Raw genomic sequence first — 72,089 nt, 5'->3', positions numbered from 1 at the left:
AGGGATGGAAAGTCCCCAAAAGCCAAAAAATTTAAAAAAAAATCATGATCAACCTGGGCTCATGCCTAAAATGGAGGCCCTAAGAGGAACTCATTCGTGGAAGAAGGAGACTATAAGAAAAGAGCAATATTCCAAAGTTAGAAGACAACTGAAGGCTGAAAATAAAGTCCAGAGTCATACCATGCTTGTTTTAATCTTCTGACTTTCTGTTCTAGGGGTACCACCTAAATTGATAGGGGAAGTATCTTCAAGTACAAGGTCCCTAAAAGCCTAGTCTTATTTCTGTTCCATTGATTAAAGAAGTAGCTTGATTTACTGGAAAAAACAAATTGTAGATAAGCATTTAAGAAGCCTAAATTTTTTAGGTAACCACTGACTTGGTGTGTAAACAAGTCACTTATCTATGTCTTCTCATCTATCAAGAATTAGGGAATAAATCAAAGGCATAAATTTATATTCAAAGACCCTTAATCTCAACACATCCTAAAAGAGTCAGAAAGAGCCTCCTTCCCTTCGTCCATTATTTTATGACTCTATGTCACTTAATACTTTTCAAAGTAATTTCACAACAAATTATTTTAAGCAAACAAATTATCTGAATTGTTTTCTCCTGTTTTGCAGAGATACTCATATGGATCTCTGATCGTGTTGATTAAAATGTTCTCTCCTGAATATAACTGCTCAGAAGTTTTTCATGCTTTGACATCCTGTACTCTTCTTATTTATGCCTTTTGTAAAAGGATCCAAGAATGGATGAACACCCATGATGCTACGGGCCTTTCTTCTTTATCTTGATATCATGAAGATACCCATACAACACTGAATTGGTCACTTATTGTCCGCTCTCACTTTCACCATGTGGCTTATCCATCTTCTCTTCTTATCATACATTTCCTTGATGGTGCCTTTTAATACTGTTCTTCTTCAAAGTTCCTCACTGGTTGTAGGTTGTATTCTGATCACTCTTACAATGCACCTCATCCTTGCCCTTTATGTGACAGTCATCTTGAATTCTTCAGAGACTATTATATCTTGTATCTTGATCCCCTCATTTTTAAAACCAGAGGATTAGACTGAGCTCTATGAAGCTAGAGGAAGAAAAGAGAGTTCTTCAGGAGGCAAAAATTGTTTAAAAGGGAAAAAAAATTCCTTCTAGGTTCGAAACGTTAAAAGTAATTCACTAAAGGTCCTGTCTGTTCAAAATTGCAAAGCTAGAAATGATAGCATTTGGAAGAGTAACTAAGCCATGTCAATAGGATTCCCTGTGGTAGCTCTTTACTGAAGTATATACTCAACTAAGCCAACTGATTTGAGGATTGGAATATTTTCCTGACAACTCAAGGAAAACTCAGAGAACACAAATTGCAATGGATTGGCTAAGCAAGGACAGGACTTAGAGGATTATTAGGGAGATGCAACTAATGGACTTCACTCATAAACCATGAAGTAATGCAACTAATGGACTTCACGGTTTATGAGTGACTATCAGAGCACTTCTTCAGAGTAGAAGCTGTTCTCATTTCCATAGTTGAAGCTTCTCTTTATAAGGTAGCCAGCTACATATACCTTGAAACTAGTCTGACTGTACTCAGAAAACTCCAGTGGAAGCTTATTTGTAACCCATACCACTCACCAAAGCAACAGGGAGTACTAGGATCATGTGAGCTCATATTATTCTAGTGTTAGTCTTTTACTCAATAAAAAGCCTGCTGCAATGATGATAGACAAGTCAATAAAAGGCCTGGATTAAGTTTGTGTATCTTGGAGGTGTGCAAAAATAGGGTGCATTTAAAATGCTTAAATGCATGTGGATGACCTAATACAGGCACACCTCACTCAAAGTAAATTTATTTCAGCATTCAGATTTACAAAATAAAGATTTCTTTTATTGATTTGTTAGTCTGCTTTTCAAAATTATTCACCACAGGATTTCTGTCGATTGTAAATTGCTCCAATAGAATTCAAATCTTAACAATAACTGACATTTGTTGTTGTTCTTTATCCTTCATTCTCAGAGAGGACCATGACCTCAGAGAGTTGGTGCAAATCTTAACAATAACTGACTCTTACGTAACTGTTTAAATGTTTCCATATCGCTTGATTTTGATTCTCATTTGATCCTCATAGGTGGTATTATTATTCTCATTTTAGCAGTAAGGGAACTGAGGCTGAGAAAGGTTAAGTTGCTCATGGTGAGATGCTTAATGAGTGTCTGATAAAATCCAGATCTTTTTGCCTCAAAGTCAATTGTCTTATCCATTATGCCAGGTTTCCTCTCTACTCTGATTCTACACTGATTTCAATCAAAATTCAATCTGCAGGCAATTTTTCAAAAATGTCCCTCTCACATAAAGTGAGGTACCAGGTACCGAGTACATTGGGTTCACTAGATAGAGAGCTGAGAAGGACCTCTGAAGTGGTCAAATCTAAACCCATTATCTTAAAGATGAAGTAATTGAGACAGTGGGGGGATGAGGTGTAAAAAATTTGCCCAAATAAGAGAATCATAAATTGAGAACTTAGGGAACTTAGAGATTATCTAACCATCCTGTCATTCTGCAAATGAAAGCCTGAGCCCCAGACAGTTTGGATTCCCCACAGGTAGAAAAGTTCGGATTTGAAGGAAGTCCTGTGAGGAAGAGACCTTAAAGATCCTCTCCCTTTTCTCTTCCCCTATTGTGCCTCCCCCATCACAACCATTTTAAAAGTGAGCAAACTAAGGCCCAGAGAAGGTATGTGACGTGCTTTATTGATATGGATTAAAGATGTTTTAGGGAGGGGGAAAGGGCTCACAATATTTAAATGGAATTGGATATGAATAAAAAGCAGACGCAGTTCTGGTTTCACTGCAGAAAATGAAAGGCAGATTTGGCATTTGGTCGGCTGAATCCTAGATGGCCAATCTCAGTTAAAAAAAAAAATCATCCCTTCTTTCCCTGCCCAAAGCTGTTTTGCCCTGATTTATCTAGTCTGGCTGCCCGCACAGCTGAAGCGAACACCATCAGAGTCGGTCTGCCTTCCTTTCTATTGTGCGGGGAGCCGGCCTGAGCCCGGCGGAGGCGGAGTGGATGCGCTCCCGTCACTCCCTGCACACTGTACCGCGGCTCACCGCTGAGCCGTAGCAATTCAGGGAGATGCCCGATGTTTGCTGGATGATCTGGTTAAAATGCTCCTAAATATGTTTATCCAGTGCTGTGGCTGGACCAGAGTCGGCATTCGCCAGCGGTCCCCTCTCAGCAATCACAAACCTGCTTCGTTCGGTTCGTTTCTGTTTCAAAATTCAGTGCTATTGAAGGGAATGGTTATACTGATAAAAGAAATAAAATAAAATAAAATAAATTGAAATGGTGAACGGATCATCATTGCTATCGTGTTGCTGCGGCTGAATTAATTTCCTTCCTGCGCTATCTGCCACAAATAAAATAGGATCCTGCCTAGGAGCAGAACATTTGAGCTCAGAAAGAGAAGGGATGGATACTGTCCATGATTTTCAGATTTGCTGGATCCTCAGGCGAAGCTCACCCTAAAGCATTAGGCTACGACATTTTTCCTATCCAAGACGGTAAATTAAAGCCAAATCCAGTAACCTTGAGTCCAAACCTCAAGGCTCTGTTTATTTTTTTTTTCCTGTATTCAGTTTCGTCCCTCGGGTTTTTCAACGAGCTTTTTCTGTCCCTCCATTCAGACATATTGATACCCAAACCCTTTCTTTCTCCTGTAAGAACGGGAAACGACCGCACAGGATAAGAAAAGCACACAGTCAAATGAAAAGCAGCTTCTTTTTCCACTCTCTACTTTGGGAGATTCAACCTTAAACATTTCTGAAGTCTTGGGAGAAAAGATAATGATTATCTCTCTTCCTGACCATTTCAACATCAGGGCTGAGCCATATATCTAGGGTCCAAGACATATGTTTCCTCATTGTGGATATTGAGCTCTGTGCACCCTGGTATATATATCATTCACTTGCTGCTGGGTTTTTTAACCCTCTTTTCCTTTATTTCTCCTAGGTATTTTTTTTTTTATTCCTCTCTGCAATGAGACTGGTGAGCCATTTAAAGGGTAGAGATGAAAATGAGTCTTTGAATCAGCCTAATTCAGTGCTGAGCTTACTTTCTCTACAATATTTAAATAAGATAAATGAGCCTAGACTGAGTACCAATCCTCTGGCATATTAGAGTGCCAAGAGCCAAGTAGAGCAGTCACTCAAGAGAATGACTTTCAAACAGTTGTCCTACCAACCCACCAGCATATTTGCCTGAATGTGCACTTAATAGAGTAGGTGAGCTGGGAAGTCCATCTATACTATTTAAGAACAAAATCAAGTGAGGAACTTTTACTCCCTCCAGAACAGGCAGACTTAGGTTATCCTGAGAATTGGAATTGATGGACAGAAAATGGTGCTTTTATTTCCTTTAGAATGATAATGTTTTGATCATAGACAGCAAGGAAAGACATGTGATTTTGTTGACATAGGAAACTTCTAGGTGAGAGGACTTCCTTTAACAATGCAGGTTAGCACCTTCTTCATAACTTATATTCTTAGATTAGAGTTGACTACAGCAATGAGACTTCAGAAAAATAATTTAGCTGGGATCATCTAGACAGCATACCTCACAGATAGAATTCAAACAGTTATTCCTGCCTATAGGGTCAGCTTTGGAATAATAATAATAATAGCGAGCATTTATTTAACATGTACTATGTGCCAGGTATTGTACTAAGCACTTTACACATGTCATCTCATTTGATCCTCAAAACAATCCTGAGAGTTATGTTACTCATCCCCATTTTCCAAGTGAGGAAACTGAGGTTGTCACTTACCCAATGTCAGCTAATAAATTTGTGAAGATGAATATGAACTCAACTCCCTGATTCTAGACTTACTCATCTAGTTGCCTCTAGACCACACTATCTTTTTGTTTTGAGCCTACAGGGAGTAAATTCATCAGTTCTTAAAGCTTGTAAAACCTTTAAGAACAATCAGGAGTAATTTGAACTTTTTTTCTTTTTGTCACAGACATCTTTAGTAGTTTGGTGAAGCTTATGGACTATTTCTCAGAATTTTTTTAAATGAATAAAATATAATGCATAAAATTAAAAATAAAGCCAATTATATTTAAATATAGTTAACAAAAAATTTTTTTGGAAACAAGTAATAGGTCCCAGGTTATGAGGCACTGAATTATCATTTATATCCCTCATTTTCCAAATGAGCAAACTGAAATACAGAAAAATTAAATTATTTGCTCATGTTTACATAGCAAGATAGTAACAAAACAGAGACTAGGAGATTTGTCTCATAAGTACCAGTCCAGTGCTCTTGCCTTATTGCCATATACAAAAAGGGCAGCAAAACCTGATGATATACTCCCCAACAGCCAAGCTATTGTTGTGAGACTATTGTTCTTCAGTTTTGATATTAGGATTTCTAAGATCATCAGACAGCAGTGAACTTGCAAAGATACAAAATTAGAAGCTAGCACAGATCATCCTCAACTTGTCAAGAAACTGAAAAAGCTGACGAGATAACTAGAAGCACTAGGAATAACACTCCAACTTTTTTGCTCCCTCCCCATCTCTTTCCCTCTTGGGCTGAAAGCAAGGTCCCAGTATTACATAGACTGGGCAGCCTTTCACAAAATTTAGACAGGTTAAGGCTATCCCTCCAATACAATGATTCAAACTGGGGGAAATTGTTCCTGTAATGGAGTTTTCAATTTATTGGTCAATTTCACTTTGATTTTGTGTCACTGCTAGTTCTGTTAGGCTTTCAGCTTGTATTACATGCTCTAAAAACGTAAAACATTTTCAAATATTTTAAATATCACAGATAATAATTTTTATTCAGCTCATAATCGCCTTATGGAAAGATAAATAAAAATAATTTTAAAAGGCTACATTGATTCTTAACGTCAGTAAGATGTTCATAAATAGCTAAAATACGCCACCTTCTGGAATTTTCTGGGAAATAAACAAGTCAATTTTCTTTTAACAATCACTCAGTTCTCCCCCAGACATGCAGAGACAGTGCCATCTAGTGGAAGGTTTTAGACAATGCATGCAGCAGAAAATCACAAAGGAACTCATTTTTATGAAAAGATATATTCATTTGGAGTAATTTACTAAAATTACATTACCAAATGGAAAATATATTACCCACATGGTATTTAAAGCATGTCTAAAGAATAAGAATTTTATGATGAACAAAAATAAATGAAAACAAAAGACCGTTTTTGCCCCAATCTTATAAGTATAGAGACATATTTTTTAATTCTTTTATTTTCCCCCAAATTAATCAGCTGGCAGTAAAGTCTTACAATTGTTATGGTTTAATCAAATTAAACCCTTCCTTTTTTAAAAGAAAGGAGGAAATTGCTTTACTTTTCAGCCTGGACATTACCTTTGTTAAATGAAGAGATTAATATATATTACTTAGCAATCTTAATATTGCAGCAACAAAAATAAGATCAATGCTTTTGTACTTTTTACCACCTTAAAGCTCTGCCCTTTAAAACACACATCGGGCTTTCCTTAGTGCCTGAGGAGAATGCATTTTGGGGAAACATGCATGAATTGCAGTGCTTGACACTATATTCATTATATATTCTCATCCCCAGGAATCACACTGCTAGAAGAGAATATGGGATAAGATGGGCCTATTCTTGTGATGTTTTCAAGGATGGAATTTCATTGCTTCCTCCTCTCATACATTTTGCAATCTCTCTAGAGTCGTCCTTTAGGAAGATGAAGGGGTTTGGGGGAGTTTTTTTTTCCAAGTGTCAGACAGAGTCTCCACAGCTGTGCTGCTTTCATTTGGGGGTTTGTCAGGCATTTGACAAACTACCTCAGCTGTTGTAAATCTACTTTGTGCTGAAACATGGTAAAGTATATACTGTATATTCTCAATCTGATAACAAATTTAGTTGTGGAAAATCAAGATCAGTTTCAACTTTTTACTGACTGAGAGAGATGGGGACAGCATGTTTCATTTGTTTCCTTCTCTCTAAGCTACAGACAGGGGTAGTTAGGTGATGTCGTCCATAGAGCATTAGTCCTAGGGTCAGGAAGACATGAGTTCAAATATGACCTTGAATATTTAGTAGATATATGACTTTGGTAAGTCATTTAAGCCTGTTTGCCTTAATTTCTGCCTCTGTAAAATTAGCTGGAGATGGAATAGCAAATCACTCCAGTATTTTTTTGCCAAGAAAATCATGAAAAGAGGACACAAAGAGTCAGATTTGACTGAAAACAACTAAATAGCAACAAAAGCACACTGATCTTGCCATCAGACTCTCTTCTTTGTTCTAATGCTTTATAGCTGAACCGCCTGGCCAGATCATTGACTTTTTTTTTCTTTTTTAATCACAGTAATTTGCTTCTGGCTTAAAGCTGCAGATTGGCTCATCCTCTGCTGATGGACAAATAGCCTCAAGCCACAGGTTATCTTTGGTAAAGTTCCACATAGGCAGCTGCAGAAACAGTCATTCCCCTGATGCCCTCTTTTATTTCATGTGTTTGTGGTATCCTCAAGAGAGGGTCAGCAGTTAACCACCAACCAGTTTTGTTTTTTGTTTTTTGTTTTTTGTTTTTTTTTTTTGGGGGGGGGGGGCTTGGCTCAAAAAATATAGCTATGGCTTTCAGGCTTGTCTCAATTCCCAAAACACTTATAATATATTTGGAAGAACAAATATGGGTTCAGCCCTAGGCTCTTAGCCTATTAGGAAGGGAAAGATAAATGCCTAACAGCCAATCCTAGAGTCTAGTGACATTCTCCCTGTACATAGAAGAATCTTGAGTCTTTTTCAGTTGGGATTAGTTAACACTTCCTTTTTCCCAACTCACTTTCTCCATGAAATAGTTCTATCTATATAATTCTTAAGGCAATTCCTTCAATATGTCAATCTTTCTGCCCTCCCCACTCAAAACCAACCACAATGTATAATTCACTGATTAGCCCTATCCAAAACTCTAATTATATGAATTGAAATCACATTTTAAAGAGGCAAGGACTATCAGACTTAATATGGTCCAAACATTGCTTATGGATAAGGCCTTAAAGGTGCCCAAGAAAAAGGTGCCCAAAAAACAAACAAAAATAAATAAATAAAAACAGTCCATATGGAAAGGGTAAGTAATCATTAATGGTAGAAGCTGATAGTTCTAACAAATAGAATATTACTGCCCTTATTCTTATTGGCAAATAAGAAAGATGGTTCAGTTATATTGAAACTGCAACCACAGAACCTAAAAGTAGAAAGCAAGCTCCATGAAGGCTGGGACTATTGTAATTTTGTCTTTGAATCCACAGCACCTAGCATATGTATATGTAGTGGTTCAATTATTTCAATCATGTCCAACTCTCTGTGAACAATCTGTGGTTTTCTTAAGAAAGATACTGGAGTGATCTGCCATTTCCTTCTCCAACTCATTTTACAGATGAGAAAACTGAACCAAACAGGATTAAGTGTATCCACTTCACCACTTAATTACTCTATCTACATATGTATGTATATGTATGTGTTTGGATGTGTATGTGTATGTATATATCTTTAGCCCAAAACCTGCAGAATTAATTTCCTATAAGGCTTTGGAGGACTTGATTTTTCTGTCTACAACTTCTCACCCTCTTCAATACACTGGTTTCTTCCCAAGGAAGCAGCCAGTAAACATGAATACCCCTGCAGATTGTGGGGGTCAGACCATGGAATCCAAAACTACAGAATTGCCATATTCTCTGGTCCACAATCCTGTATTGCCTTTATATTTTAGATCTGGAGCTAAAAAGTAGCAGTCAAAAGAAGGCTATATACAGCAAGGTCTCTATGAAAGCTCCAGGCTCCCAATCACTAAATGAGATTCCCTCACCAAATACAGTTGCTTCAAGGAAATTGAAAGTATTTGATAATGTGACTGGAGATCCCAATTTCCTTGTTTAATGTTCATGGCTTTGAGTAACTGTAACAATTTATATAATAACAACAACATTGTAAAGACAAACAACTCTGAAAGACTGAACAACTCTAATCAACACAAACAACTATAGACCAATATAGGACAATGAGGAATATGCTGCCTGCTCCCTAAAAGAGGCAATAGACTCAGTTAGGCAATACAAGATAAGCTATATTCTCAAGTTTCAAAGTAATTGATGGTTTCCACAACACATGGCATATCATGGAATAAATGTACTTTATTGCTTTAGGCTATGAGGCTATTGCTACCATTATAGATGTATATTCTTAATACAATAGATTTTTAAGTTGTACTCAATTTATAAATAAGTCCCTGAGACTACAGGCTGGTTGGTTTTTGTCTCTGTATCTTTTAGCAAATTACTTCACACATGGTAGGTTTTTAATAGATCCTTACTTAATTGAATTAAAAAACTTTCACGTCACCAGGAGTCTCAATATGGAAGAGTTATATAACAACTCAAAAATAAATATTGATTAAGTTCCTGCTCTGAAAGGAAAAAATACCTGATAAAAATTTTACAGGATAAAGATATAGAAGGCTTTAGTAGACTCCAAGTTCAATGTGAGTCCTTGAAGCTCTATCTTTTGGAGCACAATTAAATTTTTTCTGTTTGACTCCAGAGGTTGGGACCAGGGGCAATGGGTAAGATTACAAAGTAGTCATTCTGGATTTAATGCCAAAAAAAACTTCTAATGCTTAAAACTGCCCCCAAAGGGGAGTGGGCTACCTGGAAATGTCTTAGAGGTCTTCAGGAAGAAATCTAAATAACCACTTGTTAAGTCTGTCATAATACACACTCTTTGCATACATGATTGGAATCGAATGGTCACTGAGATGCCTTTCAATTCTCAAATCAGGTGATTCTAAGAATCAACAGCATGACATGGCAACTAAAAAGAGCTAACATGTCTTAAGCTGCACTTAATACAATTGCCACAATGAAGGAGGTGTTAATCTTCCTGTGTTATTCTCTCATCAGAATACATTTGAAGTGTTCTGTTCTGTTTTGCATAACATATTTTATGAAGATTAAACTAGAGCACATCCAGAGAAGGGTGACAAGGATGATAAAGGACCTGAAAACCATGACATATCAAGACAAATAGGAGGAACTGGCAATGTGTAGCATTAAAAAAATTTAATTGGAAGACCATGATAGTCACTTTACAATACTTATATTGCTGTCATATAAAAGAGGAATTAGGTTTGTTGGGCTTACACCTAGAGCAAAGAACTGAAAGCAATGTATAGAAGCTGCAGAGATCTAGATTTTTGGCCCAGAATAAGAGAAAAATTCCCAAAATTAGAACTTCCCAAAAGTAGAATGAATTTCCTGTAAAAGTCCCATCACTGGAAGGTTTCAAATAGATACCACATGATCACTAGTAAATTATGTTACTAAAGGACATAGTGTTTAGGGATGAACAATGCTCTGTTACATGCAAGACACTATGACAGGTATCATGAGAAAGTGAACGAAGTGGTAAAAAGAACATCATCCCAAGCAGAATGAACAGAGGGTGTGCCTCTGAGAAGGCACAGAGATGAGAAAGAGAACTTACTAAATTTGTAACTAGAAAATAGTGTAGAAAGAAAAATTGGGAGTGAGAACAGCAATATGTGCTTTCTTTGTTCTTCAAGAGAAAAACAAGTTACTGGAAATTAAGAATCTACTTTTAGGACCAAATAAGGTTTGTTTATTTAAAAAAAAACGCTAAAAACCTGGCATTTTTCAACATGTTCTTTGGGTAGCAACAGACAGAGAACAAAGAATACTGATCTTTAATTCTTATTATTCTCATTACCATGATGAGTTTCTCATATGATTTAGAAAGCAGAAGAAAGAAACTGTTATTGAAATCAATAATAAGTTAGAGTTGGTGAAGCAAACATATATTCTGATAATAAATAGAACTTCTTACAGCTTCCAACTATATTTTGCTTATCTGATTGCTAATAGGATCATAAGATTTCACAAAGTCATGTGGGTGTCTTAAAGCCAAGCCACTAAGTAGTATTTCTATAAGTGGCAGATCCATGCTGATCAATTTGATGCTTCCCAAACATAGCTTGTCCTTTCCTACCTCTGAGTTTTTGCTTAGGTCTGAGACATAGAAGATTTCCTTCCTCAAATAGACTACCACTTAACAAAAATATTTTCCTCCTTCAAGCCCCATCTCAGAGCCCATCTTTTCCATCAAAAATTTCTTTATCATCCTCTGCCAGAAATCATCTCTAATTCTAATAAATTCCTGCTGCATTTATTGTCTGTGCTACTCACAGGATACTTATCATGTATTATTATCTTGTGTTATAGTTGTGTGGACATTTTTTTAGCCTCCATAATAGGCCATCTTCTTCTTCAAGTACAGGAATATGCCTTGTGCTTCTTTGTAATCCCTAAAGCACTTAGAAAGATACCTTGCATAGAATAAGTCCCAAAAGCATACCTCACAAATGAATATATGAATTTATATGATTAACCCCACTCCCTACAAGTATAGGTTACCCAATACTCCACCAATAATAGGAATAAATTTATATCATGCTTAAGATTTTATAAAGCACTTTATATCCATTATCTTATTTTGGGTCTCCCACCCTGGCCAAAGCCAAAAGGCAGATAAGTGGTGCAGTGAATAGAATACTAATACCTTTGTAAAATGGGGGAAATGATGACTACTAAGGTTATTTATGAAAATAAAATCAAATAAAATTTACAAAATATTTTGCAAACTCTATATAAATGCTAGCTACTATTATTAAAAGGAACTTTGAAGGTTATTTAGTACAAATTTCTCATTTGAAAGTTATGAAATTGATGCCCAGATAGATTAAATGCATAAGTTCACAAAGGCAGTTAAGTGGCAAACATTGGAATTAATACCTAGTTCTTTCATCTGCAAGTCTAGCCTTGCACCAAGTATTCATCAGAAATTGCTCTTTGAGGGAATTTTCCAAACCAGAATTTAAGAGATGGGTCCTACACTCACCTCTACACTTGCAAAAATAGATGTAATCACCTTCCATGACCTTACCTCCTCACATATCTGCAAGACACTTTATAACTTATTTTTTTCCTTTCATCATCTAATTAAATCTGTCAAAGCATTGTAAAATACTTCACTCAGACATTACTACCACCATTTTAGGGTGAAGAGAGAGGTCAGATGACTTGTCCATGGTCACCATTATGGATTCCCACCAGACAGTCTCCTTTTTTATAATACCCACCTACTCAGTAGACTGCTGCCACTTGACACTGTAAATGTGTTAGAAAATCATTCCCATCCCATTGTAAGCACATACTTCTCTTTTAGTTTAATCCTATTATAGCATTTTTGATGGCAACCTGCTGCTATAGCACAGCTAACTATGTTACAGCTCCCCAGGCCCTGAGCATGAAAGCAGTTCTTTAGAACACATGCTAGGACAGATCTACATAGTTAGCGTGGAAATGAAAATAAGAAGTTTGGCTGTCAGGGGTAAGAAGGAGGAGGAGGAAGAAGAGGAAGAGAAAAATGTGGAGAAGAAGCCAATTCTCATCCCAGCTCTTTGAATGTGATCTTCACTTGTACTGGCCTGTGAGTTCTGGGAATCAGCTGCTCACAAGTGAGGATGTATCTTTCCAATTCCATCTATATGTCATATAGCTGCCTGGATAATTTTTCTCAAGTATGCATTAGGTAACATCACTCTTGTGCTCAAAAATCTTTAGAAGTTTCCCATTACCTGCCAAGTTCAAATTCCTTTATCTGAAATTTACAGTCCGATGCCATCCTACCTTACCATTTGATCTCGTTCAGTCTTCTCAAACTGATATGTGCTTTTTAAATATTTTCCTCTACTCACCATCTTCTCTATAACCTAAAGTCTCCCAACTCTGCAGGATTTTCCCTCTATATTATTCCCCATCCTTGAGAGTTCCTCTTTCCTTATTGTGTCCCATTCTTTGAAGATGAACTCATATGTCACCTATTTGAAGGCTTCCCTGAATTTAGATTTCACAGAGCATTTTGTTTCATATTTGTTTATTTTGTAAAGGATAGTGCATGTTGTGATCAACTGTTTGATTCTTCTCAAAATCATCTATTTATACAGCTAACATTTATATAGAGCTTATTGTATGTCGGGAACCATGCTAAGTGGGTTTGCAATTATTATGACATTTGATCCTCATAACAACCCTAAACATAGGTACTACCCATTTTACAACTGAGACAAGTGAGGAGGAAACTGAGGCAAACAAGTTTAAATGACTTGTTCAGAGTCACATAGCTAGTAAATTTCTGAGACCAGATTTGAACTTTGGTTTTATTACTGTTGATCCGTAAGCTCCAAGAAGGAAGAAATTATGTCTTACCAAAACTTTACATTATAGCATCTAATATAGTGTTCAGTGCACAGCATTTAATAGATTTTTTAAAATAAATGAATGTGTTCTGCATGGTGTCTGGCATGAAATGGATTTTTAAGCAATAATGAGCAGTATTAACTTGCAACTCATTAACTAAGGGTCATTTGGTAGTGATAGAGTTGATAGGCTGTTTCCTGGTTATCCAGATTATAAACCAACTCTGAATATAGGCTTCACTTTTAAAATTAGATCTCTTTTAAAGGAACAAAACATATTGGTATCTAAAAAACAGTAGCAATGGTCATAGGTCTAACTCAAGTTTTATCCAAGTCATACTTAAGGAAAAGGTATGGCTTATATTCAGATGAATATAGTATTTTAGCAGTAGAAGATTAATTATTCAATGTAGCCTATGGATATGCTTCTGATCTCTGATGGTTTCATTAATAAAAAAGAAACATAATTTAAATATGAATGCTAATATTTTTATCTACCTGCAAGTATTCAAACAGAGAGCTACCCTAATGTGATGAAGATAATAGCATCCAGTTTTTTTTCCCCATTTTTTGGGTCCAGAGGTGATTTTCTTAATATGAAAAAATCTTGATGTGGCAATTCCACTTACTTATTATTCATCTCTAATTTATACTCAGAGTGCACTGAAAGAATTGAAAGGTTAAATGGCTTGCTTATATTCATTTACCTACTATATATCCTCACCCAAGTAAGTCTTTCTGAATCTAAGGACAGCCCTCTCTACTTTACATTGAATTCATTCAAAAACTACTTGAGTCATATTATTTAAAATGGGTTCTGTGCATAGGCTGTGACAGAAAATATTTTACATAGTTGTTTCATAACTCATTTTTCTATAGTGATTTATACTGACAACCTTAAGTGTTTATATACATGCAAACATCCACACACATATATGTGCGTGTGTGTGTGTGTGTGTGTGTGTGTGTGTGTGTATATATATACACACACATATATATGTATATGTAATTTGATGTGATCTTCACAACTCTGCAATTAATGCAAATTTTATTTTCACTTCACAGATGAAGAATTTAAGGATCAGAAAAATGATTGGCCCAAGTAATAAAACACGTTACCATAGGAAAAAAAAAGATTCTATAAAAAGAATTGAAGGAATAGGCATTAATCCTGGTTGAAACATCATATATCACACCCCACTTTTCCTCAATAATATTAAGAGGTTCAACCAAGGTCTTTTGCTTCTTTATAGATTTAAGTGATATGAACAGAATTTGAACTTATCTTTTGCTTGTCATTACAGTATTCTTTGTGCTCAGATGAGATGATATGTGTCATGACCCTTAGGAGTTCACTTGATAGGGCACAAGTCTACTCAGTTCTAAAATAGTTACTGAAATATTGGTTTGATTCAGAGTTCTTAGATAGTAGCTATTCATTCTGAATACAACAAGCCATAATATAGTGGAATGAAATGAGTATCAAAATTATTTTATAATTATGAGATTTTACATATATATAATTTATATATAATTGTAAATAGAAGAGAATTTGGTTTCTATTAATAATCTAAGATGGAATCATTTGTTGAGAAGAACCATAGTCTGAACCCAGAAATATAGGATCAGAGAAATAAAAGGACAGATTTCAAAACTGCGTCACCTAACCTAAAGATAAAAGTTATATATACTATAGTTACTGTTGAAAAGTAAGTCTACCTTAGCAGAGGAACACTTTAGAAGAAAAATTTCCGAAAAGTCACCCAGTACATCAAGGAGTTTAACAGAGATGTTATATCCAGTGAAGTGTTAATTGAGTAGAGGATAGATCAACTCAACACAGTATAAAAGTATTTGTTCAACACAGAAAATATATTCATTAAGGAACTTTTGCAAACAATTTTATTATTATTTAATCTTTATTTATATTTAATAAACAATTATTTTAATTTTATAAACAATTCCTGAGAAGAGAAGAAACTGTAAAGTTTATGGCTTTAAAGTTATCCCCTCCCATCACCCAAGTACACTAATTTTTATGTTTTGTTCAATGTGTTTTCCGGGTAGATTTCTGTAATTGTATTCTGCCATTGTTTTAAATATATAGTAAATGTATAGATGGGACAGTATGACCCAGGTTTTAGTATGAACTGTTTATTTGTTTATTATTTCTCTATTTTCTTTAGTATCAATCTTCTGATGTTATTATTTCTTTTGCCCTATTGCCAAGCAAATCTTTATTTTTCAAGTCTAAATATGCTAGCATTGTAAAAGACTAGCTTTGGGTAATTAAGAGCACATTGGTGATGACCCAAGCATGAAAGTGATGAATAAAGAAACTATGTCCTTCACAGTAGGATTACCCTTAGAATGCTGAAAGATGTTGGTTCATAGTGATGGTTCTTCTTTGGGACTCTAGAACTACAAAAGTGAAGGATAATTAATATGAGCAAGCCAGACATGAAGGTGAACAGGTGATTATATGCTCTTTGTGAGAAGTGTGAAATATTACAATATAAACAACAGTCCCGTATACCTGTTATGTTCTTAAGGTACTTTGTAAACATTAAAACACCATGTGAACCTCAGATATTATTATTGCTATTAGCACACAGCATCGCTGCAAACACAATAATTTCTGAAACATATAATTTTCTAACACTGAAATCATCTACCTTTTGTGCATCAGTTTCTCTGCTTTGGAAAGGACAGGAATGTTTTCCTTGAGTCTGGTTAAAGAGGTTTATGAATAAATTAATAGCTCTAGATCACAGACAAAAATTCCTGTGCGTGGTTTTTGTTATTGGTTATTATTGTGGTGATTGTTATGATTATTATTGTGATGGTGGTTATAATCATTAGGTATAATCATTTGGTATTCAAAATTTCTCAGAAAATAATAATATGGGACAAATGTAAAGCTGGCTATAACCATCAGATAAATTAGTGGGGATTAGGTTTTTTTATGTTCTTTCTTGTTTGAAGTACACCATTAAGTTCCAATATATGGCCTACATTAATAATAAGTAGAGTAATTAATGCTTCCCAATTATTCTTTACCAGTTATTTTTCTTCCTGCTAACAACAAAACTTGTATGTATGTATATCTAAGCACAATTTTAAGAGATATTTTGCATGTAAAGTTTCCCTGCACAGGATAATTTTTTAAAGTAAATTCAGAGGGACACATTGAAAAATTCATTTTAAAAAGTCATCTATGATATTCAAAATAATAGATATTTTTATAGCATTATAATATTTACAGAAAAAATTTAATACATTACTTTTTAGTGTAATAATCTTGTATAATACATGATACAGGATTTTTTTTTTTGATTTGGTTTGTTCTGGTTCTTACAGCTAAGAAAATGTGGTCAAGTGGTTGTTATACAATAGTGTCAAAGTCAATATTTGAACCAAAATCAACCTGCCTAATAGACTACACACCACTGTACTACTTCTACCTCAGGATGTCCAGGTAATAATAATGACAATAATCAAAATATGGTTATTAACCAAATGAATATCATGCTTTACACATATCCCATTTAATCCTTATAACATCTCTGTGAAATAGCTGCTATTATTACCTCACTTTATGGATAAAGAGAGGTTAAATGATTTGTTTAATAAGCGTCTGAAATTATTTAAAACTAGGTCTTTCCAACTCCAACCTCAGCAGTCTGCCTTTGAATTTTTTTAATTCAATAAATATCATCCATCACATGGAAATGATACTAAATTTGGAATGAGAAAGCCTGAGTTTAACCCTGGATTCTACTACCAACAAGTTGTCTGACCTTATGCAAGACATTTCATATATATCAGCCTCAGTTTCTTCATCTGTGAAATGAAGACATCTGTACTGATGATTTCCAAATCCCTTTCCAACTGTTAGATCTTTTTTTTTTGTATCTATGAAAATTCTTACAGCTTTATACATACATAGACATGTGGATTACTTTCCATATCAAATTCCTTCATCAATCCACCCACAATTTTTAAACTTTGATAGACTGAGGAACCACAATAGTAGCAAACTGTTCTTTGGAGTGTCAAACTCTAGTGACTCAAGGAGCTCAGTCTTGGATGTAGGTGGTATAGTGATTAGGAAGCTGGAAGGAGAGTTAGGAAGAATCCAAATCAAAACAGATACTTTTAAATTGTTTGAACTGGGCAGACCACGCAACCTTTCATGCTCAGTTTCCTCTTTTGTAAAAATGAGATAATTGTAAGGATAGAAGAATTAATATAGTAAAGTGCTTTGCAAACCTTATATTATTATACAGATGCTAGCTATTATTGTTTTGACTCAGCCTTGTAAACTGAAGTGCTCAGTGAATCTGTCATTCAGCATTCATCCTACATCTACTGCAAAGGCCCACATTGTCTACAGTATTTATCATCCAGCAGCCAGGTTTTGATCTGTGCCAGAGCAGTCATTTGGACTCCAACACCGAGAGCAGCCTTAGGGAGGGAGGTTGGGAGGCAGAAAACTGGCTGTCAAGGTTTCTGTTTTTATTGAATGTCCCTATGAGCTGGATTGATGACACTGATCAGAGCTGATTTTGCCACGTAGAATAGGAAAGCAAAAGAATGCTGTTGATTTTATTTTTGTGGCTGATGGATGGGGGTCAGCTGAAACCCTGGAGACCTGTTGAGTTTCAGAATTTCTGTTGCATGTGATGACACTATTTGTGTGTATATCTGTAGATGAGAATGAAGGTCAAGGTGAATCCCTTCATTCAGATTTAGGAAATATACAGTCAATATTTACTCCTGGACTAAAAAGAAGGGTGGAATCATTTGAGTCAGGTCAAGGAGGTTTTGTGCTACTTCAAAGTCTAAAAAAAACTCATAGCTTCCTCAAATACTTTTTGAATGATGAATGAACATTTATTAAATACTTGAAATGTGAACATTTTTGTATTGAATATAGATACAGAAATGAAGTGGGCCCTTCCTTAAAGGAGCTCACATTGTCTCTCTGATTCTTTGTCTCTCTGTTTCTCTCTCTTTCTCTCTCTTTCTCTGTTTGTCTCTCTCTTTCAATTTATGTCTGTCTGTCTTTCAGTCTGACTGTCTCTATCTCTCTCATATATATTATATATAATGTATATACACATACATATATAATTTTTCCCAATTACATGTTAAAACAATTTTAACATCTTTTTTAAAACTTTGAATTACAAATTCTCTCCCTCACTCTCCTCCCCCTCTGTGACAGTAAGCAATCAGATATAGTTTATATATGTATGCAATCATGTAAAATATTTCTATTTTAGTCATTTTGTAGAGGATTGGAATAAAAGAAAAATAATGGAAGACAGAAAGTGAAAAGTAGCATGTTTCAGTCTATATTCAAACAATATCAGTTCTTTCTCTGTAGATAGTATGCTTCATCATTAGTCCATTCATTAGAGAGACAATACATACAGGAAAGTGGTAACTAAGGAGGGATTTTTGGTCTGAAGTCACAAAAAGGGTGAAAAGAGCTTCCCCATAAGGGAGTTGGTTGAGTCACCTTTTCCATTAGCAATGGTAGTATTGATTTGTTTATGTTTCCCAGAGTGAGATAGAAAGAGGTTCTGCAAGTTTCCTTAAGCCTAATTAAATCTTAGTGTCCTCTTCAAATAATTCCTTGAAATCCATTCTTCTCTAGATTATTAGAGAGAGAATAAGGCTAACCAAAGAGGCTGAAGTCCTGATCTTAAGTCCTTATTGTGACAGTTATTAGCTGGTGAATGTTGACAAGTCTCTTAATACCTTTGAGCCTCTGTTTCCTTCCTTATAAAATGGTAATAATACTGATAGAATTCCTGTCCAAAACCCCATTGACCTGGGACTTTTTCCTAACTTATGGAGATGGATGTTGTTCCCTATGTTTGAGATGGGGCAGAGTTAAGAGAAGTGAGAGCATCAATTCTCAGCCAGTGCCCTTATATGGGGATATTTGATGAAAGTAATTTTTAAACTGTAGAGCTATAGACGTTAAGAGTATCCTTATCATTAGTAGTCAATTCTATATCAGAGAAATGGCATGGGTATAATAAACAGAAAGAGAGTCAAATTCACCCTCTGACACATGCTAACTTTGTGATCCTGAATAAGTTATCTGATGTCCAACTCAAGCAAGTTTGTAAGACATACAATTTTAGAATGATAATTAATATTCATTGAAGGGAGGGGTTTTCTTACAGGTTGTTCCCTACATCAACAAAACTGTAAATCTAGACACATAGAAATGGGGAATAGAGGATTGGTCAAACAATAAATGTTTACTAAGCACCTATTATATATGATAGGCTACACTAAGTGCTAAGGATATAAATCAAAAGGTAAAGGCATTCCCTGTCTCAGGGAGCTCAAAGTTTAATGGAGGAGACAATATACAAATAACTATGTATAAACAAAATCTATTCAGGATTTATTGGAAGTAACCAAAAAAATTAAGGGGAACTGGGAAAGGCTTCCTGTACAAGTTGAGATTTCAGCATAACATAAAGATATAGCCATGAGAGATTATAAATATTTGGCTAGGTATATAAGTCAACTGCTTTAAAAACCTTCTTTATTTCCAGAAGGCATTGGTAGGCAGAAAGTAGAGGAGAAGAGAAGGAAGATCAAAAAGAGGAAGAAGAAAAAAAGAGGAGAGAAAGAAAAAAAGTAAGGAGAAGGAGGAAAAGAACAAGAACAACAAGAAGAAAGTAGAGAAGGAGGAAAAGGAGGAGAAGGAAAAAGAGAAAGAAGGAAGAAGATGAAGAACAAAAATTGAAGGAAGAGAGAGAAGAAGGAAGAAGAAAAGAAGGGGTAAGAAGAGAAACAGGAAGGAGGAGGAGGCACTACTTTAAAATTTATAAAGCACACTTACAGATGCTATTTCATTTTTATCTTCATAACAATCCTGCAATGTAAATGCTATTTTATTCCCATTTTACATATGACCAAACTAGAACAGACAGAGCAGGAAAGCTAGAAAGGCCTTTATACAAGTAGTGTCTTGTGAATGGAATTCAATCTATCTTCACCTCTGCCCTTGTAGAAGTTTTTGAATCCTGAATGCTCAGTTTTCATGCCACTTTCTATATCAGGACTTGGAGCAGCTACATGGCACAATGGATAGAGTGCTGGACCTGGAGTCAGAAAGACTCATCTTCCTGAATTCAAATCTGGCTTCAGACACTTACTTACTATATGACTCTAATGAGCAATTCACTTAATCCTTTTTGCCTCAGTTTGTTTGTCTATAAAAATGAGCTAGAGAAGAAAATGTATCTGTCAAGAAAACTCCAAATGGAGTCACAAAGACTCAAACATAACTGGAATAATAATAAAAACACAAGGATTTGGTTATTCTCTCAATTCTTAGCCCTCTCTTCCTTTTGAAATTATTATTTTTATATTTTTAATTATTTGAAAATACTTTATATTTAATTGTGTGTATATTAAATCCAAGTAAAATGTAAGCACCTCGAGGATAGGTGTCCCCTGTACCCAGCACAAAGCCTTGAACAAAGAGACGATATAACAGATGCTCATTGAATTATACTGACTGGGAAAGAGCAATGTCGGCTCAATTCAATGGATCCATAAGCTTCACTACTGACATGTCATCTCTCTCGCATCTTTAGTTTATTTAAGCCCTTACTCATCATGCTGTTGCCACACAGTTTGGATGTAATAGCTACACAGCGTGGACATCATTAAAAGCATTATGACTAGAGGCAGGAACACGAGGCTGAGCATCTTATTAAGCAATAGATTGCATAAACAACTGCAGTTCATTCTGCCCTGGAGCCTGACATCACTGTCTGAAGAAGAGTGTTGGAAATAATTTATCTGATAGTCTTCTACTTAAACCATCAGATTGTGCAGATCCCCATTAAGACACGAAAAATGTAATGGCAAATTGTTCACTGTGGTCATTCAGTAGTTAATGAGCAGCTCACCCCATTCCACGTCCCCCCCATTTTGCTACATATCTCTAGGTGTCCAAGAAGCGGTAATTTAAGTATCCCAGTCTCCAGAACTGCCATGACTACAAAGCTACCAGTGCAGCCAACTGGAGTCACAGCCTTCTGAGAAATGACAGATTTAAAGGGAGAAAATGTGTGCCGTTGCTTGAGGCAAGTTATTTTAATATAATGCCACGATGACAGCTCTCCACATTTAATCATCACACTCCTGATTTTTTGCCTCGACATTCAAATTTCTCCCAATTTAGAGGTTTAGGTAAATATTCTCCTTTTTTCCATCTATTCTTGTGGAAGCCTGACAGTTACACTTTTACAAGCAATGTTTGTAAATTTCTCCAATTATTTTTAACGAAATGTAAATAATCATTTACATGAAAGAAAGTCTTCTGAAAAAAAAAAAAAACAGGTGCATCATTCTTTCTCTGCAAAGTCTCTGGAGCTTTGTAGTTTCCAAAGTGATGCAGACCTGCCACTCAGAGGATTTCCTCCTTCTTAATAGCATTGTGACAGTATCTTTTTTTAAAATGATTTCTATGATCACAGGCTTTCATCAAGGCTGCATATTTGATTATTTATTTTCAAAAGTGGGCTAGAATATTCTAGGACCAGCTACTATCCTTGGGACAACAGCCATTAAAAAAAAAAAACCAGCATTTGCATAATCTACTAGATCACTAATTCATGTCCAGACTACAGAAAAGGTCAATGACATTCTCATACTGGTTTTTCCTTTTTAATACACAAGAAACTTAAGTAAATAGAGTTGAGATGACTCAAAGATACACAAAAAATCATGGTAAGAGTCCTAACTTGAACACAGCACCCTAGCATTTACTTAGAGCTGGTGTCTACAAACACTGGTAAACAAAAGGCATCCGCAGTTCAAGATAGATGTGCCCCTATATCAACACAGGAGCTGTCAGTATGAAAAGCAAGAATGCAGGTGCAGGGAATCCATACCAACAGTCTAGGATCAGCTGCTGATAATTATACCCCTAGGGAGTAATTATACCCCTATCACATATCAAGAGGAGTGCCAGAACTCTACCCAGGTTGGTGATTGTTGAAACCAGCTGCATTGTTTACAGAGATCCAGAGCAATTACAGTACTATTGGGATGCATTTTATGTGCATCAGATTGAGACAAACCCAAGAGATCACTGGAGGTCCCATGCCCTCAGTGGTAAAAATTCCATTTCTTCTTTCAACTTATGTATGAGTTTTGTGAGACTTCCCACAGTTGCTTGCTGCAAGGCAAAACTGCTGAAGAGGTGTCTTGTCTGTGTGTTCTATGGAAAAATGATTATCTCCAGGAAGACTGCATTTGCTATTGAGTCTCTAGAGTTATAGAAGTAAGCTGGTAACCCAGTTGAGTTGGATAAATTAATGCAGGATTTTTCCATAAGGATAACCAACTTCAAGATTTTCTTTATACCTAAAAATGTAAATTTAGGGCACTTCCTTCCCTTCAGGGAGAAAATAATAACAGGAGAAAGAAAACCCACACGTTAGCTGCCGCTTGGATTTGCCCCCACAAAGCAGGTGGGAAAAATCCCCGTGATACCAAACTATGCCAGAAGAATAACCAATTTGCATACAAGTTCAGGTAACCTGCAAGTTTATCACTATCTTGTACCATTCTGAGACAGGCCAGCCCTGTTACATTGCCAACAAATAGGAATTAGAAAGGACTGCCTGAGACACAAGAAATATCTTCCTGTGCATGTGTACAAAGTATAAAAAACTGGATCTATGTTTTTTATTATATATATGAGATTAAATATATGTGTGTATATGTTTACATAAATATTCAAAAAGGAAGAGGGAAAAGGAGAGAAGAAAGAGAAAAAGAGAAAAGAGAGAGAGAAAGAGAGAGAGAACCAATTCCTGAGATTCTTATTAAATAATTCTTTTGCATTCCTATTTGTGCACATCCAGTCTTCACTCTGACGACCCTTTCTGCTTTGTCTCAAAGGCCCTTATTAACTAAGGTGTCAGTCGTTGAGAAAGAGAGAGAAATAATCATTAGCGTCTCTCTCTTTTAAATGGAAAAACCAGTGATTATCTGAGTTCCCCATGGAAGGGGTGAAAGCATTATGGGTTCAGAACCAATGCCAAGGTGCTTGGAAAGCTGCCTCCTGCCAAGTATCTCATTTTCACCTATTCCTACAGCCTAAAGCTAGGGCTTGTTAGCAGCATGCTTGACGATGATGTGAGACATTCCTTGGCTTTGTATTGTATTTCTGTGGAATAATTAGTTTTCTAGTCCATGTCTCCATTTCCAGGCCTCAGTCATGAGAGGCAGGATGGGAGTAAAGATCATGAAGGTGTAATGGAGGTGTTAGAGCCCTGTAGTGTGTGTATGTGGATATGGGTTCTCAGAGGTGGTAAGGAAAGGAAAGGTTGTATATGGTTACAGGAGCAGGGTTAAAACACTACAGTTTGGGCTGATAGAGTTTCTCTTAACTAGTATGAAGCTGATTTGGCTATTTAATAATGCATCTGTGTAGTACCGAATGGGGGGTCTCTGGGCAGAGCAATGTTCTCCAAATTCAAACTACTTCCTAGGACAAGAATGTTTAATGTGTACCGGACCTGATTGTGCCTATACTGGTACTTATGTCATATTCAGCCACTTTCTTCCTGTTTCAAATGTGTAAAATTGTGATACAGAGAAAAAAAATCAAGGGAGTTTAATAAGCCAAAAAGCACCAGAACTTTTCTAAAAGCTGGGATTTCAAAAGAGTAAAAAATCTCTTAAGGCCCTGAACCAGTTTGACTGAATTTATTCTACTGTAGCTCAGTGTAACAACCACCAGACTACCTCACCACAGGTTCCAAATAAAAAATTTTGAGGGCTATTGAACACACTGTAAGTTTTCACAGCGGATGAGTGGGAAGTTATTTAGCACAGTTGTCTCTGTAATTGTGATACATTAGAGAAATTTTCAGGGCTCAATGGTCCTCAGACTTTTACTTTCACCTGTATAGTATGACAGCCTGATGTTAGCATTTAGCTCTCCAGACCATTAACACTGGCAGGAAGGCTGGATACATTACGTTACCTTATAATAGGACTCCCAGGTAGCTCCCTTCTCTTTCTCTAGATTTGGTGAAGTGAATCTGTTTCAAGAATCAGAAGGTAATGATTAGAAAATGGCCTTTTGAACTCTAACTGGTCTGTCATCTGTTTACCTGGTTCTGTCTACATTTTTATGGAGCTGTCTGCCACAAAGTACTTAGGTCTTCCAACATAATTATTTGACTGAAGGAAACATAAAGGGACAACTCTTTCCTTATATCAGTCAAGAATCAATCAACAGATATTTATTAAGGACCCACTATGAATCAGTTATGTCCTAGGATATATGTGATTGTGTTGTTCAAACGTTCTGTTCAAGTAAATCCTACACACAGTGGAAAATCATACAGGATGGACAGACAAATACATCATTGGAGGCAATTGCCAAATCTGTAGGCTCATAAACCCATTTGAGTATGTATATAATCAAGCTTAGGCTTTTTTAAAAATGAAACTAAGAATGTATAGATATCATTTTGAATCCTGAATCATTAAATTGTTTTTAAAACTTCTTTACAGACTATAAAAATTGTGTGTAGCACAGAAATGCTCTTGGGATTTATGGGGCTGTGTTCTAGGCTCTTCTCCCTGATTCAATGCATAATTTAAAATTTTGTGCATTATATTTAACTTATGCTTGAATTAAAGTGCTTTAATAATTTACTTCCTTTTTTCGATCCCTCTTTTTGTTTGAAAAGTTCTTGTTTTGAGTTGGGAAGAGATATGATTCCTGGTTTGGACTCATTCTTGCTTGCAATCTTACATTCATCATCATCAGTACTATAACAATGAATTTTCAAAAGCATCAAAAAATTCCTTTAACAAAGTATTATTCTAGGCACCATGGAGATATTTTGTAGTTGCTTGATAAATATTTTTTATAGTTTTATAGACTTCTTATTCATTTTGTAATACACACACTGTTGTAATAATACAGTAATGATGTTTGCAGGTACAAGAGAAACTAATTGAAATAGCTCTTCACTTTTCACCTGATGTCATGGCACAGATTTTATGTTGTCATTCTCACTATAGTGAAGAGTGTGAAGACATTATAAATGGAAATATAAAATGAAAACTATATGCTAGAGAGAAGGAAGAATATATCCTTAACTATCTTAAACATTCAATTCAATCTATTATTTATCAATTGCTTATTCTGTGTATGACACTGTGAAAATTAATTTAGAAAATATAATAAGTAGCACAATAGACTTCTCAAACAGAAATCAGCAAGATGAGTTCAAATCCAACCTCAGACACTAGCAGTATGACTCCTATTACTAAGTCATTCAATGTTAATCTGCCTCAATTTCCATATCTATAAAATGGGACTAGTGATGCACTTATTTACCAAGTATGAGGTTATAATAAGATAATATTTGTAGAGCATCTTGCAAACCTTAAAGCATTCTTTGTTACCAAGTCTTTCATTTAAATATGATTCTTTTTTACCTCATTTTGGGGTATACTTGGCAAAGATATATGGTCTGCCATGTCCTTCTCCAGGTCATTTCATAGATGAGGAACTAGAACAAACAGGGTTAGGTGATTTATCCAGGTCTGACACAGCTAGTAAGTGTCCAAGCCTGAATTTGAACTCATGAAAATGAGTCTTCCTGATCCCAGTCCAGTGCTCTATCCACTGTAGCACCTGGATGTCCAAAAGTACTCTCTGAATGCTACCTATCATTATATACACAACTAAATAATTCCAGAGGGAAATAATGCTAACATCTAAAGGGGATAACGAAAAGCCTTTGGGTAAGATGGCACCTAAGAAATGGTTTTGAGAAAACTAGGAATTCTACAAAGCAGAGTTATGGGAGATCACTTCTGCAAAGGAGCAAAAATGAGAGGCAGAATTTCACATATAGCCACAGAACAGAATTTCACAACAGCCAACAGAACAGGTTTTTACTGGACACAGAGGGGATGTGTGACAAGACTGGATTAGTGCCTGGGAGCCAGATGGTAGAGGGCTTTAAATGTCAGATAGAAGAGTTTCTATTTTATTCTTAAGCCAAACTTACTGGGATGGAAGGAGAATGCTACAATGACAAAAATGAAGTGGTTGTGGGCATCTTATTTGCCCATTTAATCCTCTTCAATCACCCTCTTTAATTTAACCCTCTTCAATCACCCTCTTTAATATAAGACATGAGCAACATGTTATCCAATACTTTTCCTGGAACCCAGATGTCTTCAGGTACATATATTCTAGCAGAAGAGCCTTCTAGAGTATTGATGTTAAAGCTAATCCCCCCCCCACCAAATATCCCTACTATTAACCCACTTCATTTTAGTACTATATGCTTAGTCTCATACAAGAAGACTTCAGTAGAACTCGAAAATAATGCAAATATTCTGGCCATGTGTTATCCATAAAGATGTAAACTGCTGTGCAGAAACTGTTGAGTTGTTTTCAGTCATATCTTGGCAAGATACTGAAGTGGCTATCCATTTCCTTCTCCATATGGAACATCAGAGGGCTTTCAAGGAATTGACTCACTATAGGGAGACAATGAAACGTTTCTAACAGGTAGTACAGTGTTAGGCCTGGTTTCAGGAAGCCCAAGTTCAAATATAGCCTCAGAAACTTATTATGTGATTCTGTGTTTTAAGTTCTATTTGTTTCAGTTTCCTCAACTGCAAAAGGAGATAACAGGTTCTTATCAAGAATCAATGAGACAAAATTTCTAAAGTGCTTAGAACAATTTCTGGCATATAGTAGGCACTATATAAATAATTATTCCCTTTCTCCCTTCACCTAATATATTCACCTATGTGGAGCTAAAAAAAAAAAAAAAAAACCATAGTGGAAGTTCATTAGCCCTTCTTCTAGCCTATTAGGAGATCTGTGATAAGACAGGTTTCAGTCCTACTGGACATGATAATGAAAGATAGGATGGATCTATGTATTAGATTCTTACTAGAACATTAATCAGCAGCATGTCAGTTTTCATTTCCCACTCTGTGGTATCTGTGATGTTTGCCATAGTGGGCTGATAGTATCAAGATACCAAAATGCACATTCAACTTTTTAAAGCAAGAGAACAAAAATTAAAATACTGAAAGTAAATTTAATTATTTGGTTTTTATAAACTAATAGAGGAAAATTTTTGAAAAGCTGTAAACTGGGAGCAGACCTAGGGCAGACTACATAATTTGAACAGAACACTCTTTGTTAGAAATAGGTTTAGCTCCCCTTATAATAGAAAGTGTTCCTATGAGATGGAAGATGTCCAAGTGAAAAATTCCAATGCCCACATGAGATGGATAGACAGACATTTCACTTGTAAGGGGTAAAGAAGTCATTCTATTGCATATATCTACTAGATGTCACCCAATCCCAAAATATGAGGACAGAGGGGAGATCCAAATTGTATTAGATTTATCTCATGGTGTACCAACATTCTGAGAAGCTTGGCTTTTTCTTGCTCGTTCTCATGTTTGCCTCAAGGGCTTATCTCAATTTATTTTTAAGGATATCTAAATTATGCCCTGTTCATAGGTTTTCCTGCTTATGGGTAGCATGTATTTGCCTTCCTTGTGAGACTTCCCAAATAGGATCAGTAGACCTTTTCCTCATTTCATGCTAAAGCAGGAATGTTCACCATCACTTCAATCACTTCCTAAATTGCTAATCATGCCAGTGTTAATCACATAAAGAAGGATTAACAGCTACCACATTTTCATTTTTCATGTTATCAAGGAGAATTAAATGATAACATTGAAGGTACAAAGAACAATGGAAATGGGGATGGGATGAGGTGAGAGAACTGTGACTTAGAGAGAATAGTTATTTTGGACAGAACCTAGCTGGCAACTCAAGCTGTCAGCTAGAGAGATATAATCAATTTATTATTTTAATTCTCCTCCCTCATTGGAAGGTAAGAGAAGTAAAATTCAAATTAATTTTAAAGTTAATGGAGGAATGCTCTCTCATCTGGAATGGTGACAAATGAAAAGGAAGGCATAGAAGATCTGGAAATGCATTGTCTCACCAGCTGACAGTCTCTCTGACACCTCACAATTTTAATCACTCAGATGTACAAAATAGTCCACCAAAATCTTAGAAAGAGGGGACAGGAAAGAAGCAACAGAATCAAGCTACAACTCAGTTCTTCCATCTGATCTGCCTCTCAGATGGGCCAAAAAGGAAGGATCTCGCCTTCCCAAAAAACTCCAAAGCCAATTTCAATAAGGTGTCAAACTGGTAAACTTTAAGCAAAGTCCACACTCCATTTCCTAAATTTGATGATTCTGTAGACACACTATCTGGCCTGAGAGTCCAGGATTATGAATGTAATAAAGATCATTATTTTCTTCCCTACTATACTTTAAAAGAACTACAGGGTATTTCCTGAGATTAATATGTGTGTGTGTATGCATATAAAAATATATGCATATGTATATATACATATGCATATATTTTTTTAAATCTACAGCATGATAAAATTATCATTTATAATAAAAATGACCAGCTTAATATACTTTGAGATCTCTAATTATCACAAATGTTTCAACAAATTTCACAGGACCAGTTACTTAGACAGGGTAATAACCTAATGAGTAATTATCTTTTCAGAAGTTTTTCAATAAAGACTGGAACAAAATGGGATTGTTGGTTAAATATGAGTAACTCAGATTAATTAACTAAAGCACTCTATTCTTCCAGTGTTTTGGGTAATTGAAATTTTATTTTTAATCTGGAGTCCCAAGGGATTAGTTGATAAATTTCAAGAAATCCCTGAATTTGAATGGGGGAAAATGCATTTTTATTTTCACCAACCTCTAACTGCAACTCAGAATTTCCTTCATGTATAATTTAAAAGTCATAACAAAACATTTTGAGGAATGCATTGGTTTCACTAGACTGCAACGAAGATCCATCACACCAAAAAAAGTTAAGAACACCTGTTTTAAATAATATCAGATGATGATAATCAGCAATTATCATTGATGAATGAAGGGTAAGAAAAGTAGGGGAGGAGCATGATCGTTCTGACTTAAGCAATTCTTTAACTATATAAGAAGGCCAGAAATCTAGGTCAAAAGGACTAGTAACATTGAGATGCAAGACATTTCTATAGACACAGAAACATTAAAACAAACAAACAAACAAACAAAGGAATTGGGTCTCCAGAATGGCAGGCTATTATTTTTTGTCAATGGCCACTGCCCCTTCATTAAAAACTCATGTCTAATGGAATGTTAAATAAGGACAGAGTCAGTACCAGGAACCATGGGATTATATATTTAGAATTTTTCAAGATGTCAGAGACCAATCAGTATAAGTACCTCATTTTACAGAAGAGGAAACCAGAAAGATTATGACTTCTCTAGCTATATAGATGCCACCACAGATGACTACCCCTGTGACTGTTCTATGAATACATGATGTCAAGTTAGTGAGAAGGTTGGCATTTCAGTTATAACTGTCACTCATAAATAGCTTTAAAATAGCCTCAGCTCCAAAATCTGATTAGTTGATTATATCACTTTCCCTCATCTGCCTTTGTGTAATCAAGCAGACTGCCAATATGCTAAAGGTGTAGCCAGCAAAAACCCTTGAAATTATGTTGATTTGAGATGTGCATTCATCCCATTGACTTGTCAAAATATGTACCCCTGCCTATGCTGAATGTAGGATGCAAACATGCTTTTTGGTAATCAGTGCCATTTTTCCAACAGAGGTAAGTAAAGTATTATTGAAAAGGCATGGAATTGGAATCATGGAACTAACTTCAAATTCTAGCTCTGTTATTTAACCACCACAACAACAACAATAAGGAGCACTTCATATATATATATCCTGCTTCAAGGTCTGCAAAGCACTTTACATATGTTATTTCATTTTATCCTCACAACAATCCTAGAATGTAAATGATCTTATTATCTTTATTTTGAGTGCCTGAAAATAAAGACTGAAAACTATTGAGGGACTTGACCCAAGGAATACAACTAGTACATGTCTAAGACAAGATGCAAATCTGGGTCTACCTGACCCCAAATTCAACATGCTATCCATTGCATAACCTAGCTACCTTCTTTTCTGATCTCTCTGATAATCCATTTCCTCATATGTCAAATGACAGAGTTGGAATAAGATGGCTTCAATGTTTCTTTCTAGCTTTAAATGTATGACTCCATGCTTCTTTGATTATTTGGGGAGCAATATTCTTAAGTTGTGATGTATATTATATCCCTTCTTCTATTTAAAGAGCTTCTTATAAGTTGGTTGATTATTATCCTTCATTCTTGAAGGAGAACAAAATGACATCACGATGTTGGAATCAAGTTACAGTGTATTTCTTGAGAATAGAGGAATAAATAGACTTTTCCTTAAAATAATCAGTAGCATCTATTTAAAACCATCAGTAAGCATCATATGTAATGGGGATAAACTGGAACCATTCCCAGTATTTCAGGAGTGAAACAAGGTTGCCCACTATCACCATTATTATTCAATATTGTATTAGAAATGCTAGCTTCAGCAATAAGAGTTGAGAAGGAGATTGAAGGAATTAGAGTAGGTAAGGAGGAAACCAAATTATCACTCTTTGCAGATGATATAATGGTATACTTAGAGAACCCCAGAGATTCTACTAAAAAGCTATTAGAAATAATCCACACCTTTAGCAAAGTTATAGGATACAAAATAAACACACATAAGTGATTAGCATTCTTATATATCACAAACAAAATCCAACAGTTAAAGTTACAAAGAGAAATTCCATTTAAAGTAACTGCCGATAGTATAAAATATTTGGGAATCTATCTGCCAAGGGAAAGTCAGGAACTATATGAGCAAAACGACAAAACACTTTCCACACAAATAAAGTTAGATCTAACCAATTGGAAAAATATTAAGTGCTCTTGGATAGATCGAGCAAATATAATAAAGATGACAATACTACCTAACTAATCTATTTATTTAGTGCTAAATCAATCAGACTCCTAAAAAAACTATTTTAATTACCTAGAAAAAATAACAACAAAATTAATTTGGAAGAACAAAAGGTCAAGGCTTTCAAGGGAACTAATGAAAAAAAAAAAATCAAATGAAGGTGGCCTAGCTGTACCAGATCTAAAACTATACTATAAAGCAGTTGTTACCAAAATCATTTGGTTTTGACTAAGAAATAAACTGGTTGATCAGTGGAATAGGTTATGTTCAAAGGACAAAATAGTCAATAACTTTAATAATCTAGTGTTTGACAAATCCAAAGACCCCAGCTTTTGGGATAAGAATTCACTGTTTGACAAAAAACTGCTGGGAAAATTGGAAATTATTATGGCAGAAAATAGCCATTGACCCACACTTAACAATGTATACCAAGATAAGATCAAAATGCGTTCATGATCTAGGCATAAAGAATGAGATTATAAATAAATGAGAAGAACATAGGATAGTTTACCTCTCAGACCTATGAAAGAGGAAAGAGTTTGTGACCAAAGAAGAACTAGAGCTCATTATTGATCACAAAATAGAAAATTTTTATTATATCAAATTGAAAAGCTTTTGTACAAACCAAACTAATGCAGACAAGATTAGAAGGAAACAATAAACTGGGAAAACATTTTTATAGTCAAAGGTTCTGATAAAAGGCCTCATTTACAAAATATATAGCGAATTGACTAATTAACAAGAAATCAAGCCATTCTCCAACTGATAAATGATCAAAGGATATGAACAGACAATTCTCAGACGAAGAAATTGAAACTATTTATAGACATATGAAAATACGCTCCAAATCATTATTAATCAGAGAAATAGAAATTAAGACAACTCTGAGATACCACTACATACCTGTCAGATTGTCTAGAATGACAGGAAAAGATAATGCTGAATGTTGGAGGGGATGTGGGGAAAACTGAGACACTGAAACATTATTGGTGGAATTGTGAATACATTCAGCCATTCTGGAGAGCAATTTGGAACTATGCTCAAAAAGTTATCAAAAAGTGCATACCCTTTGATCCAGCAGTGTTACTATTGGGCTTATATCCCAAAGAGATCTTAAAGAAGGGAGAGGGAACTGTATGTGCAAGAATGTTTGTGGCAGCTCTCTTAGTAGTAGTGGCTAGAAACTGGAAACTGAGTGTATGTCCATCAATTGGAGAATTCCTGAATAAATTGTGGTATATAAATATTATGGGATATTATTGTTGGGTAAAAAATGACCAGTAGGATGATTTCAGAAAGGCCTAGAGAGACTTACATGAAATGATGCTGAGTGAACTGAGCAAGACCAAGAGATCATTATATACTTCAAGAACAATACTATATGATGATCAATTCTGATGGACGTAAAGGAAATATTGTCCTATGACAATTATGGTGGGGAAAACAGTTTCCTCTCTCTTAGTCATTGCTGATGCTTCATCTGGAATACAGCCGTATACTTGTGAGTCTGTGTGATTTCATAAAAGGCCAAGGAATACTTGATATGGTGTTTGCTGTCTGACAACTCCAGGAGATATGTCAGGAGCAGCACGGAGCTATAGACACAGCATCCATTGATCTGTCCAAGGTCTTTGATGACATCAATCATGATGGCTTGTGAAAAATTATAGCAAAATTTTGGTTGTCTGGAGAATTTCATCAATATTGTATGTCAGTTTCAAGACAGCATGCTTGCATGGATTCTGGATAATGAATAATACTTTCACATTTTCCCAGTCACCAATGGAATAAAGCAGAGTTATGTGATTTCTCCCACATATGATATTTTCAACAATGTTGTCTGATGCTTTCAGCAAGGACAAAAATTGCTTGAAGGTTAGATAACAAAGTCTACAAACCAAGATTAAAGTGAAGGGAGAGGTATTGCATGATATCTTGTTTGCAGACAATCATATAATCAATGCAGCCTCTGAGGCAAAGATGCAACAAAGAAACTTCTCATAGAGCAATATTTAGGCATATATGTAATCTCTGACTGAAATCTAATCCTTGACTACTGAAATTGATGTTTTCCAGTTTGGATGATTGCCAAAAATCTTGGAATAAATATATATCCAAAATCAATGTTACATGGACTATTACAAAACTGAATGCATATAGTTGTTGGGTTCAAGAGTGTGGGTGGAAATTCTAGCACATTTTCCCAACTTCTTCCTGTCTGAACAAAAAAATATGTCTTGCTAATGAATATAATGATACTCATTGTTTCCTATAGGAAAATTTAGTTATCTCAGCAGCTCACAGGAAACAAAATCTATCCACTAATAGCCTTTTTTTCTCTAAGCAGTAGTATTTTGAATTATTCTCCTACATTTTCAAAGATGTAAGTCAGTTAAATGATCATGTGCTCCAGGTATCAATGACAATGGATTATGAATTCTGATCCCCCATACAATTTGGAACTTCAATGAAGTCTTCTCATTTTTCAGCTTTTAACTCCATGCAGATTTGACGCCTCTCAGATTAATTTTAGTGATGAATCTGATTTCAAAGAACATTCATCCGAAGTTGAACCTCTGTACCTGATAATGTATTTCAGTAGTTTTACTAATAGCTTTAGAGAGCTTTTTAATTTATATTTCACTGTATATTAAGATGTTCTCCTTCTACTCTCTCTCTTCTCCTTGGGAACATTTTTCATATTTCAGATTAGGACAGCAAATGCTAGAACTAAATGAATGAGGTCATTTTTGCATATTATTCAGATACCCACACAGGTCAGGTGTTTTAATACTTTTCCATCTCTAATTTATTTCTGTACTTGTTGAATGTGGCTCCTCATGTGTCCTTTTAAGTATCTTCTTAATTTTAATGGCATTTTAGAAAATTGTTTCAGTCTGTTCTACACATTGATGTTTTCAGTCTAATGGGAAAAGGCCAGGGGGTAATGGAGTAGAAGCTATTCTGGTTTGGGGGATACAGCCCAATAAGAAGATTTAACTCAGTTATTATTTTGCTCATTGACCTTGGGTAAGTCATTTAATCTCTGCAAATTTCATTTCACCCAATTGTAAAAGGGGGGGGGAATAATTTGCCACCTGTCATCCTTGTAGGAATTTCTGTGAATATTTTTCAAATGACACCCATAGTTGCTCTTATTTCTTGGGAGAAAAAGCATTAATATTACCAACCTGCCTCATCTGTCTTTGGTCAAAATGAAAATTATCTCATTAGCATCTAGACCTCAGAACTTCATCTGAACAATTTCATATAACCATTTTCTCTCTCCTATCTACGCTTGTAGAAAAGGTGTCAAATTATGAAGGATTTTTGCATATAGTGTGCTTTATTTGACACTAAAATAAAATAAAATATAAGCCCTGTAACAGAGATATTTATTCACCACTAAATCGGGTCTAACATTAAGAATTATAATAACTTACAGTGACATGATGGTAGAGGGAAGAAGGAACCTACCAAAGCCCTCCCAAATTCTACAAACAACTAGAAAACTGCCTCGGAATTGATCTAGAAACAGGGAAGTATCATACCAGTTTGGCTGGGGTAAGAGAGAGCAAGGTTCAAGAGAAGCAGCCATGCTTAAAATAGGGGGCCTGCAGCAAGATTCCAAGCATAAGGCCCACCTTTCTGCAAACCAGCAGACCCCTAAGAAAATGAGAAGTGTATACACTTTAGTAAGGCCACACCCTGGAAACTCCATCTCTAGCACAAGCCATTAGTAAGGGCTTGAACTTATTGCTGACCAGTAGTGAAGCCCTGCAGAGGCATAAGTAATATCTCACCCCTGGAGCCTACTAGCAGAAAGACCCTATTTATATGGAACCAAGGCCCTACTCCTGGAACTCAAAATCATACAAAGATGAAATTTTTTAAAAATCTTTACATGTAAGTGAAAAAAATGCAAATAAGAAAAAAAATTAATTTTTGACTATTAAAAAATAAAATAAAGAATAGAATTGGCCAAATAGAAAAAGAGATTTTTTTTTTAAAAAAAAGCTGACTGAAGAAAATAATTACTTAAAAATTAGAACTTGAAAGAGAAAGCTATCTATGTCTCATAGAGTCATCAAAAAATCAAAGAAAAGCAAAAGAATGAGAAAATTCAAGTAAAGATAAAATATCTTATTGGAAAACAACTGACCTGAAAAATAGATGAGGAAGGCAGGAAGCAGAAAGGGAGGGAGGCAGGCAGGGAGGAAGGGAGAAAAGGAAGAAAGGAGGGAAGGGAAGAAGAAGAGAAAGGGGGAGAGAGGGAAGAAGGGAGAGAAGGAGGGAGGGAGAGAGGAAGAAAAGAAGGAAGGTAGGGAGGAAGGGAGGAAGGAAGAGAGGAAAGAAGGAAGGGAGGGAAGAAGGAAGGAAGGAAGGAAGGAAGGAAGGAAGGAAGGAAGGAAGGAAGGAAGGAAGGAAGGAAGGAAGGAAGGAAGGAAAAAAAGAAGGAAGAAAGGAAGGAAGGAAAGAAGGAAGGAAGGAAAGAAGGAAGGAAGGAAGGAAGGAAGGAAAGAAGAATTTGTAAAGTGCTTATTATGTAACAAACATTGTGATAAACTTCCTAAAAAATAGAACTTCCTTTTTTAATTTTTTTATTATAGCTTTTTATTGACAGAATATATGCATGAGTAATTTTTACAACATTGTCCCTTACACTCACTTCTGTTCCAACTTTTCCCTTCCTTCCCTCCACTCTCCCCCTAGATGGCAGGCAGTTTCATATATGTTTAACATGTTAAAGTATATCTTAGATACAATATATGTGTGCAGATCCGTACAGTGCTCTTGTTGTACAAGAAAAAATGGATTCAGAAGGTACAAATAACCTGGGAAGAAAAACAAAAAATGCAAACTGTCCACATTCGTTTCCCAGTCTTCCTTCTCTTAGTGTAGCTGATTCTGTCCATTATTGATCAATTGGAACTGAGTTAGATCTTCTCTTTGTCAAAGATATCCATTTCTATCAGAATACATCCTCATACAGTATTATTGTTGAAGTGTATAGTGATCTCCTTGTCCTGTTCATTTCACTTAGCATCAGTTCATGTAAGTCTCTCCAAGTCTCTCTGTATTCATCCTGCTGGTCATTCCTTACAGAACAATAATATTCCATAACATTCATATGCCACAATTTACCCAGCCATTCTCCAATTGATGGGCATCCATTCATTTCCCAGCTTCTAGCCACTACAAACAGGGCTGCCACAAACATTTTGCCACATACAGGTCCCTTTCCTTTCTTTAGTATCTCTTTGAGGTATAAGCCCAAGAGTAACACTGCTGGATCAAAGGGTATGCATAGTTTGATAACTTTTTGAGCATAGTTCCAAATTGCTCTCCAGAATGGCTGGATCTGTTCACAACTCTAGCAACAATGCATCAGTGTCCCAGTTTTCCTGCATCCCCTCCAACATTCATCTTTATTTTTTCCTGTCATCTTAGCCAATCTGACAGGTATGTAGTGGTATCTCAGAGTTGTCTTAATTTGCATTTCTCTGATCAATAGTGATTTGGAATACCCTTTCACATAAGTGGAAATAGTTTCAATTTTATCATCTGAAAATTGTTCATATCCTTTAACCATTTATCAATTGGAGAATGGCTTGATTTCTTATAAATTAGAATCAATTCTCTATATATTTTGGAAATGAGGCCTTTATCAGAACTTTTAACTGAAAAATATTTTCCCAGTTTATTGCTTCTCTTCTAATCTTTTGCATGAGTTTTGTTTGTACAAAAGCTTTTGTAATTTGATATAATCAAAATTTTCTATTTTGTGATCAATGATGATCTCTAGTTCTTCTTTGGTCACAAATTCCTTCCTCCTCCACAAGTCTGAGAGGTAAACTATCCTATGTTCCTCTAATTTAAAAATAGAACTTCTTAAAAATGGGATGCGTTGTGTTTGGAAGTAGTAGATCTAATTATAATTACATGTCTTTAAGAAGCATCAGATGATTGCCATATATGATCTAAAGAATCAGTTCTTTCCAATGACTGACATACTATGATATTCTATTTCTTTTATCTCAATTTTAGAAATGGCTGGATTCTTCACTTAAAAACTCATCATTTCAGTTTTGTTTAAAAATATCCAGTCAAAAAATCATAAAACATCAAAAATAGATGGAACATCCCACTCTATGATCCATCCATTTCTTTTTCCATTAACCTCCACATTCAGGTATGGGACTTCACATGAGATTATGACCCGCACTTCTTTTTTTTTCCCTTTTTTAAATTAAAGCTTTTTATGTAAAAACATATGCATGGGTAATTTTTCTAACATTGATCCTTGCAAAACCTTTTGTTCAAATTTTCCCCTCCTTCCCCCCACCCCCTCTCCTAGCTGGCAGATAGTCCAATACATGTTAAATCCAATATTTATACAGTTATCTTACTGCACAAGAAAAAACAGATTAAGAAGGAAGAAAAAGAAAAACTGAGAAAGAAAACAAAATGCAAAAAAATAACAACAGAGAGAGTGAGAATGACATATTGTGTTCTACACTCTGTTCCCACAGTTCTCTCTCTGGGTGTAGATGGCTTTCTTCATCACTGAACAATTAGAACTAATCTGAATCATCTCATTGTTGAAGAGAGCCATGTCCGTCAGAATTGATCGTCGTATATTTTTGTTGCTTTATATAATGATCTCCTGGTTCTGGTCATTTCACTTAACATCAGTTCATGTAGGTCTCTCCAAGTCTCTCTGAAATCATCCGGCTGATATGACCCGCACTTCTAGCAGGACACTCCACTCCCAACCCCTGGCATTTTCCTTGGCTATCTCCCTTGCCTAGAATGTCTTCCCTCTTCTTCACAACCTGACTTTCCTGGATTCCTTCAAGTCCCAGTTGTAACCCCACCTTCTATAGGAAACCTTTTCTGATTCCCCTTTAATTGCCCTCTGTTGTTTATAATTCATGCTACATCTATCTTCTTTGAAGATGGGTGTCTTCCCTATTAGACTATAAGCTCCTAGAGGACAGAGTCTGTCTTTTGCCTTTCATTATGTCCTATGTGTTTGGCACATAGGCTGACACATAATAGGTACTTAACGAATGCTTATTGACTGTCTGTCTGATACATTTAGGTGTCATTGGCTTGGTCACTAGAATATCCTAAGTAAAACTTCACTGAAATATCATTGCAAAAATTCTAATACAAACAAAAGAAAATCAAATCATCCAATCTACAGCCATGCTCATAAGAAAACCAGAAGTTAAGTTAGACTGGGGAAATCTAGGTTGGTTTCTATCTATAGATTTATTTCTCCCAGTACAAAAGGACTAGAGAAATAGGATCAGAATTCCCTACATTCATACATCTGACTGATTAGAGATGAAACTAGAACTAAACCAAAATGTCTAATGCCTAGCCAGGAACTTATTTCACCACACTCCAAAATTGTGGAAAGAAAACTCAATGTTGTACTTCTATGACTAAGAAAATTCTATGCAGGTCTTAAAATTCTTGATTCTGTGATCTTTATTTTAAATTCTTTTTTATTTCTACTACCTGACTGAAATGATATCACTTAAATTTTCTGGACTTCAGTTTCCTCATCTATTTTTTAAAAATGAAGGCATTAGATTACATTAGACCTCTCAAGTATCTTCCAGGTTCTGGTTTATAATATTATCCTCTTACCTTTGGAAGAAAAGGAAAGCTGATAAGGAACTTAGAAATTATATAGTCCAACACCCATATTTAAAAATAAGAAAACTGAACCTCATAGAAGTAATTTGATTAAAGTCACAATAACTAATAGCAGAGGCATGATTTTCTTTCCCATCTTTAAATCAGTGCTTAACATCCATGAAATAGCTTAGTGAAAATAAAAAGAATACATAAAAAAGATAAAGTGTTATATGAGCTCAAATCAAGGAAGAGCAAAAGAGAAAGTTAACACAAAGTTTAATTACTGAAGGAGGTTGCTGTAGAGTTGTCTCTCAAAGAGGGAGCAACATCTCAGTAGCTGAAAGAGAAAAGAGTATTAGCCAGAAGCCAACATGCAAAATCCATACTGGGGTTTTAAACGCTTCATAATCTGGTTCCTACCTTCCTTTCCAGACATTTCATATTTTCTCTTTCTTGTACTCTCCTAACCAGCTGCCTATTGGCTGTTACCCTGTACATGACATTCCATCTCCCTCACTTCACCCTTATAGAATTCCTACTTTTTTCCAAACACCAAGCCATTCCTGATTCTCCCAGTAGTCAGCATTTTCTTCTTCTTGAGATAAAATTGTATCACAGTAAATAAATTACTATGATGAATGAAAAGTACAAGAGATATAGTTTCTGGGTAATTAATAATCATTTTATTAACTGTGGCTCACAAATAAACAATAAATGGAGGTCAGTGGTTTTCTTCATATCCTCTAGAGCAAAGATTCTTAAAGTGTGGGTCACAATCCCATGTGGGATCTTTTAACTGAATGTGGAGGTCATGAAAAATTTGGCAACAGTAAAAGGAATCATATTCTGCTAAGATTTAATTCTTTAGGTAAAAATCAAAAAGCACATGCATCTTATTAGTATGAAAATTTGCTTTTGTCTTTAATAAATAATAAGATTATATGTATATCAAGGAATTTTAATTTTCTTCATGATTTCTCTTCAGTAAATGTTTTAATTGGACACTTATTTTATATATTTATATTACTGGAGTTACATAAAAATTTCTCTGACCAAAAAAAAAAAAAAAAAAGGGTCTCCAGTCAAAAAGATTTTTTAAAAAGTTTTGTCATAGAAAACATTCAATGTTTAAATACCTTTGGAAGAGTGGGTGTTCCCAACAGATGTAAAGTTGTTTAAATACCTTTGTAAACATTGAATGTTTAAACCAACTCTGATTGGTTAACAATTAACAAAAAATTAATATTATAATCCAGGTGGATTTATTCTAATGAGGGTTTGGAGGAATGGGACGCTAATCAGGTCCTTCTTAGACAAAAAGTCTGATCTGAAGTCAGACCACTGCCCTCTACCTCCAGACAATCTATAAAAAAAGACCTTATTCTTACCCAGTCAATGAACAATGAACAATAGTAAATAAGAACTCCACTTTGATAAGATGGTCTGGAGGAAGTGAATTCTTTGGACAAGATCAGAAATGTTGAACAAAGAAATAGAAAGGGGAAAAACCCCTGTATCCCCCATACTAATAACTGGATAATAATAATTGTTTTCATTAATTTTGTCCCTGTTATATCCTCCTTAATAGATTATACACCCCTTGAGGATAGGGATAGTTTTATTTTTTTGTCTTTGTCTCCCTGTTGGTAGCATGACTTGCAAATAGTAGGTACTTAATTATTTGTTGAATCATAGAATTGTTGAAATTCTATTTCTTCTTCCTTTTCTCTTTTTACCCTTCCCCACAGATCAGACTTTAGATGCCTATGTCAGTATTGCCATTTCTTCGATAATAATCTGGTTGTTTTATTTTTACAGTACTTCTAGTGAGTCCCATCCTTAGGTGATGTTGGTAGACACCTAAAATGTAAAATTTTAAAATAATCCAGAAAGGGAGAAAAAGATATCTCTTCTATCAGCCTTCACTGTTAAAGTAAGATCCTGAAAAATTAAATAACAAGCTAATCTAAAATCAGTTTACATTTGAATGTCTACTTCATGCTAGGCTTAGGCACTATGGGAGATCAAAGAAAATTTTCTTACCCTTAATGATTTAAAGTATTAATCTATAAGATATCAAACAAGGTTTCTTTATCAGAGTTCCGTTTATCAGAATATCTAACTATCTCCCACCATACACAAATATATGCACAGCTCTGAAGAAGCAAGAAACCAGACAGATAAGGTTTTAATGGGGGGAAAAAGAGGATGTAAAATTAAAGAGTGGTCCAAGGGCAGGCAGTCACATGTAAGATTTAGCAATTGGAGGGTCCTACAAATGCAGATCCTGTGGACACTTGAAAATGGAATAAAAAATTTCAGAGTGCTGAAATCAAACATTTTGCTCCCCAAATTTTGCCTAGGACCAAGTCTGAATGACACTAAGTGCCTAGACTAAAAAATTATTTATACTGCATTAATTATTTTCACATTCTGTAGTTATAGTCTAAAAGTATAAATGATTATTTTTAGGTATCTGGATAGAGTATGGATAGATAGTTGGGCCCTAGAGTCAAGAATACCTGAGTTGAAATCCTTCCTCCAACACTGCTATGTTTCTAACCTTGACAAAAAACATGACCTTCCTAGGGTCATTTAGATTTTCCTAAATCTCAGTTTCCTCTCTAAAATAGAAATAATAATGGTACAACAGAGTTATTGTTAGGATCAAATAAGGTAATAAATATATATATATCACTTTGTAAACCATAATGCATTCTTTAAATGCTAGCTATTAGTTATTATTTGTGGTTTATATACTTTGATTTTCTCAATAAACTATATTAATCACTTGTTTAAAAAAACTGGTACTTAGCTTTCTTACTCTCAATATTCCAACTTTCCTTTAAGTATGCTATCTCAGTAATTGGTAAATAATTTATATATATTTATACACACACATACCTATGTATGGGTGTATGTACATATGTATTTACACATATATGTATATAAGCATGTATATGTATGTGTGTGTATATATCATTGTGTATATCTCAGTTATTTTATATTTCCCTAAGATCTGTACCTTCTTTAGTGCAGATATATATTTTGTTTTAATTTAAATAATTAAAAAATAGAAAATCATCTTGCTTCTCCTATCTGTTTTCCTCTGGCCACCAACTGTTTTAATTCTAGAAGAAATTGCTTCAGGGAAAACAAGGGGTGTGATAAGATGAATTTTTTTTTTCTTACATTATTTTTTTAACTTAAAAGGAAATATAATTGTACTAAGGGAATGTAATTATTTGAGCTGGCATCTGCTTAAAGCAGCTTGTTCTCCTACAACAAAATAAAAAAAAAATAATAATAATAACCTTCCAGACAGAAAGGAAGGTTTCTGTGTTTCTGTGTTCTTTGTTTACTCTTCAGTGGCCATTTGTTCTAACACTAAACAGAAAATAGGCCTAAGAAAATTGGGTTTTAGCCACATTTTGACTGGTTTTTTTCCCCTTTTCAGTAAAATTGACAGTGATTTAGCATTGGACATACTGTAGTTACTTGTCTAACATAAGTATCTTATCAATTTGGAAGGGAGAGAAGAGAGTATATTCATTTAGTAATAAACATTTATTTGAGTACTATATATACTATATATACCATATATTTGAGTAATATATACCAGGTATTATACAACACTGGAGATAAGACAAAAATGAAGTAGTCCCTATTCTCAGGGAGCTTATATTTTATTGTCTTGATAATTATTTTTATTTATTTATAACATTTTCACCTCTCCTTGATCATGAGTTTATATTTGTTAGCAGTTTCACAGTATTTCATAACATTTTAAAAAATAAGTCACTTTGAAATATGCTTTAAACTATTATTATTTATATTTAATAAGTTTGTTATTCAACTACCAGCATATTCTTCTATTTCCATTGTATTGATTCTTTATTGACATAGCATGCTTGCTAACAAATGGAAATAATACAATATATACTGTAAACCTACTGTTTGTGAATTTTATGCTTATCATTAGCATTTAAATGATCTCTTCCAGGAACCAGTCAAATATTTAGTGTCTTAGAATAAGTATTGTAACTTTTTACCTGGAAATTTTAGTCCATTCACTTCATATGGATGAATGGTTAATATCCAGAGAGCATAGATATTTGTTGAATATAAGAACAAACCAATGTTATCCTCATTTCACTTGGAAGAATTCACATGACCATTTCAACTCTAACTTGGGTACTTTAGTTAATATGTTAGCAAGGGAGTACTGTAAAATATTTAATGTATTCCCTAGGGTAAAATATGCAAATTCACTGCTAATTTGTTGAGTACCAAAAGGAAATTAAAGAGACCTATTAAGTTATCTATGATATAATTTAGATTTGTCCTAATCTATAGCTAAACTTGTAGCTTACACTGACTTGGTATTTCTAATACAGTATTATCAAAGAGATCTTTCCCTTCAAGGTTTTTATTTTTAAGATAAAGAAACTATTGATGTTGACATGTTATAAATCATTTGCCCCAAATATCTTAGGCCCAGTCTTGTTTTTTTTTTTTTTCCATATTCTCTCTTTTGGTGATTTTATTTCATTCACACACACACATACACACACACACACACACACACACACACACACACCCTATAATCTCTATGCAAATTATTCCTTTATAGTACAAATCCTACCCTGATCTGTCTCCTGAACTCTGCTTCCCAACCTCCCATTGCCTGATTTACATGGACAGGTGACACATAGGAGGTATTTAATCAATGATTACTAATTGATTGACTGATTGTTAGAAACCTCTGCCTAAATGTCTTATAAGAATTTCAAATGCAATCTGTTCAAAACCCAAATCATTTTCTTTCCTCCAAAACCCTCAGTCCCTCTTCACTTTGATATTTCTACACAAGCATCCTTTCAATCACTCAGATTTCCAATCTCAACCTTCAGCAGAAAGTTTCTAAAAGGTGAACACTCAGAGAGTAAGTATTCTAGGTACAGATGACAATCTGTGCAGTAGTAATAGCTAGCATTTCTTTAGAGATTTAAGGTTTGCAAAGGTCTTTATATACATTGCTATTTCATTTACAAAGTCATGAAGGTGGAAAATAGAATGTTCTGTATGAGAAATATGAAATAAGTCTATTTGGCCGAAGCATAGAGTATATGAGAGGAAGTAATGTGTAATCAGACTACAAAGGAAAGCTAGAATCACACTGGCTTTAAAAGGGCAACAAAGAGTTTATTCTGATCTTAGAGTCAATGGGAAGGGGAGGCAGAGCCAAGATGGAGAAGTCAAGGGAGGAACTCATTTTGCTCACTCCCAAAGCATTCCAAATTTCTTTAAATAATGACTCTAAACAAATTTTATAGTGTCAGAACACAAAGGAATCCAAGCTGAAAGGTTAAATGACTTGCCCATCGTCACACAGCTAAATAAATGTCTGAGGAAGGATTTGAACTCAGGTATCCCTCTAACTCTCTATTATACCAACTAATGACTGATCTAAGCCTCTCTCTGAACACACAGAATTTTGGTTTAGAAGATTGAGAATTTGCATAATGAGAGAGAGAAATGTAAGAGTTAACTGAGATTATAACCCCTGATCCAGGGATTAACTATTTTCTAGTATTTTATGTAAAATTAAAAATTGAATTTGCCAACAGACATAGAAAATGAAATTCTCTTAGGAAAGTTGAAAGCGCCTACATTTTGCTACAGGAAAAATAGAACATTAATGGAAGTTGCACCATAGCTGTCTTTTTTAATCAAAATCTCAACAGGACCCTGAACAGCAGTAAGCCTTGAAGGCAATACCACCAAGGGAGAAAGAAAAAGCATTCCTTTGTTCCAAACCTGTCATTTTTGTCAAGAATTGGTATGACAAATGATTGAGGTTCAACAAGAATGTAGATAATAAAAAAGTGACAACTCAATGGGTAGAATTTTGTCTGTATCCTGCTAATGAATCCAATAATCTAATCAAGTAATTCAGTCAGGTCAGATGTCCTTGGGTTTTCTCATCCCTGGACCTGGGAAGGCAAATGTTGTTCTTCTACAAAAAATATGACAGCAAGCAAATTTGTTTTATTTGATGGGGGAGGTATTTAAAATAGCAGAGCACTCTGAAATCTGGAATAATAACAAAGAGTCCATGGTACTTAGTATGCTGTCTTTGCCCTCATGGGGTACTTAATAAATTTCTGTCAATGACAAGAGGCCATCTCTGTCTTTGCCAAAACAGTGCTATGATAGGATAGAAAGTGTTTTTCTCTTAAAGGGCTACTGTAAATTTGTTCAGTATTTATCTCTTGGATCAGTGTATTTATTATTGCTAGTTTCTCTTTCTCAATTTATACAGCTCCATCTGTTTACCAAGCTTGCCAATGACTTGAAAAATAGTTAAGAGGCTAAATAATCAAACTGTTCAAAGTCTGTAAAGATCACTGTGATGATATTTACATTTAAATTTTACCTCTTATGAGGATATTACAAAATATTACCATGTTCAGGTGAATTGAATTATGAATGCTAATCCACTTGCAAAATTTGTCATAAAAATAGTTGGTACTATTCACCTAGAACAGATGGGGACATTTATATCACCAAATGGAAAAAAGTAAGGGGATGGAATAAATTCATGAACATAAAAGGGAGTAAAGGGAAACTTGATGCCTTTACTACCTCTCTTGTCACTCTCTTCTAAATCCTCTGAAGTTTGACTCAATTAAAACTGCTTTTTGTTAAGTTATGAGTGATCCCTTTTCAGTAGTCATCCTTTTTGACCTCTCTGTAACATTTAATACTGTTAACCATCAACTACTCCTAGATACTTGCTCTTCTGAGTTTTTGTGACACTGCTCTCTTTTGTCTCTTCCCATATCTCCAATCTCTCTTACTGCTTTCAGTCTCCTTTTCTGGATCCAATGTCATGCTCATTAACAGTTATTATATATCCAAAGTTCTGTCCATGGTTCTCTTCTTTTTTCTATCTACACAGTCTCTCTTATTGATTTCTTCAGCTCCCAATGGTTCCGTTGTCATTTCTTTTTAGAATACTCCTAAATCTTTATCTATAGCCATAGTCTCTCTCCTGAGTTTCAAACCCAAATCTCAGATTATTGAATGTTTTAAAATAAACAGCCAGCAAAGTCAACATGGCTAAGGCAGGACTCATTATATTTTGCCACAAATCCATCCCATTTCTGAATTTTTTCTATTATAGCCTTCATACTAGAGAAAGTAGTAGAAAAAGAAAGGAAAATGTGTTCAATCTCTTCTCTAGTCCCACCTCTTAGAATTTGGGTATTACATGTCAGTTCCAGGCAGTATTTTTCTCCTTTTATTAGGCAGTTCTTACCTTCTGGCTACTTCAACTACAAGAAAAAAACATGACCTGATAATCTAGGCTGCTTCCAGACAGCAAAGATGATTACTTTCACCTAAAGGCAAAAATAAAAATAGATCTATCTTTGTTTTCTTTGGGATGTTTACCAAACAACAATAATCATAAATTAATTACAATATTAACTCTGGTCTTGAAATGGAAGCCTGGCACTTTTGACAGAAGGTTTGAACTTCTTTTACTTTTTATCTTTCCACATATGTAATATGTCAACCACTGCTCATTTTCTTTCTGCCATCTTCATAGATAATGAAGCCTACAATGAGGAAGTTGGCTGACTCTGGTATTATTTAAAACAAGGTAAATGACTTTTAGAAATAGAAATTTCAAGATTATATATTTGATTTCTTAGACATAAAAGGAGAAAAGTCATCTGTGTGATGTTCACCTTGATCAGCCAAGTTTAATGCTTTAGTTTCAGCTATCCTATCTACCTCAGTGGACAAAGGCACTGGCTGAAACTCATACTCGACACTGGTCATGGAAAGTTTTTCTTTTTACTCTGGGCCTCCATTATCCATCTCCTCTCAATCCCACTGTGTACTTGAGCAGTAGTCTACCATGACTATAGAAGGAAGAGTGTGACCAGGGTGACCTGGCTCTTCTGCTTCCTAAAAGATCTTTTTCTCCATTTTTATTAAATCATGCACTCTGTATCTTCTCCCAATCTAATATCCACTTGCACATATCCTTATGATGGGTTTCCAGTCTCTCCTAACATAATGAGGCTATCTGAGACTACATTTCCTAGAAATTCACACTGAGACATACAGAAAACCTTCTCTGTTTGTCCAGAGGAAGTAGCATTCACAAAATCTCACTATTACTGTCTGGGACACCACCATCCTTTCAGTCACTCAGGTTTGAAAACTTAGTGTTAGACACATTTCTACCTCTCCTATAGATCTCTCTAATCACACAACCATTATCCTGGTTCAAGCTCTCATCACTTTTCTCAAGGGCTATTGCAAAATCCTCCTTTTTATTATCCCTGCCTCAAGTCTCTCTCCATTCCAATCTATCCTCTGTTGTCCATTCTAGCTAAAAAGATTTTTCTAAACTACTTATTCATTATACGCAGGAGTAATCTGTCACCTCTGGCATCAAATACAATCCTCTTTCTAGCATTTAAAATGTTTTAAACTTTGAGCTTTTCCTACATTTCCAAGCTTCTTACATACAACTCCTTGATTAGGTATATTTGACTAGGTAATCATGCTGATCCATTTGCCCTTTCTCATATATCACTCTCTATATCTAATTTTTCTTGCCTTTATAAAGAAGGCACTCCATCCCTAGACTACCTTTCCTCTTCAGCTCCATCCTGGAATGCCTGCTTTTCTTCAGAACTCTAATATAATGATGCAACTTTATTCACGAAGCCTTTCCTGATTCTGTGTAACATTTCAACCTCCCTTTCAAAAACTACATACCACATATACTATATAAACATTCTGTATGCACATACCAGCATACTATTTGATCTATTATAATGTAAGTTCTGTGAGGACAGAGACCATTTAAATTTTGTTTTTATATTCACCCAAGCATAGTTCAGTGCCTACTACACAATAATTGCCTAATAAATGTGTATTGATGGATGGAAGGAAAGATTCTTTAAATAAGGAAAGGAGAGAAATAAACTGCAATGAAGAAGAAAAAGTGGCATTTCTCTGTACATACTGTATGCCTTTATTATGTTAATAAAATCACTTTATAAATTTATGGCAACCACTAGAAATAGGTCAAGGTTGCAAATTTTTCAATGCAAAATGAATCAATATTTTTAAAAAAATTTTATAAAATCTATTCAACAATGCTAGTATGACCTGAATTTAAGAAAACTGGTATGAATAGATGACAGAAATCCACTTTGACTTAGTTTGTTTCATTGGTTAAAGCACATCCTCTGAAATGTAAGTACTATAGTGTAAGAAAGCCAATGAAAACTTTATATGATAGAGTTGTCCTATTGAGTGGGTGTTCTTCTCAACCTTCAATACCAAAATCACTATACATCCATTGTAGTAATAAATGAGTGAGAAACAAGAATGGACAAATTGAAATAAAATGAGTGAAAGATTGAAAGAGTATGATAGGATGGGATATAGCCTGAGGCTTTTCCTCTAATGTATATCAAAACATTTCCTCTGTTTAATAATAAAATTACATAATATAATGATACTATGCCACCTTCAAAGAATGACATATTGCTTTCCTAGCAGTCAGTCATAGAAATCAATATATGACATTTGCTCAATGAAATACAAATTGAAATTAGTTACCTTCACTTTTTATTCAGCAAATTCAAGCCAGCAATCAATCCCTCTGTGTGTATAGACTAGGGAAGTGGGCTAAAAATTGATTGGTGTATTCCTCTGCTAATTACAGTATACAAGCAAATGAATAATCAATTGTTAACTCTACTTCTTCTGTATTCATTTTAATGAAGAAAGTAGTTCTGTCAAAGATCAACATTATTTGTTTCCAGGCAGAACCTACTAAGAATGTTGCCTAAGTAGTAATGTCAGTGATTTACTGGTAATTAAAAATACTCTTTTATTTGATGAACAAATACAAAGCTTCCCTTGTTTTTCTTAAACAATTGTTTATAGAGCAGTTTTCAATTGCATCAAAAGTGTGCTTAGCAAGGATAAACAGCCTAGATATTTCTCACTGAGACAGTAACCAGAAAAAAAAAGTGGGCTTTATTAAATATAGACTACTAGGGATTACAAAGCTATGGTACATTTAGCATCAGAATTAGAGGTATGTTTAATATACCTAAAACTTAAGGCTGCAAAATTAGTAATATGTTTTTTATTCTTTCCTTTACAAAAGATGACTTAGAAAAATAGTCTGCAAAGCAAGGTACATTTGCACTGAATCCTGATCTTGTTAGTATCTGTCACTCTACAGTAATAAATTAGGTACTTTGAAAGGTATTTATTACTCTTTCAGGACACCCTTTTGGCATTTATTAGTAGCTAAGTGGCACAGTGGGTAAGGCCTAGAATTAGGAAGATTCATCTTCCTGAGTTCAAATGAGACACTAAGAATGTAATCCTGGGCAAGTCACTTAATCCTATTTGCCTACATTTTCTTATATATAAAAAGAGCTGGAAAAGGAGATGATAATCCACTTCAGTGTCTTTGCCAAGAAAATCCCAAATTCCAGTCAGAAGGAATTGGACAAGACTGAACAACAATCAAAAAAGTAGTTATGGAAATAATAAAAAAGGATCTATAAGACACTGAAAAAAGTTAAATACATAATCTATTTACCAGCAAGATTTACTTTGATGAATACAGAACCATTTCTTGATAAATTATAGGGAATTTTTTGTAATTTAAAATGAAGTTACCATTAATTTGATTTTGGATTTAAAGTAGTAGACTTTAAGATCAACAACCTATTGGAAGCTTCTTAGATCTATTACATATCTTATTTTAACTTTAAGAAGCTATATTGCTTGAGATAAATCTCTGAAAAACTATATCATACAACTTCTACACAAAAATTATATATAGTGTGTAATATATGATATGCAAAATTACATGGATTTCACTGGGAATAGCTGAATTAATTATTGCTTACTAGAATAAAAAGAGGAAGCTATGGTCAGAGAACAATCAATCGATGTTGCTGAGAAGAGTGTCTTCAAGTCTAAATCACAGAGGTTAGTTTTAGGACCTCTAGTCCCCCTTGTCTTGAAGAGGAGAACCAAGCAATTCCTAAGAAACCTTTTCCAGTTTTATATTATTTTGAAGTTGAGTGAGCTTAGTAATTAAATCACATATACTTTGAAATAGAAATAAACATTGAAAATTACTTTTTTATTTACATCTCTAAATTGTACCAATGTATAAAATACATCTTGCAATCTTTACATATTTAACAACAAATATTACTTAGTCTAATATTGCTCTCAATAAGAATCTTTGGTAAATTACTTGGGACCTATGATGGATCCCCAACACTGATGTTTTCATACCTCAAAGAAACCTTCAGAAAATCATAGATTTATTATACAACTTGTCTTAAGAAACTATCAAAAACACAGAAATATATATATATATATATATGTATGTATACCTGTGTGTGTATGTGTATATGTACATAGCCATAAGTTTTCCCCTATATCCTTTGGTATTTCAGAATGATGTGCTTACTTCAGAGATGTGCAAAGGTAAAGTGTTCTCTGGAGGATGATTTAATCCATTATGCAGTCTTAATGGAGTAGAAGGTGTCCCACTGTTTGGGGCTCTTTCATACATACTTGGTAGGCTTTCACTCTGGGAGGCACTAACTTGATAATAATACTCCTTTAGTTTAGAGTCTTCTGAATGAAAGTTAGTATTTCTCAGTTGAGAATGGTGCTGATGGATGACACTTGAAGAAAATGCAATCCCACAGGCATTGTTATGGTATGATGAAAGATTCTTGTTTGTTGGGGACTCCCAGATTAAAAAATATCTTTGGGCATCCTTCAAAGTTCTTCTTGCCATATTTCCCAGAACACCTTAGAAAGAAAAAGAAAAAGAAGAATTGAGCTATTCTTAAGCATTTGTGGGAAAATATCATATTAGAACCGAATGTTGCATGGCAATATGTTAAAAAATAAAATCAACCCTTGGTTATTAAGGGGCCAGTTTTTCAGTCTTTTTTCAGTTTCTTTTTTTCCCCCTATTCTGGCTTCCTTGTACCCTCTTACTTGTAGGTACAAGAAATAAAAGTAAAAGTTACATTAATCACTTCTTTTATTTGTTAATGTAGCTGATAAAAATAGTATGGAATGAAAAGATTGAAAATATTAGCTAAAATAAGGTTTGGAATTTGTACTCATTTTATTTATCCATGATTTCTATGTCTCTTATTACTATGTATAGGAATTTTGATATAAGAAATAAATACATTGCGTATAGTAAGTTTTCATATCTCTATCTGATTTTGGCCTCATATGTCATTTTTTTCAGTGTTCCAGCTAAAGAAATTTTATAGAGGAATGCTACATATGATGCAGTAATATAAATAAAGAATTCAAATATTCTTATTTAAAGTTCATTGTGGGATACTAATGGGAATGGGAAATGGCTCCATAATCATTAGACAGTTCCATGATATTAGAAGACTTTAATAAAGTTAAAGTTTAGAAAACATTTGAAAAATGAAAATAAATGTTGGGATATAGGGTTGACTTAGGGAGCACAGAGATTCATAGATGAAATTATTAGTGACAAAGGGGAAAGGATAAGTAATTGATTCAAGAAAACCTGATCCACTAAAGGAAAAGGAGAAGTTTGAATGATCATAAATACAATGATTAGTTTGAACATATGGCTCAACAATGACTAAGAGGGTGGAAAAGTAGTAAGGGATAATGACTTATGACAATTTTTAAAAGTGACTCTATTTGTGAAAGATGAATTGGGAGAGAGAATTATTATTCAGGAAATTGCCTGCAATAAGCATATTTTAGCCAATTGGCATGATGGTTGCAATGATGAAGAAGAAATACTAAATGTGAGCATTTATTATCTGTTTAAATGGTTTCTAATCAATGAAGTATAATTATTATGATAAAATCAACCAGAGATTTTGGAGCACGACTGTTGATATGGGCATTGGGTGAAGAGTTATTGAACTTGAATTCAAATTTATCCCCAGGGGCAGCTAGGTAGTGCAGGGGATAGAGCACCAGCCCTGAAGTTAGGAGGACCTGAGTTCAAATGTGGCTTCAGACATTTGACACTTCCTAGCTGGGTGACCTTGGGCAAGTCACTTAACTCCAATTGCCTCAGCAAAAAAAAAAAAAAAAAAAAAAAAAGCCTCAAATATTACTATCTAACCCTAGTCAAGCAAGTTACTTGACCTTTCTCTGACTCATTATGTTCATCTGTAAAAAAAGGAATAATAATAGCATCTCTTAGGTTTGTTGTGAAGATAAAACGATATAATATTTATAAACCACTTTGAAAATTTTAAAGATGCATACTACTCTATTAGTCTTTTGTAACAATCATAAAATATATGTTGATTATGTTAATACCACAGTTGAGTGTTGGAGAGTACCTGTTCTCACTCCTATACCTTTAGGAGAAAAAAATTAATAAGGGAATTGGAGCCCTCAATTGTTATATCTATATGATATATATCCCTGAGCATTCTTGCATATCTTTAAAGCCAGTCAGGATTTCACAAACTTCAACATGTGAGGGGAAACAATGAGACTTGCAGTATCAGGAATCCTATGTTCTAGGGGATATATGTACCTCTCTATCAATAGACTCTGGAGTTGTTGAGAGACACTCAAAAGCAGGGGTCCTCAAACTTTTTAAATAGGGGGCCAGTTCACTGTCCCTCAGACTGTTGGAGGGCCGGTCTATAGTAAAAACAAAAACTTTGTTTTGTGGGCCTTTAAAGAAACTTCACAGCTCTGGGTGAGGGGGATAAACATCCTCAGCTGCTGCATCTGGCCCACAGGCCGTAGTTTGAGGACCCCTGCTCAAAAACATCAAGACTGACCAAGGAACTTCACTCCCAGTAAACACCTTACCTGACTAAAAGGGAGGCCTGTAATCTAGAAAGAGAGAAATAGTTTGAAAATGTAGGCACTAGTCCATTCCTGACTACTGTTAGTCTGTTTCTGGGATTCGAGGAATAATGTTGAATATTGAAATAATTTCCAGTGAAACAATGTCAATCAAGTCAGATTCAATCCTTAATGAACTCCAAGAACATGTCCTCTTTAAGCTTATTTATTATTTTGATTTCATTCAATTGTTTGCTATGCATTTAATTTGTTGCAACTTCTTGATTTACTGGAATTAAAAAGAATATTTTCCTGAATAGGGAAACAACTTAAAAACAATAAAAATAAAGTATAGAGACAACAAGTACTTCTCCAGGGGAATGATTCTTAAAACAAGGTTATGTCACCTTTTGATAAAAAGTCTGAAGCATTCTTAATGAAAGTTAGATTCTCAGATAATACAAAAATCTTTCAAGCAGGAAAACAATATAATGCAGCTGCTTAAGAAGTTAGCATAATCTTAGACTACATTAATATAAGTATATAATATCCAAAGAACAAGAAGTGCTAACTGCATTATATTGTGCAGTTGAAAATAACTTTTGGAGTTTTGTTAGTGCTAAAAGTAGTGTTCCAACCTAACTGAATGCCCAAAAATTCCTTTCTGAAAATTTCCCATGTACAGTCAAATTCAATTCCTAACATGCTTGGCATTTTCTCAGCATCATAATATAAAACAGGGTCAATTGTCACAACATTGGATTTCGGAGTTTCTTTCTCCTTTTTGAGCCAGCAGGAGTCAGCAAGAGCCTTTCTTTAATGTTGCATTTATGATCATTTGCTAAAACTTGCTGTTTTAGTTTTAGTGCAAATATAGGAAGAATATGTTGTGGGGTTGGAAGTCTCCATACTTACAAAGTACACACTTACCAGTTTGCTTTTCAGTCATCTTAAGGGAGGTTTTCCTGACCCCTTCTCCACTAATGTCCGAATCACTATCATTACATTCACTGTCTCCTTTCCCACTGTCCTTCACACTAGATTCATCTGGTCTTGAATTGGTACTGGAAGTCAAAAAGAAGGAATTACTTTGGTTACACATAAAAATGTTAAACATAAAAAATGTCATGCATATTGCCAAGACATAACAATAAATAATTCTGAAATTACCCTAAACTTGCAGCAGATTTATCCTCTTGCCACAGAGATGTGGAATGAAAAGAAGCTGAGATTGAACCCTATTAAAGAGAGGTGAGGTGAAAGTAGCAGTTAATTTTTCACTCTTAAATATCAAAACCCATGTGGCAGATACACCAATCAGTCATGAGAAACTCTTCCCAAATAAACTCATTTAAACCTTTCACTGTGGCTGTGTTAAAACTGAGCTACAAAAACAATGCACACAGCATAAACATATTTATGCCTACACCAACATAAAATCATCACATCTATAAGTCTGTTGGAGAGTGAATCTTCTTTACTCATTAAAACATACTCCATCTCTAGCCCTGGGATTAGCAAATTGAAAATATGCTGCAGAAGCACACGCTCCAGCGAGCATTGAATCAGAATTCTTATGCTAAAGATTCCTAAGGGTTCTTAAAATTCCTACAGCTGGGGAATGGGGGTACCTGGATCTTGGGAGTCTCATTCCTCTCTCGAGATGAGGGAGAAAGAGACACTCCACTGTCCCTCGAAAGAGGCACGCTGACAGTTTCCTCCTCCTCCACTTCATCAGTGACAGAAAGATGGTAGGATCCGTCGAGGCTCTCGAAGTCGTTACTATCTGACCCTCCAGAAGACCCCCGACTGCCAGGTGTCCAGCTGTCTTCACTGGCCAGTTCTGATCTCCTGCTGCATTTGAAAAACGCTTTCCTCCAGACCAGGCCCGTATCCTGGCACGAGGAGGCCACAACAACTATGGCCACGAGTAGCATCCCACAACCAATAGCTAGTACCCCAATGAAGATAGTAGAGAGGTCGGGCCTCCACCAGGATGCCCCCTGCAGTCGCCTCTGCTGCGCCCCTGCCTGTTTCTCTCTGGAGGGCGGTGGCAGAGGTGGAGGTGGCACTAGCACCACATCTCCGCCAGGAGGTGAAGCTGGAGCGGGAACCAAGGACAAGGTGGCGGTGCAGGCGAGGGATGGCCTCCCGCTGTCCCGCACAGTGACCACCACGGTGAGAGGGTCGGTGGGCCAAGGCAACAGCCTCCTCCGTAGTGACAGCTCTCCGGTGTGCGGATGCAGCGCCAGCGCCCCGGGGCCGCCGTCGCTGTAGGTGAGGATGTAAGTCAGCTCTGCGTTGGGACCCTCGTCCTCGTCGCGGGCCCGCACCTGGGTGAGCAGGAAGCCTGGGGGCGCCCCGTGGGGCAGCGGCACGCGAGCTGAGCCATTGGAAAGCAGTGGAGAAGTCACCTCGGGCGCGTGGTCGTTCTGGTCTTCCACCACTAGCCGCACCACCGTCCGGCTCCAACGAGCTGGAGAGCCACCATCGTGAGCTTCCAGCACCACCTCCAGCTCGGCCCGCGCCTCGCGGTCAAAGCTCCTCCGAGCCCTCAATACTCCACTATCCGCGTCCACCGAGACGTAGGTGGAGACGAGGCTCCCGCCCGGACCGACTTCGGCCTCTAACAGCCTGTAGGTCACTTTGCCGTTACGGCCCAAATCTGGGTCCCGAGCAACTACAGTGGTAAGGTAGGCTCCCGGAGAGTTGTTTTCCCTCACTGACACTTCGTAGACGGGACGAGCAAAGAGCGGAGCGTTGTCGTTCTCGTCTCCCACGCGCACCGTGTAGGGTCTCACAGTGCGCAGCGGAGGGGAGCCGCGGTCCTCGGCCGCCAGTGTCAGATTGTACTCGGAGATGCGCTCGCGGTCCAGGGGCGCCGCCGTCACCACTAGATAGCTGCCCGCGTAGGCCGGCTGCAGTCGGAAGTGCTCGTGTCCATAGAGGGCGCAATGCACCTGCCCATTGGAGCCCGAATCCTTGTCCCAGGTGCTGATAAGCGCCACGAGGCTCTCTGGAACGGCCCCCTCTGGAATAAAAGAAGTCACCCCAGGTTCTGGGCCTCCCGACGTTCCCAAGGAAGCCGAGGCAGGGGCGGTAAAGAAGACCGAGGTATCGGAGGCGGAGGTCTTGGCCACTGCCAGTGGGGTGATGGTTATGTCCGGGGCGTTGTCATTCACGTCGCGGATGTGCACGATAACTTTGCAATTGGACGCGCGTGGCCCTGGGCCTTGGTCCTGAGCCCTCACGTCCAGCTCGTAGGTCTCCTTCTGTTCATAATCCACGGGCCCAGCCAGGGTCAAGCGGCCTGAGCGCGGATCCAAACGGAAAGGGAACTGAGCCTCAGACGGCGTCCGGTCACTGAAAGAGAACAGTACATCGCCGTTGGGGCCCTCGTCCGGATCTGTAGCGTCTAGGTCGAGTAGCAGGAAGCCCTCGGGAGCGTCCTCCGCCAGCTCTACCTCAATGACAGAGCCCTGTGGGAAGGCTGGGCTGTGGTCATTAGCATCCAGCACCTGAATGTGGAGTGTAGCTGTAGCGGAGCGCGGGGGGAGGCCACCGTCCTGGGCCACCATCTCTAGACTGTAGGTAGCCTGGCTCTCACGGTCCAGTTCCTGCAGAAGCACCAGGATAGCGCCTTTGGCGCCGTCAGCTCGAGTCTGCAACTCCACTCGAAAGAAGTTGTGTGGTTTGACTAAACGCAAACTCTGGAGGGCGTTGGAACCCACGTCCTCGTCCACTGCCGCTTCCAGGGAAATCTGGGTGCCCACAGCCAAGCTCTCGGACATCTCCACAAAGATCTCGGGGGCCGGGAAGCGTGGCGAGTGGTCATTGATGTCTCTTACCTCCACTTCCACATGTATCAACTGAGAGAAGCTGACCACGTCGAAAGCCAGTATGCATTGCTGGGACTGCTGGCATAGCTGCTCTCGGTCAATACCGCTCTCTCCGACGGTCAGCTGTCCGTCAGTCTCACTCACCTGGATCAGTGAACTGTTAAAGTGCTTCATCAGGCGGAAGTTTCTAGGAACTTTACCTTGTGAATCAAGCATAATGTTTTCAGAGAGTACACCTATAACTGTCCCTGGGGTCTCTTCCTCATAGATGTGGTAATTTACTGTTTCTGTGCGGAACCTTGCAATCAGAAGCCATAGTAGCCACACAGAGTTTAGCCTATTCCTGCATAGATTGACAGTGGGAAAGCTGAGTTTCCTATGAAACATGTTCGTTTAAAAAAGAGAGCGAGAAGAAAGAAGAAAAAAAAAAAGACAGGAAGACGGGGTGGGGGGGGAGAGAGAGAGAGAGAGAGAGAGAGAGAGAGAGAGAGAGAGAGAGAGAGAGAGAGAGAGAGAGAGAGAGAGAGAGAGAGATCAAAAGAATCTGAATCTTTAACTGCAAAATCTCTAGCTGCAGACTAAATCCTCAGAAAGAGTTAAGGCTGGAGACACTTGCCCTCTGTTAAATACATGCCATCAGTAAACCCTCTCAGCTGTGTAATCAGTTTTCTCTGCCCCAGGCAACAGTTTGCCTTTTCTGAGCTCTACCCCAGAGGTTAAATAGTTTAGAATATGCAAATGAGTGTCTTTTCTGACCAATCCTCCTTTTCAGGGGCCTCCGGGGTCACATTATCCCCCTCAACAATCTCAAAAAACAGAGCCTAAGAGGTAAACAATGTCTCCTGCAGATCACAATGTGTTAGCGTAATTTAAGAGATGTCACTTGCTTTCTATATGTACTTTTCATAACTTTTAGGATGCACAAACAGCGTTTTCCTCCTCTGTAGTTCTCCCAGAGAACAATTATGTAATTCCCTGATGGAGGCATAATTACTTTTCTGGGATATTTTGAAATAAACATGGATACTACTTTATTTGATATAATTTTGTCTATCTATTCTGGGGTTTTGTTTTTGTTTGTTTTTCTCATATTCTTTATTGACTTGTTCTAGGGAACTCCTATTTAGTGTCTGCAAATGCCCAATCAGGAAACAACAATTTTCCAAAGTAATCATTTCTGAATAGCTTTCCTACAGCAAAGGAATCATTAATAATGAAATTACAGTCCCATCATCTTCTTTTATGTCAGTGATTGCTTATCTGTGATAGCAGGGAATTATAGGCAAGGGGGAAAAAATGTTACCCCAGTCAACTACAAACCAATGCAATAGGGAATGCTGAGAGTAAGGAAAAGGTTTGAGGGAAAGTACTCTACTTAGTCTTACTAGAAAATTGCCCTACATCAATTATTTTTAAAAGCCCATGGCTAAAAAAAGCCAGAGGTGGTCTGATTTGCTGAAGTCTATAGAAACATTAAACCATCTGTTCAAATCACAATAAATAGTTTCATGTTAAGTGCCCTTTATGTGTGAAGTGCTCTAAATGCTAAGCAGCCCAACTTGCTAATGATGAAATGGTTACTAATTCTATTGAATTGTCAACATTGCAGAGTGTCCTATAACAAATAGAAACAAAATCAGTACAGAGACTGTGTTCATATGTTGAACCTAATTTTAAAATAAGGTGTGCAAGTAATCTGTAATATTACTAATTCCTTCATGGGTATGTCATCAAATATTTATTTTTACATCTTTCATAGACAAAGTTGATGATCAGAGCCAGGACCTAAGAATCAAAAGCTGGAATTAACTGACTTTTTTTAAGTTCATTGACTTCTAGGTACTTTAGTAAATATTCCTACAAGTGTATTTGTAGACCTTGCTATGGCAAACAAGAGCTAAAGGGATTTTTAAAAATGGAATGATGTTTAAGTAATGACAATGTTCATTTAGATAAGTTAAATCTGCTCTGATTCCACAAACATTTTATTATGCAAATGCTTTGCTACTCCTGGGAAACACAGAATGACAAAATGCACCTTCCCCCTCTTGAAGTTTAAACTCTAGAAAGAAAAATAAAACAGTATACAAATAACTAATATTTAATGGAAAATATACAAGAGATGTATAAGTATTGAAAATCTAAGCAAGAAGATGTCAACTTGGAGAATTAGGACAGGGAGGAAGAATCCGTCAATAAATCAAATGAACAAGCATTTATTAAACAGATACTATGTTCCAGAAACTGTGCTAAACACTGGAAATTTAAAAAAAAAAAAAAGCAAAATTAAAATAAAAGCAAACCAAATTCTATTCTCCAGATGTTCACACTCAAAATGAGAGAGAGAATGTACAAACAACTATATATAAATAAGATGTATGCAGGATAAATTGGAAGTAATCAACAGAAGGAAGATACTAGGCTTCAAGGGAGTTAAGAAAGGTTTCTTGTAAAAGGTAATATTTTACTTGGAACTTTAAATAAATTATTTGGAACTGGAAAATGCCAGAGAAGCCTTAAGTTAGAGATAAGGAGGGAGAAAATTCCAGGCATAAGGGACAGCTTCGAAAGGTAGCCTATTTTATGCAAAGAACAGCAAGGAGTCAAAATCAGGGAAAGCATTTATAGCTTTTGGGGTTTATATTCTAGTAGAGGAGATATACAAATAATTAATTTTAAATAAACATAAAACAATTAGATCAGCACAAAAGCCCTATAAAACTTTAGTTTGGCAACCATTCTAATATCTCTTCTTTCCCATACTTTGTTACAGAACCTCTCAAATACAAAGCTAACTAGTTCTGCCAATGCGTGCATCAATCTGATCCTCTAAATGTAAATCCCTAGAAAGTATACTGCCAGGATAAGTAAACTTATCCACAACATTCAATGTTTCTCCATTTGCTGTAACTAATGTTTCTACATATGAATGGTATGGTGATGACTGGTAGAAAACCTATATTTTCTTGGGGTTTATTATTAAATTAATACAAGCAGCAGAGAATCAATCCTTACTATGTTATATCTCAACTTCAGAAGCTGCATCAAGTCTACAATCATTTGTGAACAAAAAATCATGCACCAACTCTTCTTCTACTTTAGTCTTAGTTTGTAGCCTTTTTAAGTTAAACAATCTACCATTAGGGCAGGCGCTAACCCTGATGCCATTTTCATTTTTTACTGAAGGATGTGAATGTGTTTCTTACAAAATATTTCTGAAGAAGGTTCCTGAAACCAAATATCTTTTCCCCAAAGTATGTAGTATCAACTTAAAAGGTCCCTTAAAGAATATACAAAAAGAGTCAATTCTCATGATTCTCTTCATAAATTAGGAATCACATCTCCGTTGGTGTGCAAAATTCACAGGCTTGGTTAAATATGTGGGTATATCTTTAATACATGTTTAAAATATGTATATATGTGTGTATGTATATTCAAGTGACTCTATCGACCTCCATTCCTAAATTGCCAACTATCTATTGGACATCATCAGTTGGATGTCTCCTAAATATCAAACTTAAAAAGGATAAAAGAGAACTCACTATCTTTCCCCACAAAGCTGCAAGTCTTCTAACTTGTATATTTCTCTTAAAAGCATCAACATTTTAAAAAATCATCCCATTTTGCATTCTCCACTCATCCTTTATTCTCCCAGCTCCATAACTTCTCACATCAGTATTTCTAATATTTACTTCCTGCTGTTTCATTCATATTTTAACTGTCCTAATTCAAGTCCTTGTAACCTTTCACCTGAATTATTGTAATAGCCCCTAACTAGAACTAGTGTTCTCTCTCTCTCTCTCTCTCTCTCTCTCTCTCTCTCTCTCTCTCTCTCTCTCTCTCTCTCTTTCCTCTCTTTCTCTGTCTCTGTCACTCTGTCTTTCTCTCTCTCTCTCTCTGCCTCTCCTCTTTCTCCTTTCTCTCCTCTCTCTCCTCTCTCTTCTCACATTCTCTCTCTCTTTCCCTCTCTCTTCCCTCTCTCTGTCCTCTCTCTTCTCTCTGTCTCTGTCTCTCTGTCTGTCTATCTATCTATCTCTTTATCTCTCTGTCTCTCCTATCCATCTTCCATGAATCATAGAATAGTGAAGAGAGAATTGACTACAAAGCCAGTAAGACCTGAGTTCAAGTCTAAATCTTTGTCCCATACTTGCTATTGTGACTCTGAATAAGTCACAACCTCTCATTATTCTAGATAACATTTTTTAAAGTATATGACAACTTTATAATATTTAAAAGAAATAGGAAGTAGTATATAATATATTTGTGGTTTCGTATGCAATCATCTTTTTGTTATAATTTTAATGGAAATGCTTGTTTTAATTCTATAAATTAAAAATTAGATTAAATTTTTAAAAAATAAGAAAAAAGACTATAAATTACAGAGGAGGTAAGACTCTCAGTATAAGCAATTTCTTCTCTCAGGAATCAACCAGTGAAATCACATGTCCATTCCCTATCCCTAAAATACAAATCTGGATGCCATTCCGTTCCATTAAGAACTTCCTTGAGGCAAGAAATTACCTCTAAGAATAAAATATATAGTCCTGTGCTTGGCTTTGAAAACCCAGATAACTTTACCAGGATTGCTGTCCATTTGTCTCCTTCACATTCCAGGCAAATTGGCAAATTGGCAAATTGGCCACCACAAGGAACTTTCATCTCCCATTTGTTCTTCCATATGCAGCCCCTCATGCACAGACTGCATTACTTCCTCAGAAAGAGACATGTACTAACAATTCCCCTACATCTTGGAAATACAAAGACAAAATGATATGGTCTCTGCCCCAAAAAAGTTTCCCAGTTACTGGGAACAAGTATGTAGAAAAGTAACTGAAAAATAATGACTATATGAGGGTATTAGCAACTGGAAGGATTGAGACAGAGAGAGGAAACTTGGATCTATTAGACCACTTTATTTTTGACTTCCTAACCCCCAGAATTTAGTTCAATAAATAGTACATGCCTCTACCTAAGGCTGAGAGAAGTGTACTGGCAAATGTTTAACAAGTAGCTCTCCCAGAAAAAATGAAAAGTCCAAAGAGCACACTTTTAAATATTATCTGCATTATTTAAAAATAGATCACTTTTTAAAATCTAGCCAATCAAAAAAAAAAAAAGATAAATCCTAATTTGAAGGATTAGCCTATTTTTGAAGTGTAAATATTCAGATTCAAAATTGGATAATTACCTATGGAGTTTTCATTAACATAGGGAACTGGCTGGTGGGGAAACTTCTTTTATTCAATGCAGTTGGTATTATCTCTAAATACAGAAAGGTGAATTGACACAACTGCTTAGTACATAGTAGGTACTTAATAAATGTTTAATGACTGAATGAATATAGCACAAATTATTCAGACCTAGATTTCAATGAGACCCTAGAGAGGGATGTGATAATGCAAATAGAGAGGCATGTCATCTCAGGACACATATAAAAACCCCCAAACAAGACCAACACAACACACTGAAAAATACATTAATATTTTAATGTCTTATATTATATTCAGATAAAGTTATAGCAAAATGCAGAGACACATTCCTTGATTTTTCACTCTATTAGAGCACAGCTGTTTGGGGACCAGCAAAACATTCCCCTTTAGAAAACTTTTTTCCTTCCCTAGATACATTTGTCCATAAGAATAGATACCCAAGTATCACATAGATAAGTTTACTCCATTTCTTAAAAGTCACATTGTAAATAATTTTCTCATATTCTTCTGGAAACCTCATCTTTTTTTACTTTTGCTACGTTTTATTTTTACTTTTTTTACTTTGGCTAATTATGGTGCCCCCCACCACCAGCCTCAAAGAGACCATAGTTTTTCTCTTCCTTTATTCCCTGTGATCCCTAAGCTGGAAGCTGCAAAGAATCATACAAAATTAGAAGCAGGCTAGCTTAAGTATTCACTGATGTGTTTCCTCCCTAGGGACAATTTATCCCCACTACCCACCACCCACACCCAAAAGAAGCTTAATGAAATTAACCATTTCTCTCCATAAAATTGTTAAAAGCGTTTATAATCACAGTATTTCATCCTCATAATGAAAATAAAGAATGATCTATAATTGTATCTCCAAGTCATAACAAAAGCTGAATGAAAATTAACCAATGCACTTCATCAAAAAATTGACTTGTATGGTGCCAAATATGTGGATTCTATATAAGGAAACACATGCAACATTTAGGAAAATACTCCCTCTTTTCATTTCCCCCCAATATTTGGCATCAATAACTATAAGGAATTTGTTATACTGCTATTGGGATTCATTCTTAGGCTTATCAGGATTCCAAAGCAAATAATCAACTCTTTAAAATATTGCCTTGTGAATAAAGGACATCTGGAGTTTTGAGAAAGAGACATTTTCTAAGGCCAGCATTAGTAGTGTGCCAGTTGTATGACAATGTCAGATAATATAGAACCTGTATGATCTGTCCCCTCCAGGGGCTTGTCATCAGGATCCTGTGTTTACAGCCCTGAGCTGCTGCTGGTACATTTGTGTTTCATTCTGTTGGCCCTGTTAGATAAAAATCTGTCTTTATATTAAAAAGCTTTGTGGCAGAAATTTGCTTTCTATTGCTTGTTTTCACATTTGCCAGCATATTTCCAAGCTGTAAGTCCATAAAGTGTAGTTTTGATCTCTGTTGGAATCAAATGCAAAACAAAACAAACCAAAAAAAGAAAAAAAGAAAAGAAAAGAAAAGACAACTCTTGGAGAAAAAGCAGAACGTGGGTGAATCCAGCAAATGAAGCAGCAATTTGTGCCTCTTGTTCAGTTTGGTAAAAAGGCATTTTGGTGTTTTCAGAAAGCCAAAAACAACTTGCTTCCCTACAGAGTTCACTTTTGTCTCTGAAACAAAGACACATGATACACTAATTTTCACCAAATTGTGGAGAAATCAAGTCCATAAAACAGGATTTAAACTCTGAGAATGTTTAAACAGAAGGTCTCCATATTTTTGTAGAGTATGCCATACCAGTATTTAAGTACTTAAGTGTACTTATATATTTCTAGGTCAACTAAAGTACACATTAGATTCTCTAGTTATGTAGAATATGATTCACTAGAATGTAATAGACTACTGAATATTTCTAAAGTCCATCTATCCTATTTCATGAATCTCTGTCCATGTTTATAGAACAAATTAAACTACAGGAAATTTTAAATTAAAAAATTTCTAGAAAATAGTGTCCAAGTTTGAAAGTATATATGAACTTTTATACGACCTTGAAACTCATTTCTCCTTAGGTCATAAACCATTTGTGTATAGTTCAAAACAGATCTCTATACCGTTAAGTATATTTTTATTTCTCAGCTGAACATTCTGGAGACTTATGAGTATAATGTTATCAAGTGCAATGTTCCTGTCTTCAAGGAGTAAGTCTCAGAAACTGAAGCTATTAAAAATGTTTGGAAGAAAACAAATCAACCCAATGGCTTGAATTTTTTTTCTTTTAGAATGCTTACTTCAAACATAACTAAAATCAGCCTTTGGCAATCTTAGCAAAAAAAAAAAGAGTTATTTATGTCTAGGTATTTCATATTAGGTTACATTATCTCACATTCTTATGCCATTGCATACTAAATTTTGTTATTAGGGCTTCACTGCACAGTCTTCTAAGGCGTTACCAGTAAATTGCTGTTATTTTTATTAAATGATTTGAAGAGGAATAATTCAAGGCCATAGAGACCTAAATCAGCCAAAATGCTGCCTGCAAGAATAATATAGACATAAATCATTTTTATTGACTTCAAAAACATATTTTTTACCCCAATGGAAATGATAGGGCAGTGTTATAGAAGAGCAAAATTAATCATTAGTACCCTTAACACAAAATAAGGATTAAGCTACATGACCTTCTGTTTTGGAATGTATTTTTCCTCTAAAGCACCAGTCTGCTAATAAAATATTATAAAAAGTACCATGATTTACAAACCAGTTCTTATTCATGGCTCTATTGCTGTTGTTAATAATTTTACATTGAGGAAAGAGAAGTCAATAGACTGTATATGGATACTATCCTTTTACTTAGTGACATCTAAAATCTCATAAAAATTGGGCTTGGTAGATAAATAATGGAGTTAATTTTCAGCTAACACCAACAGCATACTCATTCTCATGTTACATGAGAGAAAGGAGAAAAGGAAAGGAAGCTGGATAAAGCAAAAACTCAGTGTGAATTAAGCTAGATAACTCTACATGTGTTCGTTCAACATTCTTCTTTAATCTCAGTCAGATGTTCAAGTCCTTGGACCTTCAATATGTACACAATGCCTCTTCTATCACTCAAAAATGTTTTGCTTTCAAGAACATTTTCATTCAAGCCATCTTACATGAAGTTCTTCAACAAGCTTCTCAATGTCCTCAGTTGTCTTTTCATCTTTTCTCCTAGATGACCTAGATGAGAGGAAAAAAAAAACAAGCAAGCAAAGAACAACAAAAAAGGTGAAAATACTATCCACCTTCAGGTTTTCATTTCTTATTTTCATATTATTTTCTCCTACACACAATTCTTTGTTCCCTATGGGTAGGAAAGATTTGAACTTCCTCTCCCCATCTTTTTTTAATATTCTTCTATCCATGGACTTTTCCCTTTCTTCCAAGCTTGAGACCTCCAAGGCTATTTCTCTGATAGCTACCTCCCCTCTCCAGGTAAAAGTGATTTTATTTTTCCTAAATTTCTCACAGAACTTTGCCTGAGCATTCACTATGTATCATAGTGTCTTTATACTATACCTTTATCCCCATTAGATGATACCCTACTGAAAAGAAGGATATATAATAAAACTATATATTCTCTGAATGGTTTTTGCCCCCACATAGTAGACAATCTAATGAATATCTATCAAATTTTTAATGTGACATTAAATTAACCAAATGCCAGGCATTATAGTAAGCACTAAAAATGCAAAAATAAGAAGTTTGTATTACAGGAACATATATATATATATATATATATATATATATATATATATGTATGTATGTATGGAGAGAGAGAAAGAGAGAGAAGGGGAGAGAAAGAGAGGAGAGAGAGAGAGAGAGAGAGAGAAGAGAGAGAGAGAGAGAGAGAGAGAGAAAGAGAGAGAAGGGAAGAGAAAGAGAGGAGAGAGAGAGAGAGAGAGAGAGAGAGAGAGAGAGAGAGAGAGAGAGAGAGAGAGAGAAGAGAGAGAAGAGAGAGAGAGAGAGAGGGAGGGTGGGAAGGAGAAAGAGAGAGAGGAGAGAGAGAGAGAGGGAGGAAGGGAAGGAGAAAGAGAGAGAGAGAGAGAGAGAGAGAGAGAGAGAGAGAGAGAGAGAGAGAGAGAGAGAGAGAGAATTCATTATTATATGGCTGGAAGTATTCTAGGCCCTGGAAACAAAATATAAAAGTAGCATACAACATAATATCTACCATCAAGAAACTGCTTGGAGATAGGAGATAAATTGTCCCATGGCCTTAATGGCTCAAATATACTGTGAGGTATTTTCTTACTCTCTTAACCCATAGACCCTGGCCAGGAAATCTGACAAAATCTCTCCATGCTATCCCCCTGATTCTGGTTTAATTGCCAGACTTTCCACTTGCAAGATAGCAAATCAGAAAATTGAGGGAGGAAAGTTGAACTCAGAACAAAACTCTTGGAAATCAACAGCCACCCTGCAGGGAAGAGTGATCTCCTCCTCACTGCCTACATGAAATCTGAAGCCCTGACAGTCACGAACAGGCAGCTCCTCTGCTTCAAGCTACTGTGTGACCGTCCCACGCAGCTCCCAGTCAGTCATGCTGGGTGGACATTGCTCACTGCAGGACTCTCCTGGCAGTTCTGCAAAGCTCCCAGCAGGTGGCATCCTTCATTGCTCTCTGTGTGGCTCCTAGGTTAGCTCAGCATCACTCCTGTGGGAAGCATCATCAGGTGTTTGTCTCTCCCTCGGCTCCCCGTTGCTCCCAGCAGGTGGCTTCAAGCATCGCTCTCAGACATGGTTACTTTCTCCAGAGGCAAAATGGATAGGTTTCCTTTCTCTTCTCTACAGGAGGAAGCCTGCAGACTTTTTCCTGCTTGCCCATGCTAGGGCAATGTCTAGGGATGCAGGATCAGACAAAGGCTCAGACATTCATTCCACCTGAACCAAACTTCTTCACAGCCTCTGATCTCTTATAAGCTCATCCAAAAAGCAAAACCATGTCACTCTCTGCCTCTAAGAAAATTTAGTGATTTTTTTGGTTTACAGATGATGAAAGATAAGGCACTAGATTTCTAGCCAGAGGATTTGGGTTCAAAACCCAGATACGTCATTTCATATCTGTGTGAGTTAAAATTACCATCCCTCTTGAGTGTACTCCCATTTTCAAAAATAAAGAAATTGTGCTCCATGATCTCTAAAATCTAGGATAATAACAATTCCTATTTTTGTAGCACTTTAAACTTTGCATGAGGAAATGTGTTCTTCAGAACAAGCCTACTGGGTACACAGTGCAATTATTATTATTACCACTTTACAGATGAAAACACTGAGATACTGAAAAGGTAATTGACTTTTCCATAGCACTCAACTAGACAATATCAGGGACATAATTAAAACCCTGGCTTCTAGATGCCAGGTCCCATGCTCTTTCTTAAAAATCCATTTTAAACATCTATTTTTCATTATGAACTTAACTAAAATCAAGAAACATGACATTTCAATAAAAAAGAACCAAAAATGTACACGAAACTGAAAAGTGTATGTTAAATTTAGCATGGCAGTAACAGAATTATCCTTCTCATCCATGTATGTCCCCTTCTGTTCATTTTTCATGTGTCATTGACACTTACTTTTTTCTTTTTTCCATTTCTATCATGGTCTACCATCCTCCATCCCCTTTCTCATAACAAACACAGTTTAATGTAATAAATCAACATATTCAGTGTTTTGTTTTACATTTTCCTATGCAGCCTTTAGCCTAGGTCCTCAGACAATCAATCTAGATGCCCTTTCTCTCTTAGATATCTGAAAATGATATCCTCTCCCAAGAAGAGAAAACTTCACATGTCTAAGAGTAGAAAAATTCTCTTCTTCCCCTTATGCTCTATCTTCCAAAAGAAGCTGGGTAACAATTACCTTTTCTTGTCCTAAATTCTTTTTTCTTCCAAACTCTCCAATCCCATCTGCCAAAAATCTAATAGCTCTTTTAGTAACTGTGAAAGGCCTGAAGGATGGCATTAAGGATCCCATATTTGTTCATTCTCTTCCCCCCAATTTTTCATACTTTCCAGAAGTGGTAAAGCACAAAATACTCATGAAATGGGTAAGAGTATTGGTGACCAGGGATTGCCACACCATTTGAGAGCTAGGTCCTCTTGATTATTTTCCTAGACTTTTGAATCTTATTTAAGAGTATGATTTATCCAAATTCTGGCTTAAGTCCCATTCTATTTGCCTTCTCTACATGTTATCAATAAATAATCTCTCTTTATGTATTAGTATCATTATCTTAGTGAGCAATTCATTTGGCTTATATAAGATATAAAATTGGCTTATATAAGATTCAGAAATATCACTCACATTAACATATTGAATATTCTGTTTAGTTACTTGACCCACCCCCTCCTAACTGCAGAAACTCTTTTTCAGTTCATCAGAATTTCATCTCTCATCTTTCAGACTCCATGCAAGGATTAGTGATTGAATCTACTGTGCAGTTAATTGATGAATGATTGTCCACATCAAGATATGAGAGCACTGTTGAAGCTTTCATTGATTCTTTTGTTCACAGCTACATGGACAAACAGGACAGCAGGAAGCTACTTCGAGATTCCCAGAAAACTCTATTCACTCCCAGATCTGAAACTTCATTGCACTTCAGTCTGTAACTGCTACTCCAACACTGAAATAGCCCAGCTAAAGTGATTCTGGAGACAGATTTTCATATGGTATTCACTGCTAGATCGTCAAAATCCAACGCTGACAGTAGCAAGGGGATAAGTGCAAATTCACTTGCCATTTTGTCATTCGAGGTCCTATGTTACACCTTCAAAGTCCTTGCCAGTATTCTGTTTGATGTCATCTTCCTTCATCTTTCATCTAGTCCACTGTCTGAATTAGTCCACAAGGCCAAAAAGATGATTCAAGCTATGTCAGAATGCCAGCTTCCTGGGAAAAGGCCCAAATACTTTCTACTCCACCCCATACACTCAGAAAAGCACCAAACTCTTTCTCCTACAAAAAAAAAAAGACTTTAACATATTGTACTTGAGAGAAGATTTATCTTCCTCAGTGGGCCATGTAGGCAGTTAGCAGCAGCAGCAGCATTTTGGAGGTGACTTAGAATTAGATATAACAATATCTGAGGTCACAGACTGATTGTTGTTCATTTCTGTCTTTGCATCCTTAATATGCCTATAATAAATGCCAAGGAAATGTTTGTTTTTTCTACTAAAAAGTGAAACTCCCCAAAGGCATTGGGCAGCTAACATTATAATAATATTGCTGTTATCACATAGAATAAAAAATGTCATTAATTATATCTATCAAAATAAAATTATTACTTGGGGAAAAAGTTATGGTACAACCCAATTATCCTATAAGCTTATTACCATACCTTGACATCTTTTATAAAATGTACATTTATAATATCTACTTATGTCAAGTAACTCTATACAAAATGAGTATTTAATAAATGTTGACAAAATCCAGTTAACTCTCCTCAGTTGATTCTTGATTAGAGGCCAAGCTACATTTTTGTTGTATTCTTCCCTCAAAGGGCAAACACAGAGTGATACTAATATCTCACATTTTATCTCAACAATTTTGTAAAAAATGGGCAATGTTGACATTGTTTTATTGTACCATTTTATAAAAGAAGAAATGGAGACTCAGAGAAGAGAAGTGATTTACTTATGATCATATAGTTATCTCATTGGAGGCTAGAATTCAAATCCAGGTTCCATATTCTTCAAGTCCAGAAAACTTCCCATCTGATTCCCAATATATTTAATAAAAGCTTGCTTTATGGGCAATCACCTAGAGTACCCCATTCTAATTCAATGTGAAAATTTCAGTAATAGTTTTTTGATTCATTTACACCTTTTAAAATGGCCCCACAACATATAGGCTAGATATACAGAATAGAGCTGATCAGAAATGTAAAACACAATCCATAAGAGTTAAATAGCACCTTTGGTTGCTTCTCTTTGTCTCTGTCTCTCTCTCAACTCTCTCTTTCTTTCTCTTTCTCTCATTTCTCTCTTTCTCTGTGTTTCTCTCTCTCCCTCTTTGTATTTCTCTCTGTGTGTGTGTGTTTCTCTCTCTTTCTCTTTCTCTTTCTCTCTCAGTGTGTGTGTCTTATGTTTAAAATGAGAAAATGCCTGTTTCAATTCTAGAAATCTATGCAAAAGATTACTGAGATGTAGTCTATTCAGTTACCACGGCAACCGCTAGATGTCATCTTCAGAATATCCTCACGCTTCAGATCCTAGTCTAGTATGAGCTGTAAAGGCTATACATACATCCATTGACTAAATAATTGACTCACATGCAGTTTTAAAGGGTAATCATAACTATTCATGCAGAAACAAAACAAGATATGCAATGGTAGCAGAAATTATAAAGTACACAGTGAAAAGTGATGAGACAGCCTCAATATTTAGTTTTTGTTCTTTTTTTTTGTTCTCATTTATCAGATGCTATAGCATTTCTCTTTAAAATGAGTGAATCACAGTTCTACTTGCTTTCCTTTTTGTGACTATTCTAACGGTCTGTTTAATTTGATTGTTCACTGAGATAATCAAGACATCTAATCAGGAATAAAAGATACTTGGCTCCCTTAGAAAAGCAAGTGACTGTCAAGGTTTCAGTGAAGAGTCCAGTGTCAACTCAAAAATTGCTTTTTTATCTGATAACATAAAATAGATATTATTTAAGATCTGGGAATAATACAGAAACTGCTAACATCATTTGCCACCTATCTTTTTTTGAAAGAAATGTATAAATTATGTCCATTGGGGGCTTACAATGAAAGCTGGAAAGGTTATTCTTGAGTACTTTACATTTTGCATTATTGGGAATGTGTGAAGGCGAGCAAAAGAAGAGAAGACTATAATAGCTGATTTTTATCACATCCTGGGAATGGAAGGCTGAGGAACAAAGAGCATACCAAATAACCAGTCATGCTAGAAAAGAAAAATTATGGGTGTGGCATATTGGAGATCCCTACTATAATATTTTTTCCTTGGGCACTGCATATGACACTTGGAAATACCCACTGTATTTCCTTCGGAGGCTTCAGGTTGTTATAATTTTCTTTTATATTGGTTTTCAAAATAGTGTAGCACTTATTGAATGAGTGAAATTAATGGTACCCCTGCTATTTAGTGAATCTCTTGTGAAAAGTAGCCTAATTAGAATAAAGTACTCAGAAAGGAGAATTTTATTTCCAAGATATGATAGAAAACCTCCTAAGACTTGTTAGGATGAATATTCTCTACTTTGGGCAATTAATTTGGACACAAATTGCAAATAACCTAATAAGCATTGATAAAGGTTTTTTAAGTATTGCTGGGCACAGTAGTACATAACTGTAATCTTTGCTTCTGGAAATCTAAAGCTAATGGATTGCCTAAGTTTGAGAGTTCTCAGCTAAAGTATGACTGAAGTCTTATCAGATGTCTACACTAAATCCAGCACCAGTATGATTAAGCCCAGTTATTAGAATGCCACCACAGTGCCAACAGGGATAAATCAGCTCAGATTGGAAAGAGAGAAGGTCAAAATCTCCATGCTAATCAACAAAAGGATCATTCTGATAAGTTGCTGTTGTACTTCTAGTTTAGGAGGGAAGAAATGAGGAGATAAAGTCTCAAAAATTTTATTGAAGTCTTGAACAATAAAGAAAAGGCCTTAGGGAAGCAAGTAATGTTTTCATCAGGAACACTAATCAAAGGCAAAGGCTTCAAACGATAAAGGAAATTTGGGGAAGTTAAGAGGTATTTAAGAAGATGGCATCCGAAAATAGGATTTGCTTTTCTGGAGTAGTACTTACAATACAAGAATGATGGGCTCGTGGCCAGGGATGAAGTGCACCAAATAACTAGTGGAAATGCATTTTCCTGGAGTCTTGTGAATCTAATCAAAAATACTTTAAAATGAATAGAAAAGAGAGAGAATACTGCCTACTTATATCTACCAAGTCAGATATCATGCAGAGTAACTACACTTTAGAAAGAATAGCAGGAAAGATGCCAAAAAAAAAATCATTACAAGCAAAATCTAAGAAAGGAGACAACAATAAAACTTATGGCCTAAGAAATCTGCACTTAAATGGATTTTGAGTAATAAGCAAGTTGAATAAGATTCTACTTCAACAAGACAAATTTTAATTCATGACTGAGATTTAATGGAACTAGATGGCACCAATGATTTAATTTATTCA

At 35.8% G+C, this 72,089-nt stretch overlaps 1 protein-coding gene across 1 annotated transcript; it reads right to left on the bottom strand.

Moving 5' to 3' along the window:
* Positions 1-32,771: 32,771 nt before the first annotated feature.
* Positions 32,772-57,114, bottom strand: LOC127557047 (protocadherin-8-like). Its single transcript, XM_051990528.1, has 4 exons — positions 54,496-57,114; positions 54,035-54,102; positions 53,795-53,928; positions 32,772-32,962 (listed from the first exon to the last, which is right to left on the bottom strand). Exons 1-4 carry the CDS (start codon positions 57,088-57,090, stop codon positions 32,772-32,774), a joined length of 2,988 nt encoding a protein of 995 aa, XP_051846488.1. The 5' UTR covers positions 57,091-57,114.
* Between the last annotated feature and the right edge of the window lie 14,975 nt (positions 57,115-72,089).

The sequence above is a fragment of the Antechinus flavipes genome, chromosome 3, assembly GCF_016432865.1.
Source record: "Antechinus flavipes isolate AdamAnt ecotype Samford, QLD, Australia chromosome 3, AdamAnt_v2, whole genome shotgun sequence".
Lineage (NCBI taxonomy): Eukaryota > Metazoa > Chordata > Mammalia > Dasyuromorphia > Dasyuridae > Antechinus > Antechinus flavipes.
Note: the sequence above shows the minus strand (reverse complement) of the source record. Positions and strands in the feature narration are given on the sequence as shown.

Coding starts and splice junctions, on each gene's coding strand:
- LOC127557047 (XM_051990528.1), bottom strand. CDS start 57,090: ATGTTTCATAGGAAACTCAGCTTTCCCACTGTCAATCTATGCAGGAAT. Junction 53,929..54,034: donor AAATCTGCTGCAAGTTTAGG/GTAATTTCAGAA, acceptor TTTGACTTCCAG/TACCAATTCAAGACCAGATG. Junction 32,963..53,794: donor GATGACTGAAAAGCAAACTG/GTAAGTGTGTAC, acceptor ATTTTTCACAAG/CCATCATGATTGATGTCATC.